The sequence below is a fragment of the Microtus pennsylvanicus genome, chromosome 2 (genome assembly GCF_037038515.1).
Source record: "Microtus pennsylvanicus isolate mMicPen1 chromosome 2, mMicPen1.hap1, whole genome shotgun sequence".
Lineage (NCBI taxonomy): Eukaryota > Metazoa > Chordata > Mammalia > Rodentia > Cricetidae > Microtus > Microtus pennsylvanicus.
Window position 1 is genome coordinate 139165165 of NC_134580.1, and position 72089 is coordinate 139237253.

General features: G+C 41.6%; 3 protein-coding genes and 1 long non-coding RNA gene across 4 annotated transcripts; 1 reads left to right on the forward strand and 3 right to left on the reverse strand.

Annotated features, from left to right (window-relative positions):
• Positions 1-14043: 14043 nt before the first annotated feature.
• Positions 14044-17153, reverse strand: LOC142845162 (seminal vesicle secretory protein 2-like). The gene is made up of 3 exons (XM_075963925.1): positions 17027-17153; positions 15330-16799; positions 14044-14210 (listed from the first exon to the last, which is right to left on the reverse strand). Exons 1-2 carry the CDS (start codon positions 17142-17144, stop codon positions 15370-15372), a joined length of 1548 nt encoding a protein of 515 aa, XP_075820040.1. The 5' UTR covers positions 17145-17153; the 3' UTR covers positions 14044-14210; positions 15330-15369.
• Positions 17154-29955: 12802 nt separating this feature from the next.
• On the reverse strand, positions 29956-32204 carry LOC142845164 (seminal vesicle secretory protein 3A-like). Its single transcript, XM_075963926.1, has 3 exons — positions 32084-32204; positions 31094-31854; positions 29956-30284 (listed from the first exon to the last, which is right to left on the reverse strand). Exons 1-2 carry the CDS (start codon positions 32154-32156, stop codon positions 31133-31135), a joined length of 795 nt encoding a protein of 264 aa, XP_075820041.1. The 5' UTR covers positions 32157-32204; the 3' UTR covers positions 29956-30284; positions 31094-31132.
• A 13743-nt stretch (positions 32205-45947) lies between these two features.
• Positions 45948-47999, reverse strand: LOC142845163 (uncharacterized). Its single transcript, XR_012909806.1, has 3 exons — positions 47875-47999; positions 46700-47018; positions 45948-46118 (listed from the first exon to the last, which is right to left on the reverse strand). It is a non-coding gene; the product is annotated as an uncharacterized LOC142845163 (long non-coding RNA).
• An 11659-nt stretch (positions 48000-59658) lies between these two features.
• On the forward strand, positions 59659-61883 carry LOC142845165 (seminal vesicle secretory protein 3A-like). The gene is made up of 3 exons (XM_075963927.1): positions 59659-59779; positions 60009-60768; positions 61576-61883. Exons 1-2 carry the CDS (start codon positions 59707-59709, stop codon positions 60728-60730), a joined length of 795 nt encoding a protein of 264 aa, XP_075820042.1. The 5' UTR covers positions 59659-59706; the 3' UTR covers positions 60731-60768; positions 61576-61883.
• Positions 61884-72089: the final 10206 nt, after the last annotated feature.

Consider the following 72089-nt stretch of genomic DNA (forward strand, 5'->3'; position numbering starts at 1 on the left):
GAGCAGAGGAGGGAAGCATCCCTGGCCCCATCTGTATGTCAAATTTGGATGTCAGCCTTCTGTACCCTTGCACCAGGATTTACCCATAGAGAAGATGTAAGTATCTGAAATATGTACGTAGCATGCTGCTGTCGGTAGAGACCCAAGCAGAGGATGCAGGGTCTGAATTGAAGGCTATAGAGTGAAGTCTGGAATGAGATGTGGCACCAGTGTAGACAGAACTTAAATAGCGTACCAATCAATTACAACTGAGTCATGTATTAAGTATCAAACAGAAAACACTACAATGTATTAGTACATTTTTCTCAAGTTCCCATGGAACAGTCTCCAAGAGAGGCCACACAAACACACCAATAAAGTTCAATCTATTTACAAAGATTGAAATCATAAAGGTATCAATAAGAAAAGGAAGATCAGAAAATAAATAGGTAAACTAACATATGTTCAAATAATAAATTGTCAAAAACATAACTGACCAGAGAAAATTATTTGTAGCTGTGATTTGCGGAAGAGACTATTAACATAGCTCTAAAACTAAGGACAATGTGTGCCCGTGAGATGGCTCACTGGGTAAAGGCACTTGCTGTGCAGACTTGAGGGCCTGAGTTTGATCTCCAGATCCCAAGATGGAATCAGAGAACAATACCTGAAGGTTGTCTTCCATTCTGCATACATGGCTCATTCTGTGTCTACTTGCACACACTTCAAGGAGAAGGGAGGGGAAACTATGGCTGGGTTGCAAAATAAATAAATAAATAAATATTTTTTTTTGAAAAAGCTTCCCTTGCTGCTAGATATGATCTTAAAGACAACGGTCTAGTCACCCCTTTCTCATCTAGTGACTGTGATATAGAAGCAGAGGCAAGATTTCTAGAGCCTAAAAGTAAGAGCAGCTTCCTTCAGGATTTAAGAGCTGGATCCTGGGAAATTTATGAGAATCAAGACAGTGGGAATCAGGGACTCTGAGAAGCTGTTGTCGGACTTCCTTACTTGTTAGGAACTGCTCACACTTGCTTCTTCCCTAGAGAAAGAAGTTCACTAGAGATGCTATATTTAAAAAATAATTTTAAAAATTATTACTTTGTAAATTATCAATTAATCAATTAATTATCTAGTGTATATGTCTTTTATGTTGTACGTGGGGGGCTGTGGCCATTATCCCCAACTGTGCTCAGCCACCTCAGGGGTAGGGGTTCAGTCGATGTGGAGTACTATGATGCAGACCCTGGGAGTTGGTGAGCAAACTCAGTTTATTACAAAAGGGGTTACGTTATATAGGGCAGAAATAACAGCTACTGGAGGTTCTGCTCTCATTTGTCATGTTGGTGTTGTGTGATAGGCTCTTGGTTTGCATTAGTCTTTGTTGGCGTCTTGGCAGATTATGAGACTAGCTTTGTGGGAGCACCTTAGGGTTTTTTTTATATATATTTTAAGATAAACTTTTGTTTATTGGTAGAAATGTAAAAGCATTTAAACAACAGAACACTTATTATCCCGTATTCTTCTGTGATCAAGGATATTAGGAAAAGCTGAACTGAATCTCCCTTGCAAGCTAGCATTAGAGAGGCTGCTTACAGAGGGGAAGATATTATAGAGCAAAGAGATGCTCAGGGAAATCTGGTCAGGGCACATATTCCAATATCATTTAAACTACTCAATTAAAAGCAGTCTATGCACAATATGGCCCTACAGCTCCCTTTACCCAGTTGCTCCTGGAAAATATGTCTCTAGAAGCTCTAGCCCTGGGGGATTGGAAGCAGTTGGCAGAAGTTTGCCTGTCAGGAAGGGACTACCTGTTGTGGAAAACCGAGTTTACAGAACAATACCAGGTCACAATGGAGAGAAATAGGCCCTAACAAGTTCATATTTTTTAAGAAAATGCTTGTAAGTAAGGGTTCTTACACAGAAACAGATGAACAGTTAGACTTTGATATAGCAGCATATGCCCAAATTAATGCAGCTTCCAAAAAGGCCTAGAATAAACTTCCATCTTCTAAAAAGCAGACTGGGGAATTGTCTCATATAAAAGAGGGACCTGATGAATTGTTTCAGTTCTTTGTCTGCAGGCTGATGCAGGCATCAAGCAGGGTTAATTGGAGATAGAGAAGCAGGACTTTTTGATGTTAAACAGCTAGCCTTTGAGAACACTAATGCTATATTTAAAGCTGCTTTAAGGTCTTTTAGAAAGAAAGGTAACATCTCTGGTTATATCGGATCTGTTCAGATATTGGCCACACATATACATAGCGACTGGCTATATCTGCTGCTTCACAAGGAGATGCAGTTGATGGTGTTCTCCCCCACAACAAAGAAATCAAGGCCCAGAGAGAAGGAGAGCTACAGGGCCTCCTGGAAGATGTTTTTTGTGTAGCCTTATGGGACATAATATCAAGCAATGTTCCAATAGGAGAGTAAGCCCGGGGCAACCAGGATTGTGCCAGAGATGCAGGAGAGGAAAACATTGAACTAATGAGTGCAAGTCAAAGGGAGATGATGAAGGAAACCCCTTGCTAGGAAATGAAAAGGGGGCTGCCTCAGGCCCCAAGGCAAATCTATGAACTATCCAGCAGTCTGTTCCCCCACAAGAAAATCCATTCAGGAACTTTGCAGAGCAACCTCAGGCACTGCAGGGCTCGATCTGAGCTCTTCCATCTACACAGTTTTAACTCCTGAAATGGGGATCAGGCTCTCCCCCGCTGGAGTTTATGGGCCTTTACTGAAAGTACTCTAGGATTATTATTGGGGAGAAGTAGCACCACTATGCAAGGGATTCTTGTTACTCTGGGAGTAATTATTTTGAAGGAGAAATCAAGGTTATGAGTCACTTTCCTAATGGAGTTTCCGTGGTAGAGACAGGACAGGGGCTTGCCCAGTTAACTTTACTCTCAAAAGTGTAAACTAGGAACCAATTTCAGGGAGGTAGAGAGGAGATACTGAATTTGGTGCATCTGATGCCTTTTTACTCTAAATCTCTTGAATATGGATGACCGTGAGCAGTCTGCTATGGACAGATTTTGGCATGACGGCACCAAGGTGACCTTTGCTAAAGCAAAGTGGAAAGACCCTTGCACTGGATTATGGAAAGGACCTCATCTTATATTAATATGTCATCGAGGACGTGTCTGTGCTTTTTCGTAGGAGGATGGTGAAACACAATAGCTTCTGGAATGTCTGGTTCAATGTATACAGCAGAAGGATGCCAGCCCCAAGGACATCACAACTGTTGATGACTCCATAGAAGAATTGAAGTTCCTGAATCTGTGTTTCTGACTTTCTTAATACCATCATGCTGCAGTTTGAGAAGGGAAGGAAGATCATGGTTATTGTTGGTGATCCTAGCTTATTGATGGGCTCACTATGCAAATTTCCAGACCTTAGTGAGTCCTGGTTACTTTGGAGCCAGTCCAAGAACACTGACTCAATGTTTGACAGTTAATCCATACTATTTCTTGAGACACAGAACTCATTTTTCCAACCTGGTGTTCAATTTGCTGTTGAAATAAAGGGCCTGAGAACTAAGACCTCAAAAAATTTCCTCTCTGAAGGAAAGAGACTTGTTAAAGCAATGGAACATTATTGTGGAGGCAAAGAGTGACTGAAGCCCCTCTTCAGAGATGGAGAGGGGTGGCATAAAAGTCTCTGCTGCTGCTCAGAGACTAGGACAGTCCAGAGTTATCTTTGAAACTTAGAAGCAGCAATGCAGCTGGACTGTAGTCCATTGGTGCCAGCTCTCCCGAATCAAGGACACCCGCGAACTAAAATCTGGTTTCATCTGCTATTGTGTCTCATCCCATGGCTAGCCAGCCCCGTTTCATAGACACCTGCCTTCTTACCTCCCTCAAGAAACAGATGCCTGGCATCTCTGGGATGACAGTGAACAGGATGCCTTTCCAGCCACACCTCCTGCTGAGTGTGAACCTGCCAACTTTCAGCTCTCCCCTCTCCCACATCGTCCCATGCCTGTAGGAAGTAGCCAGACTTGAGTCTATGCCCTTTTTCCAAAGAGAGCCTAAAATGTTTGGTCATTATTATCATTTCAACTTCCTGTCACCCCTATATCCAAAGAGTCTGGAATGTTAAGTCGGGAGCATAACCCCAGCTCCTGGCATCCATCCCAGCACCCTGGCCTCAGAGTTGCATTGGTCTGGACTCCAAATCCCAGCATGCCAGGTCCTGATCGCTCCCCAGATCAGGACCACTTCCACAGGGTATTTAAGAGGGCTCCCAGAGGAGGAACACATTGTTTTGGGTTTGCATGTGCTCCCTGCTTTCCTGTCTCCCCGCCATCCACTCAGCCACCTGAGGGCACTATATTTAATAAAACATGGACATTTTAATTTGGTTTAAACTGACCTAATTGGATTTTTTTGCACCGGTGGAATGGCTCATCTTAGGATTTTTTCCTAACACTTGGGTGTAGTTAATTAGTATTTTGGGTATAAGGTGGATCCACTCCACCTGGATCAAAGGTCAGAGAATTCAGGTCTATTTCTTATATCATGTTAATGAAATCTGTTGCATCCCCCTCCCTTTTTGGAGTAAAGTACATAAGCATGTGGAAAATAAACAAAGCAGATTCAGTGTTCACTGAATGTCCCTCCTGACGCTGTTCTATATTTCTATCTCTTATTTCTCTCATATCTCTGTTTCTTTTACTTAATAATTCTAATCCTCATACTCCTACCCTGTAATGTATGAGTTTTATTGAAGCTGGTCTTTGACACTTCTCCAGCTCCATGTCTACCTGCATGCTGTCGTGCTCCCCACTATGATGATGATGGACTAAACCTCTGATCTGTAAGTCAGCCTCAGTGAAATGTTTTCCTTAATAAGGGTTGTTGTGGTAATGGTGTTTCTTCACAGCAATAGAAACCGTAACTAAGACAGTAGTTGGTACCAGAAGTGGGGTGTTTTTGTGACGGATCTGACCATGGTTTTGGAGAATTGTGGAAGGACTTTGGAACTTTGGAATAAAAAGAACCATTGAGCATTAAAGAGCACAATGGGATGTTCTTTGGGAGCTTGGAAGATAAGAATATTAAGAGCGGTGCAGAAGATGAAGGCCTGGCTTGCAAAGTTTCAGAGAGAAGTTTAAAGGCGCTATTAGGGCCATTTGTTATTTTGGATTAAGATTCTGTGGTTCTGGTAACTAGGGCTGAAAGAATAGCTGTGTTTAACAAGATACCAGAATTACTAGGATGAAAACTTTACGTTCCTGGGACAATTGGTGCTGGTTAGTGGGAGCTAAGAAATTAGCAGTGATTAACAAGACACCAGTGTTGTTGAGGTGAAATCTGGGAAGTGTTTTCTGAGAGCAAAGAGAAGCTGTGACCATAGTTGTACCTCATGTTGGTAGCAGAATTTGGTAATGTATAAGAGTCACACAGGTGGTACTGGTTTTGAAGGCATGAAGGGGTCATGGAAAGCAGCTGAGGCTTCTTACTATGAGAGTCCAGGAGAGGTCATTGGTGAAGGAGCAGTTTCAGTGGTAGTTGAAGGCCCAGGACTAGAGGGGTCATGCAAAGAAGTTGAGGCTTGGCACCATGAAGAGAACCTATGAGAGGTTATTGGCAAAAGTGGAGCCCACGTGGAACAGAAGACCCCAGCATTCTGGAGATGCCAGTATCATGGAATGACCACCAAGCATAGTAGCAGCAGTGGAGTGGAGCCAACCAGAGCCTAGAAGACAAGCTGTGTGTGCTGTAGAACGTGGACTGGAGAAAGAAGACAAGCTGTGTGTGCTGTAGAACGTGGACTGGAGAAAGAAGACAAGCTGTGTGTGCTGTAGAACGTGGACTGGAGAAAGAAGACAAGCTGTGTGTGCTGTAGAACGTGGAGTTGGAGAAAGAAGACAAGCTGTGTGTGCTGTAGAACGTGGACTGGAGAAAGAAGACAAGCTGTGTGTGCTGTAGAACGTGGACTGGAGAAAGAAGACAAGCTGTGTGTGCTGTAGAACGTGGACTGGAGAAAGAAGACAAGCTGTGTGTGCTGTAGAATGTGGACTGGAGAAAGAAGACAAGCTGTGTGTGCTGTAGAACGTGGACTGGAGAAAGAAGACAAGCTGTGTGTGCTGTAGAATGTGGACTGGAGAAGTGACCCAAGCCTTTGGGATGAGTCAAGAGGATTGTGAGTTGATCCCAGCCATTAGACTGTTGGAATTTGGTTTTGATTTGATTTGACTGTGACTGTGGCCTGATTTTTCCCTCTTGAAGTAAGAAAGTATTTTCCTGGAACTGGGCAGTGGTGGCGCACACCTTTAATTCCAGCACTCGGGAGGTAGAGGCAGGTGAATCTCTGTGAGTTCAAGAGAATTTCTGAGTTCTCCTGGTCTGTGAGAGCTAGTTCCAAGGCAGGCTCTAAAGCAACGCAAAGAAATCCTGTCTCAAAACACTAAAAGGAAAAGAAAGAAAAAATGTTTTACTGGAGCTCATAGTTGAGAGATTTTGAATTTTAAGGCTTTGGATTTTAAAAGAGATTGGCTATTTTAAAGGAACTGAAGTGTTAATGTGTTTGAGACTGTGGGACTTTTATCTTTTTAATGTGAGATATTGGACTGACTAAGGAAGGGTGTGTTTTTAACAGTGATGTGTTTGTGTGTCAAGTTGACAAGGGGTCAGTTGTATTGGCTGGTTTTGTGTTTCAACTTGACACAAACTTGAGTCGTCAGAGAAGAAGGAGCCTCAGTTGAGGAAATGCTTCCATGAGATCCAGCTGTAAGACATCTTCTCAATTAGTGATCAATGGGGGAGGGCCCAGCCCATCGTGGGTGGTGCCGTCCCTGGGCTGGTGATCCTGTGTTCTATAAGAAAGCAGGCTGAGCAAGCCTTGGGGAGCAAGCCAGTAAGCATCACCCCTTCATAGCTCTGCCTCAGCTCCTGCCTCCATATGCCTGCCTTGTCTAAGTTTCTGTCCTGACTTCCTTCAGGGATGAAAGGCAATGTGGAAGTGTCAGCCAGGTAAACCCTTTCCTCACCAACTTACTTTATGGTCATGGTGCTTCATCACAGCGATGGAAACCCTAACTAAGACATCATGTCTGTTAGTCTTGGATTTCAGAAAATCTCAGCATAGAACCATCTTCTGGACTTAAGTTCCCCTCTCGACTGAACATGCTCAGTCTTCAACTCACAAAGTTCAAGATTTCTCTGAATCTCAGCAATGCCATCTGTGAAAGAAGACCGGAGCCCAGGGCATTTTCTGAACTTTGTAACTGAATTTCCTAGTGTCTTTGGTGGGCACATCTGATTATAAGGGAACTTTTAAAGAGGAAATGACAGGGAGAGAAATCATGTATATGGTTCAGTTTAAGTTATGTAAAATGACATTTGAGTTATTCACAGTGAGTTGGCATTTATGTAGCAGATCCAAGTATCCAGGAGCAGGACAAAACAAATATCACCCATCTGTATACCTTGCTTTCAGTTATGAATTCAACATATTGGTATGCACCAGGACCTGGTCTTTCGTCTGTGGCAGGAAGCACCTTGCTCATTTATGGCTCCATAGTCATCCTTGGGTGAAAAACAGTAAAACAACCACTGTTTAGCCTGGAGAAAATGCAAGCCACGCCACAGTCCCTGATTGGACTGAGGGAGGAAGAGGGTTCGTCACCTAGTCACATGGATCAATTCACTCATTGGGAAGCACATCTATTGCAGAGCAGAGTGGGGTATAAAAGCACTCACCCAGTGTTGATGATGGCAGTTCCCTGGCGACAGAGCCTTCTCTGATGAAGAACAAGCAGTGTGCTCTGAAGCTGATCAGGGGCCACCTCATCACATCAAAGATAAGATTGGCAGGTTTCCTTAGAGATAATGGTGAAAGCTTTGCCTAGTCTGAGTGTGTCTATGGTAGTTTAGAGATTAGAACAAAGGTACAGATATGACTTCCTAACAAGGGTATATCTGATGGATTCTGGAGAGGGAGGGGAGGGGAAGTCACAGACAGACAGAGAAATAGAGAGAGAGAGGTTCCTTTGTGATAAGTTTTAAATCCCTGGTTAATGGGATTCTGCCGCCACTGCTGATGTAATAAGCCAATCAAACCAAATTAATAAGCCGGGTGATGGTGGCGCACACCTTTAATCCCAGCACTCGGGAGGCAGAGGCAGGCGGATCTCTGTGAGTTCGAGACCAGCCTGGTCTAAAGAGCTAGTTCCAGGACAGGCTCCAAAGCCACAGAGAAACCCTGTCTCGAAAAACCAAAATAAATAAATAAATATAAAAAAAACCAAATTAATAAAACCAGGTATAATCTGAGCAAAGCACTCCTGGGTGACCCTCAGGAGGGTTCAAGAGGAATCACATGGCAAATATGGCTACCAGGCCTTAAGTAGCTTATAGGCGTGGTCTTGAACAGCCCCAAGGCTGACTTTTGGCAGGCTTTCTCAGAGATGGAGTTTGAAAAGGGCAGCTCCAGTGGAGACACTGCTTCAGGTGCTGAGGGTGGGTCTGGAAGGGGACTCTGAGCCACTTTGATCATGGCTCTGCTGGTATGCTTAAGCACAGTAACCGTTTAAGTGTATGTGTGTATACATACATATATATATACACATTACATATATATGTACATATGTGTATAATGTACACATATATGTGTATCTACATATAGACACGAACACATATATGTGAAAACAACCTATGTATACCTTAATGTTCAAGGAACATCAAGCATTTAATGCAATAATGACTTCCATCTGTTGCGGTTGTTGGCTGTGGAATGATTCTTTGAAGCCCTTCACATGATCAGTTACCCAGATGGAAGAACATTATTCCAAAGAAGTCATTTCTGGGCCAGGTAATATGTAAAGGACCTAGCCGTTTTACAGAGTCACTAGGAAGCCTGCCTAGAACCCACTGCGAAGAGAACAGGTTATAAATATGGAAAGCTGGGTTAGAGGGAAGACTCAGCAGTTAAGAGCAGTTGCTGCTCCGCTCAGCTCATCACCCTTATCAGGCACTCACAACTGCTTGTAACTCCACCTCCAAAGGGATTTGATGCCATCTTCTGGCCTTCATATGTACCTGCATGCATATGCACGTACATGTAAATAAATAAAAAAACAATTTTTTTTTTAAAATAAGGAGACCAGTGTATGTAGACTCACTGTCAAAATCAGCCTGTACTGGTCCCTGTGTAGCTCCTCAGTGTTGTGGTAGGGAGGCTGCTTTTTGGTTCCCAGCTTCTCAGCCCCCAAATAATCACACTGAAACTATATTATTTCAAGCAGTGCTTGGCCCATTAGCTCTAGCTTCTTATTGGCTAACTCTTAACCCATTTCTATTAATCTGTGTATCACCATGTGGCTGTGGCTTACTGGGTAAGGTTCCATCCTGCGTCTTTCTCCGATGGGGCTACATGGCTTCTCCCTGACTGCACCTCCTTTCTCCCGGCATTCAGCTTAGTTTTCACCACCTTACTAAATTCTGCTCTGTGCAGGCCCAAGACAGTTCTTTATTAACCAATGGTATTCACAGCATACAGAGGGAAATCCCACATCACCTCAGTGCTATGTCTGTGCCCACGGATGCCATGTATTCCTTGGTCAAGATGCCAAGTGAGAGGTGTCCAAAGCAAGGACCATCATTACCGCTTCTCTTCAAAGTCAAACACAGCTAACTTTGTAATAAACACCTTGGAAATGAATGCTCACCACTTACCATGCCCCTATCTGTGCTAATACCTACGTCACAAATGCTCTTTAGACTGCCCAAGTCCTGATAGGAGTCACCTTGCATGAGGCAATGCTGAAGGAAGCTGGGGGAGGGGTGGTGACAAGAATCCAGCTTTTCATCTCTATGGCAATTTCCCCCAGGTGGACAGTTTTACTTTGAGAATCCAAGAAATGTAGCCTATAAACCCCTACACCCACTGAGCAAGTGATGCCTATGTTGTTTCCTTGACTACCCTGTCTATGTGGGAGCTGAACAAACCATATCTACCTCCTTCATTCATGCTTTCTTTTAGAAAAACAAATAGAAAACTAAGAGGTGAATGGGAGGTGACATGCCTCTCTGCATTCCTTCATCCACAGGTAGCTCGGGCAGATGATTATGGGTCATTTTGTTGTTGCACAGTGAAGAACAGAAGGGACACTGAAGAGCTGGGAAATCCTTCTGTCCTCTTGTGGTGTCCAACTTCTTTAGATCAGAGCAGGGCTAGAGGATTCAGCCTCTCTGGAAACACTATGGGTTGATGATCTTGTCCAGATACTGAGGGAAACACAATAACTATTGTGAAGAAAACATGTGAGTTGAAAAGCTGGTGTGGATACAGGGGAGGAGAATTCCTTACACATTGATGGTCTGAGTGTAAACTGTTGTAGCCAATGTGGAACTTAGTATGAAGGGGCCTCAGAAACCAGAAAGTTGAACTAATATAATTGATCTAATTTTGCCATGCGTCAGCATATACACAAAGGAACCAAAGCTATCACACCAGAGAGATGCCTACACACCCATGTTTACTATTTGGATATTGTTAATCACCATAGCTAGGATATGGAAGAGCCTTGATACCACCTCCCCCATCAGATGAATGGTTAAAATCTGGTACATATGCACATAGGATTTTATTTGGATGTAAAGAATGAAATTATGTCATTTGCTGGAAATGGATGGAAATGGAGACTATCAAGGGAAATAAGCTGGAGCCAGAAAAACTAAATTTTATTATTCCAGTCTCTCCTCTTTGCGTGGATTCTTTGTAGGTGTATCACATTTCTCAAGGCATTCTTTTTTGATGCACAGTTGCAAGATTTATGCATGTGTTAGTGGCTGCTTGTGTAAGAATGTGGAAGCCAGAAGACACCCCTGCTGTTATTCAGAAAGGCCTTCGAGACAGGTGTTTTCAATACCTGACGCTTACCAACTAGGCTAGGCCGGCTGTCTTGCAATCTGCAGGGACCTGTCTGCCTTAGCCTCCACAGCACTGGGATTGCAAGTGAGCACCACCATGCTTGACAGTCTTACATGAGTGCTGGGGACTGAACTTAGATCTGCGTGTGTATAAGGTACCTCAGCTCTCAAGGAATTCTTTTCAAAAGGACACTAGCACTTGGGTCTGGTTACACATACCTGTAATCCCAGCCACTAATGAGATTGGGATGGGAGCATCACAAGTTCAAGGCTGGCCTAGGCAACATAGTAAGACCCAATTTCAGAAAAATGAGGTTCCTGTCAATAAAAATGGAAGGTCAAACTAGTCCTGTATTATTTTGTCTTCTATGGTTACATTTTTTATTTATAGTTAATTTTTTTCATTCAATGTATTTTGATTGTTTTCTCTCTCCCAGTTCCTCTCAGATCTTCCCCATATCACTACCCACCCAGCTTTAGGCTCTTTCTTTCTTTCTAAAGGATTTATTTGCAAATATCATTACTAGCAAATAACATCAAACATATATTTGTGGGTAAACTGTCAGTTCAAACTATTATAATCTAACCTTGGCACCTGATAGCTAGCTCTCTCTCTCTCTCTCTCTCTCTCTCACACACACACACACACACACACACACACACACACACACACACACACACCACTCTTGTTTCTGAGTGTGATGGCTCATCTTGGTTGTCAAATTTGACTACATCTGGAATCAACTAAAACTCAAGCAGCTGGGCATGCCTGTGGGATTTTCTTGACTGGATCATGTGTTGTGGAAAGATCCATTCTAAATCTGGGCCACACCATCTGGTGGCAGCCCACATAAAAGGACATGGAAGATGGAAACTTTTGCTTTTTGCTTGCTTGCCCTCTCTTTGCTGAGACACCCTTTCACCAGTATTAGAACACACTTCTTTGGGATTTCAACATAGACGGAAGGCCAGCAGCTCTTTAGTAATCCCCTTGGACTCCAGTTCCATATCAGGAGCTAGCCATTGTTAGACTACCCAGACCACAGCCTCTCTCCCTCTCTCTCCCCTTATTCATTTTCTCAGTTTGGGCGGAGAGCCCTGACTAGTGCACTGAATACACTGAGGCTGGCCTAGCATTCGCTACACAGCTGAGGTGAGGAAGATTTTGAGCTTCTGGTCCACTTGCCTCTATATTTCCTGAATGCTGGTATTGCAGGTGTATACATCAGGCTGCAAGCTGAACTTCAGGCCTCTTTCGTGCTTAGAAGGCATTTTATCAGCTTAGTTAGTCTCAGCCCCAGCTCTGGCTAGTATCTGTTCTCACATGTGAAAATTTATTTATTTTACCCCCAAATTATCTACCTTTTAACAGCCTACTTTCAAAACTAAATATATTATGTATTATCACTTAAATCGTTATGATTAAATAGTAGCTGTGATTTTGTTGATTCTGGACAGAATTATTTTCCATTTATAGATTGTGAAAATATATAAGTAATGTACTGTAGATGGAGGTTGCTCATTAGTTTCCTGGCTGCCCAGACCCAAAATAATTACTCAGAAACTATATTGCAACACTGCTTGACCTATTAGCTTTAGTTTAGGCTTCTTATTAACTAACTCTTACATGTTAAATTAACCCATTTCTATTATTCTGTGTATTGCCACAAGGCTCATGGTTTACCGGTAAGGTTCTGGAGTCTGTCTCCTTCGGCAGCTACATGGTGTCTCCCTGACTCCACTTTCTCTTTCTCTATCTCTGCTTGGAATTCTTGCCTTGCTCTATTCTGCACTGCCATAAACCCAAAGCATATTATTAACCAGTGATAATAAAACATATTTAGAGCATCCAGAGGGGAATCCCGCATCAATGTACTTTCATAATAAAATTATGGAACAAATGTGGGATGAGTATGAACATTCCACAGCTCTTTTGGCTGCATTGGTTCACATCTTGTGGGCGGGACACAAGTTCAATCAGAAAGTGATTGACTGATCACTTTCATAGCATTTGTGCCACCATTACACTAGTACCCTTATCTTACCAGGCCAGTTTTGTTATTCTAGTTCATAGGGTTCACAGCTGGGTATAACAGTGTTGATGACTTTTCCTCCCTAGTAAGCACTGTGAAAGCTAGTTCATAGGACGAAGCTTCCAGATCAGTCTCAGCTTGATTTCTGTGTGTCCTATAACTCAGGTATGTAGTGTCTTCAGTGGTAGAGTCTTACTTTAACTTTATGGTAAGGGTAACCAGAAGCAATGGCAATAGCTTGCAATGTTGGGGGTGCCATCCCTGTGGCTAACAGCTCAAAAATATATAACCCATACCTGGAACAAGGCCTTTTATTTGATAGCCTTTGGTGTCTGAGTGAGGTATTGTTTCCGCTACATGTTAGCTCCCTATATCCATTCTGCTTCAAGACTTGAGCAGAATTCTTGTGTTTTTATCCAGAGAGATACCCAAACCCTTCAAATTTATAGCAAAGGAAACCCCCCCCCCCCACCTATTGAAGTGACTAAACCTTCCAGAATACAAGTGAAAATGTCTCTGTGGCCTACACATGTTTCTCTGTGGCTGTGGTAGCAGGGGCAAGTCTTATTAAATAACACTGAGTCCTTCTACTTTTTTCGTAAGTATCAAATGTACTAGTAAGTGATCTGCCAGTCCAGTTCCTGGCTGTGGGGCCATATAAGTGTTAAAGCCTTACTTGATTTGACAAAGTTAAAGCAATCGGAGGAAATGTTCCTCTTTATAAATGGTAGACTTAAACTCAGAGAGAAAAACAATTTAAATTGAAAGTTGATATATTTCTTATATTGATTGTGAGTTGAAGCTTTAATGGCTGAGCCAGCTCTCCAACCTGAAAATCGATGTTTCTATAACAGAGTTGCAACTGGAAACCAACTTTTTTGGGCCAGTGAACTTTTAATTCTGGTGGTCAGTTTCTGAAGACCCGCTAGAAAAAGTTTTGAGGGATTTTAAAGTTGACTTTGGGTGACTCACGGGGTGTCAGGCACAGTTCTAGTAGCTTTTTTCTATGACCCAGACATCTACAGATGTGGATTTCATTGCTGTTTCCCCCAGTGCTACACAGTTGTCTCTTCTTTTTGAAACTGCCCACCAGGAGTGTTCCCAAACCCAGATATTAGCAGGAATCAGACGTCAGTAAACAATGCAAGTGATGCAGAAAGTTCTATTTTTATTGGAAAGCAAGCATTTGAGGAAGCTCCGTGGTTAGAAGTTATACAGAGAGCAAACGTGAGTAGAAGGTTGTACATGAACCAGAGATCTGGGACCATATTACAGGCGGCTTCTGGAAGGTATCATAGACTTGACTCTGGCGAGGTGATTCCTAGAAAGGGAAGGGGTAAACAAGGGCAGTCAGAAGTTGAGGTGTAAATGAATGGGTGTCGGCCTCTTTCAGTTCTACCAGAACCAGTTTCTACAAATTAGGGTACTCAGCCGCTAATAACTCCGACGGTCCTCAAGTGTGTCCGTGGTTTTTGTTGCTCTCCCTTTCTTAATGCAAACAAAGTAGTGAACACTGTCTTTCTGCTCAGGCTCAGGCTGCACTCCCAAGGTTGCAAATGTCTAGCAGTGACCTCTGTACACTTCCTACCTTGTGTTTACTTTTGAACTTGTCCTGTATCACAAATACAGATTTAAGAAGAGAACAACAACAACAGCAAAAAACCCTTTTACTTTGTTCTTGGAGACTCTCGTACTCACATATGGTGTATTCTGATTACTGCCAATCCTGCCATCTTCTGTCTTCTGTTCATCTTGATTAGCCCACTTCTCCCCACAAGTCTCCTTCTCACAATCATGTCTTTTTGTTTCGTTTTATGACCAGCTGAGTCTAACCAGGGCCACTAACATGACCACAAGCATGGGACTGTTCGTTGGACTCTACCAGGCTCATCATTAGGCAGACAACTGAGGACAGTGTCCGCCCCAGAGATCTTTGTAATCCTATCTTCTATCTGATGGAAAAGAAAACTAATCCTTAACCCTGTGGTTCTGGTGGAAAACGGAGGTAACAGGGACTCAAGAATACTCCAGTGTGGAGAAAGATCTGCAATAATACCTTATGTTAATATAAGCAAGAAACCAATTTTTGCCAAGTCAAATTATAAAAAAAAATAAGATTATGTCATAAAATGTTAAATATGATTTCATAGGTGGTACATATTTAATAATATAAACTCCATCTGTGTTTAAAAAAAACCCTGAAAAATACTTCCTTAATGTCAGAGTGCAGTACCCGTTGTTAACCTGGGTAGTTTACTCTGCTTCTCCCATACCAGTACTCATTTTTCCAGGGCATGCTCGTTATCTTTCTCAAAATTTGTAACATAATACTTCTACTGATAGGAACAAATGGGTATCAATCCCATGATGGACCCAGGGCTTCCTTATATACCACATGCAAGCATCAGGATAAATATCTCTCCTATTGGTAGAAACATACCTTGATGTTGATCTTGCGCTTTAGTTGGTCGAAGGCTGCATTATCCCTTGAGTTGAGTTTGATATAGGTCTGCCCCTCCCTTTGTAAAATAGATATCTTGATTAAAATTTCTTCTTTGTTGATAGTGGTCTTGTGATTTCTTTTTGTACTGTTCAAGATATCCTTTATAGGATTGTGAGCGTTCTTGTCCAAACTGGCGTTGTTGTCCAAATTGGGCTAAATCTTCCTCTGTTTTTACCTGGCTAGACTTTTGTTGCACAGAACTTTCATCATCATTATATTGCTTACGTACTTGTGATAGCTCCTCATTCATAGCAAATCCTTTATGCTTAGTTTGTTGAGAAAAACCTTGTAGGGATTTTTGTTGGCCAAAAGATTTTAGTTGGGTGTCTTGGGATTTTACTTGGCCATAAGATTTTAGTTGGGCATCTTGGGATTTTGCTTGACCATAGGATTTTAGTTGGGTATCTTGAGATTTTACTTGGCTATAGGATTTTAGTTGGGTATCTTGAGATTTTACTTGGCTATAGGATTTTAGTTGGCCATCTTGGGATTTTAGTTGACCGTAGGATTTCAGTTGGGATTCTTCACCATAGGATTTTCGTTGACCATAGGATTTTAGTTGGGTATCTTGAGATTTTACTTGGCTATAGGATTTTAGTTGGGTATCTTGAGATTTTACTTGGCTATAGGATTTTAGTTGGCCATCTTGGGATTTTAGTTGACCGTAGGATTTCAGTTGGGATTCTTCACCATAGGATTTTCGTTGACCATAGGATTTTAGTTGGGCATCTTGAGATTTTACTTGGCTATAGGATTTTAGTTGGGTATCTTGAGATTTTACTTGGCTATAGGATTTTAGTTGGCCATCCTGGGATTTTAGTTGACCGTAGGATTTCAGTTGGGATTCTTCACCATAGGATTTTCGTTGACCATAGGATTTTAGTTGGGCATCTTGGGATTTTAGTTGGCCATAAGATTTCACTTGGGAATTTTGAGACTTTAGTTGTCCATACGATGATTTCAGTTGAGATTCATGGGATTTCACTTGTCCATAGGATTTCACTTGTCCATAGGATTTGACTTGGGAGTTTTGGGATTTTAGTTGTCCATAGGATGATTTCAGTTGAGATTCTTGGGAGTTCACTTGTCCATAGGATTTCACTTGGGATTCTTGGGATTTTAGTTGGGACACTTGTCCATTACGACAAAGTGCAGCCCCCTTTACTCCTGTATGTTCTTGTGAAAGACGCGACTGTGACATTTCACCATCCTGACCATATACTTGGTGTTTTGTTTGCATGAAAACACTTTCTTCAGCTACATCATCTCTGCCTCCTTTGAGCCCATAACTGACATGACCTTTCATAAATCCTGATGAGCTACTAGTGAAGCCACCTTTCGTGAAGCCGCCTTTCGTGAAGCCACCTTTCGTGAAGCCACCTTTTGTGAAGCCACCTTTTGTTCCACCTGGTAATTTATAATAAGAATGTTTGTTATATCATCTGCATAGTTCATTCCGAGTCTTATTCCAAAAATTGCCTCATAAAACTGTTGATGTTTCCTCCAGGGATTTGGGTTTGGGTAGAGAAGAATTAAGTCTCATCAAAAAGATTGCCCTGTGGAAGGAATTGCCCACTCCATGAAGGATACTCTCCCTGAGTGACTTTCTCTCTAGCTACCATCCCTATACTCACCATACTGCCCAACCACAGCGTCCTGTCTTTCCAGAATGAGGAGCAGAGAGAGGATGAAGACTGAGGACTTCATCTTGTCAGGAAGTGCCTTCACTGAGAAATGAGCTGAGTTGCTCATTTATATCTTCTTTAGCTGGGTGTACCACTGATGTGGCTGAGGCTACAAAAGATGCTGCCCCCCCTTTTATTATCTCTAAATGTCAACTTCCTCCCCTCGGCACAGTTGGGGACATTGGTAATGTTCCCAGGGGTTTAGTGCAGGGACGCAATGTTTTCTCTGTCATAGCCTCAGCAAATATTTATCAACCCTCTGAGTTTATCACACACTCTTTGCATTTTCAAACAAAATCCAGACTAGAGTTTTTCATGCTCTGAAGGTAGCCAGGGCCAAACCAAGTTTTCCTAGTCACAGTGTAGTGGTGTTCTTTCCATTCTGGCATTGTTTAGCATGCTATCTCAAGACGCCCATGAAGCTACTTGTTTTACATAGCTTCTCATTTACATACAAAAAAGCATTCACATGTGTAGAACAACATAGAAAGAGTTGAATAAGAGAAAACCTCTAATAGAAAGTTTGAAGAATAAATGGAGAGATTGAAGCTGTAGCTATGTGGTAGACCACTTGCCTGTCACGTGTGAGGCTCTTGATTCAAACCTTGGCTCTGGAAAAAAAAATAATCAGGGAACATCAATGCCCAAAAGTAGCTCTGAGCTATATAACTATAAACGTTGATGAGCCAATGTCTATATTTATCTAAGAGAGATATGGGTGCTTGCTTTTATGATTAGTTTGCTCTGCTAACTTTGGTAAGACAAGACCGCCATGGTTGTGATGGTTTGCTAGCTGTGGCATTTTAGGTAATCCGTGTGTGCAGTGGAATGAGCTTGCGGTGTATCTGGAAGGCAAGGTGAAGTGCAGAGGCATTTGAAAGGGGGAGGTATTGCAACAATTGAATGGTGACAGGAATCACTATTGGACAAACGAGAGTCTCGCTTTCCTTACTGAATGTATGTCATGGAATCTAACAAAGAATAAACCCCAGTATTTTAATTCAGAAAGCTCTTACAGGAACGTTATCCAGCTGCACTAGTAGTGGGCTGTGGTGAACACTTCGCCACCAGTGATGCCACTAGCATCCTGAGACAAGATGGCAGACTTGCCTTCTTGTTTAGAAGGACAGCTTTGTGTGACTGTGAGAACAATGGCTTTGGTGACTCAGACACACCTTCCAAAGGACAGGACTGCGGACATGCTCTTGGGGGAAGAGAACATCCCTGCAGTGTGTTCCGCTTCATACTCCACCATATGGCTGTAGTTCGGGGAGGAAGTCTACTTGAAACATATTTCCAGCCGTCCCACCCAACGTTCTGGGTAGTACTGTATGGAAGAGGCAAAGGAAAAGTCAAACTAGGCTCTTACAAAAAGAAAATGCATAAAATAAATGTAACGTTTAAATAAAATGCTTGAGTTGCACTGAGCCACTCTGACCTCTTATAGAGGGAAGTAACTGTTTCCCTCGGGAGACCAGTGATTGCTTACTGTGTCCACTCAACCCTATCTCCCCTCCCATGTCTCTTATTTGTTTTAGAGAAATCCAGGAAATTCTTCAATCAAAGGTAATAAGGACAGGATATGAAAACTTTGATCACATTTAGGAATTAAGAACAAATCTCTTGACAATCTCTTTATGAAATGCAGATGAAACTCAGGAATAATGTCTGTGAGCAAAACCCAGGAAGTTGAGGATCACAGATGCCATGCAATTATGCTGTACATTCCGGAAGAGTATGCATTGAAATGAAAATTTAAATCTAAACATTCAATATACTGGTGGAGAATGAAAAGAGAAGTGAGCAGTTGGAAGGAGAGAAAAACAAATGGAGAATAAGACAGACTGGTTCTGGAGAAGGACAGTAAAACTCTTGCTAGATAGTTTTAAAAAATACAGGTCATTTTCCTTTTGAAAACATTTTATTAACAAGGATGGCAAAATCCAACTCAGAAGTTGTGAAACAATATGCTTGGGAACAGAAAAGGAAATTTAAGAGCTTTGCTTATATCTATGTAAGAAATTATTTGGCAACTTGAAAAATATAAGATAAATTATCCTAAGAATAGGCAGAAACCCTAAAGTGTATGAATACCACGGGATTACAAAAGCCCATCCAAAATTACTTAGGCTAAGGTCAGCACCTGTGTGGAGGGGATGAAGTCCTGGGTGAACGCGCCTTGTTGACATGAGCATGGCCATGGCAAGGACACCAATACCTCAGACCCAGGGGAATGGCAAGGCCTTCACTTGGCCCAAGTGTGGATGATGATAAATTGTTGACCTTTACCTAAAACCGGTGTGTACAGAAACTACCACGCACGGCTTCCTCATCCACATGTCGCCAACCTGAGACTGCTCCCCTGCAGAGACCTCTCACTGAGATTAGCTTACCTGCCTTTTCCTTCACGCCATATTATAAAATCAATGCACTTAAGTTTCCGCTGGTGGCGTGTCTTCATCAGCGTGCATGGCCACCTGATCCCAGATTGTCTAGACTCATCTCTGTCCTTTGTTCATTTCCAGTAATGGCCCCAGTCAGGTCAGGTCCAAAGCTGTGCAGGTTGCACAGCCATCTATGCCGTGCCTGGGTGTACAGAATCAGTCTTCAACTAGGTGGATGAGGAGTCCTATACTTTAATATGTGTGACATGAAATTTACTATAGTAAATAGTTTTTATTTTTCAACTTCATGCTATTAAGAACACTCATATTGCCAGTGTCTATCTCCAGATGTTTTTCATGATTACAATCCACATCTGTGGTATTAGGTAACACTACATTTCTCTCTCATCTCAGGCCCTCATAACCTATTAACTCATTATGTGTCTAGGAATGTTATCATCCTGGGTACTTATACAAGTGAGACAATACAATACTTATTCTTTCATGTCTGGTGTTGTTTCTAATTTAATATCTTAAAATTTCAATTTTTTAATAACTCAAATTTTAAAAATATTTTTGTCTTATGTTAATGGATGTTTTGCCTGCATGTATACCATGAGCCAAATATGTATTCAGCGCCTGTGGAGGCCAGAAGAGGGTGTGGATCCTCTGTAACTGGAGTTACAGATGCTTGTTAGCAGCCATGTGGATGGGGGAATTGAACCCAGGTCCTCCGACAGCAACCAGTACTCTTAACTGCTGAGCTATTTCTCCAGCCCCATCCCATAACTTCATATAATCAGGAGTTTCCAAGTGTTTCAGGACTGCTACCATGAAAGGAATCAGTTGAATCAAGTCAGAAAAAGAAAAACCCAAAATGCCAGAAAAGTTATATATTTTTTTAAAAACTTGGAATTATATTTTTAGGAGTATAAGAAATGAGTAGTTAGATATGTTTTTTTTTTCAGCACAAAAGGAATCAGAAAAATTACAAGTTTATCAAATAAGATGAGGAAAGTACTTCCCGTCTGAACAAGATGTTTGTAAGTTCCCGGGAGGAAAGCAGAGGTAACTCTGCATAGCATCCACTAGCCTGGGCTGTGCTCATTCATGCTTCCTCCACCACCGACACTCTGATAAGTGGGATGGCTACATCCATTTTTAACACAGTCTAAACGTGTCCCAAGTGGCAGACTTGCCATACCCATTGCAACTGCAAACCAGGGTGTCTCTGCAGGCCTTACACAAGACCGCAGCTGGCCACATAGGAGTGATATTGATCACCAAGGAGGAATCACACATATGAGGTGTGTTATGTGACAGGTGCTCTGCTCGAATCTCTCAGAGCAACAACAAACAGGGAGACTTTCCCCAGATACAGCATCCTCGGTTTTCGCCCAGTTGTGTCCTGGTTCTGCGAATGTCCACTTCCAGCTGGATGTAACTAGCTGAAGCCAGCTCCGTCCTAGCCCTCTACACGTGCACTTTACCTTCGAGCCCTGAGATGGAAGCTGCTGGAATAGTCAATTGAGAAAGGAGATATTTTTAGAATTCTTCTTAGAACTCCTGATAAACTCAACGCTGTAGTAGATCTCGATAACCCCCTCCCATAGGCACACAAGCGTTGAAGACTTGTTAGTGGGAGGTGCTTTGACCACAGGGAGGTGTGACCAATGGGAAGCAAAGGCTTATTGACCCATACCGTGGATGCATAGGAAATGTAGTGATGGTGGCTTAGAGAACATGGTATTAATCATGACTTTTCTAGGTGAGGACGCCTAAGGTTTCCTGAGCTTCAGTTGCACCGTGGTTTGGATATGATGTGTCCTGAGAAGGATTCGCATGCAGAAACCTTGGTCCTCATTTTGAGGATCCCACCACCAAGAAGGCATTGTGATATAATACCTCTGGCATCATTGGTAAATCGACCCATTAGTAAATTGATTCCCTGATGATATTATTGGGAAGTGATGGAAAAGAGGAATTGAGCCCCAGTTGGAGGAAGTGACCCCTGCAAACATGCCTAGGGAGGGTGTACCCACTGGGAGGGTGTACCCGCCCCTCCCAATATTTCTCTTCCATCTGCTTACTGGCCTGATATCACACGTGAGGAATTTCTCTGTCACATGCGCACGCTACCATGCTGCTCACCCTTGCCATAGGCCCACAGCAATGAAACACCAACCATGGACTGAAGCCCCGGAAACCGCCGCGCAGAATCAATCTTTTACTATTTTAAATCATTTGCACCAAGGGCTAGAAAATGCAGCAACTTCTTGGGGTCTCTCCGTTTCTCTTGGGACCCATCTGACTGCCACTGTTAGAGGAGCAGACCACTGGTAGCTATAAACAACATTTGCGTCTGTTTTTCTAGAGGACCTATGGGACCATTCTGTTGACCGTTCCTCTTTCTCTTCTTGTTCTTTTACTCAGTGGGACTTCAATTTCCTCCAAGTCCTCCATCCTCCAGAATCTCAAGGAAGCTTCTGTGGGACCATTAAGCTGGGATGAGTGTCTCACGATGTTGCTGGATACTGAATCCCTTAGACCTAAGGTTTGAGACCAGGGCAAGAGCCTTTAGACGCATTTCTGTCCTTTCCCGTGATATTTATACAGTTTAGGTTTTCTAGATATTCTTAAGGAAAGTACCATACTGTCTGTTACTCTCTCCAAGAGAAAATAAAGTTATCAAAAGCACTTTGCAGTTGTCCCCTTTTCTTCTAGGATGGCCTCCTTTGAGTATCAAGACGCCATGTTGAGGGCTTAGGCTCCGCCAGGTACTACTTTCCTTTATCATATCACAGGTTTCATCTTAGCACTACATTAATTTTCTATGCTGGTTGGTTCTCCTTTCCCCATCTTTGTTTTACTTTATTTAATTAAATTTATTATTATTATTAGTAGTAGTAGTAACAGCAGTAGTATTTCACAAACTCTAAGCCCCTTGTGTTATCTGTGTCTTTGGCTCAGAGGACTGGACAGGACTTTGTTCTTTGACCCATGAATAAGATCAGCATCATCCTATCTGTTTATTACTAAGCTCAGTAAGAACTGGTTCTTGGCACACAGTAAGTACTGAGCTCACAGGCACTGTGCTCAATGTTAGTTGCGCACTCTCTCAGTCTAATCTCCAAGGCCTGCTTGAGGGCAATGGAAAAGGATTAGACAGATTCCTAGGGTACCACGTAGCTCTCCTATCTCAGATTTGACGATTGTGCTTTTATCTATGTTCCTTCTTCAGCACAGCACAGGGAATGGATTTCTCTGTGACATTTCCTCACATGCACTTCATGTACTTGGCTCACACTCCGCCTCCATTGCCTCGTCTCGTTCTCTTCCACCTCTCTCTGCTTGCCTTCCTTCATCCAGAGTCCCTCTTCTGTGCTCACATATACATCTATGTATGAAATTCTCAAAAATAAAAGATTATATGAAGGGAATCTCATTATCGTTCTCACCGGTATGTCCCTCTCTGAGGGTTAAGGATATTGGACATTATTCATGTATTTGCTGATCAGTTGTACTTCATCTTAAAGCACAATAAAATACCTGTTTTATTTGTAAGTGTGTATGCCTGTGTATATGTATGTGCACCACATACATGCAGAGAACCTCAGAGGTCAGAAAAGGGTGTCAAACACCCCAGAACTAGAGCTATAGGTGGTCGTGAGCCACCCTGTGGGTGCTGGGAACTAAATCACCGAGCCACTGTGCTAGCCCCTCTACTCCTTCTTTGAGAAGTGTCTGTCCAATTGGCTGACTTAGGTTTTAGGATAAAACTTTTGAGTTCTAAATATATTTAAAGTATCAATCCCCTAAGAATTTAGCTGGCAAAGGCTTTTTCTTTTTTGTATGCTGTGTTTTCGTTCTGAGCATTGTTTCTTTTGGTCTGCAGAATATTTTTAATTTGATGCACTCCATCTTGGTCAGTTCTTGCTGTTATGTTTGAGCTTTTGGAGCTCTCTCCAGAGCACCACTCTCTGTGCTCATACGGATTTTCCTCCAGCAGTTGCAGAGTTTCACATTGTACATTAAGGTCTCAGATCCATCTGGAATTGTTATTTATTATTTGTCTTTTTTTAAAAAGTAGCATATAACATGTTAAGTTTCATTTTGACATTTTATTTCCTTTTGTGTTATAAGAATTTTAGTTGCCTTTTTGTTATCATCTACCCAGTAAAGCCAAACATAAGCTGTTAGTGTAAAGGTATTAGTATTTGCACTACCGAGAAACAAATTATTTTGGTAATTTAGTTCTTTGGCAATTTCACACATGTATAGGATGTATTCTGGCTATATTCTTCCCACAACCCCCTCTTATCTCCTTTTCAAGTATATCAGTCCCTTCCCCTACCTCACTGTCCCTTTCCCAGATTTGTGATCTTTAGTTTTGCTGTGTGACCCATTTAGTTTAACCAGGGACCTCAGTGTGACTATGGGATTAGGACTATCTATTGGGGCCAGCTGGGGTCACCAGGGGTTATACAACCAAAAGTCATGAGTTCTGATTCTTTGGATCTACGCAGAGAAAATGGTTCATCAGTGAAGGACAGGGCCCTCTGAGTCCCTCTTACATTCTCGCTGGGCTGTTGGTGGACCCATTCTTGTGCATACCCAATGCAGCCACCCTTAGTTGTTCACACTTCCTGATTGCAGTGTCTGTGCTATGCCTAGAAGAAGGCATTTCTGAGCTCTTTTCTCTGTCTTCCAGCTCTTCCCCCATCCCATTTTCCACAGTGTTCTTCGAGCTGTAGAGATACCCAAAAAACCCTAGATGCTATGGCCATTGCTCTTTGTTACCATCCAGAATCTGATGTTAAGACTCTGCAGAAGACTCCACATGCTTGAGTCAGGGACATGGAGGGGTCTGTGTACTGTTATTGGGAGAGAAAAGTAATCAACGTTGTTGCCAGCAGTGAACTCTGCAAGCTACAGTAACAACTGCCCTAGCAAGATCAACCCACTCATGTAAGAGTGATATGAATGATGAGAGTAGCCAGCCACCTTCGGCTTGGATTTAAAGTCTACTCCACAGGCTGGGCAGTGGTGGCACCTGCCTTTAATCCCAGCACTCGGGAGGCAGAGGCAGGCGGATCTCTATGAGTTCAAGTCTAGCCTGGTCTACAAGAGCTAGTTCCAAGACAGGCTCCAAAGCTACAGAGAAGCCCTGTCTCAAGACCCACCCCTCAAAAAATAAAGTCCACTCCAAAAGGTGGAACTCATTCCCAGTACTTTTAACTGGTCCCTAAATCTGTGGCTCACTAGATCGTGGACCCTAGGGTAAAACTACTACTAATATTTTGCTAAAAGTACAAAGTAATAAACGGCCTCCTAAGTTCTTATCTTTATACCCACAAATCAATGGGTCTCAAGAAGATTCCTTTTACAGATTATTGATAGCGAGCCCCACAGTTGGCCAGTGTGCAGAAACTAAAAGATGTCAGAGTATTCTGTTCTAAACGGGATAGTGATATCATACTTCCTACCCCTATAGATCAGGGAACATCTTAGAAGATGGGAAAGGAAAGATCCAGAGGTAGTAGGTATCTTCTGTGAAAAAGTGTTTGCCATGTATAACAGCCCATTACACATATGAACTCACAGCAGCTATGACTATATACATAATATCTGCGCAGGATCAAATCAGCCAGAATACCAGCATGAATGGGGGAGGTCATGATGCTCACCCCTAGATGAGCAACTGTTATCGATTGATGGCTGCAGGGAGAAGGAGATTACATTTTCTCCAAGGATACAGCCCTTGAGAGGCTACCCATGCTGCAGTGGATCATCGTATACCCATGAATACTAACTGAACTCAGTGGGTTAAAGAAAAGAGCACATGAAGTTGGGAATGTATAGTGGAGGTAGATATAGAAATTGGAGGGAAAAGAAAGGGGATTGAATTTAAGCAAATTCATTATATATGGATACCAATCATAACTGTGTGTCATACTAGTGCGTGACCTCATTTTGCTGATTACAAACAATCTCAACAATCTCATTTCTGAATTTTTCTAATTTTTACTTTCTAGGTCTTAGAAGTCAACATTTCATTTATCAGTAAATCCAATTTAAGATAGAACAATTTACATCTTGTCTTCTAATATTGGCCTTCCAATATGTAAATAAATTTATTCTATTCCAATAATTTGAAAAGCCTATCTGTTCCACCCTTGGCTATATAATGACAAGGCTGACATGCTATAACTCTATGGGTATAGAGTAGTGGCACACATACCTTAGGGATAACCAACAGCTCTCTAACTGGACTCAAGACACCCTCAACAAGAGGAAAACCACATCTGGTACTGGAAACCTAGCTCACTAGCTATGGTCACTGAAGTCGTGGGCCTTGGGGAAGAACGTACCACCAGTTCATTATAAGCTGCACAATTACTAACTGCATCCTAAATATTTGCTCTTACAGCAACAAATCAGTAGTCTTCATCCCTCATCAAGAACATTTTCCTTTGCAATAGATGCAGACCATTACAAAAAAATTCCACAACCACTCAAAATGCAGAGTTGTGGAGCCCAGTCCAAATGAGTATATCTACCAAACAGTTTCTGCACTCAAGAAATGTCGCTGAAGAGGGGGTGGAAAGATCGTAAGAGCTAGAGGATCAGGGAGCTTGCAGTGAGACTTCATCTCCTGATAATGTCAGAAACTATGTCCATGCACTCTCACCTAAACACCAGCTGAAGAAAGGCAACAATAGACATGCCATATTGGACAGGAAAAAGCCTATGAGGCCTCAACCGTACACAAAGAACTACAGCTAACTAAGAAATGCTGAGAGTGGGAGAAACCAACTGATTATCTAATACCAAATGGTCAGCACTGAAAAGCCATATACAAGTAGCACTGTAAGACTGGGTTGGTTATACTTAGGAATATAGAAGTATATTCATAACAACAATTAAAGAAATAAGAGGCCATGCATTGAAAAGAGAAAGGGAGTATATAGGAGGGTTGAGAGGAAGGAAAGGGAAGGGGAGGGGAAATTATCTAGTTATGTTACAGTCTCAAAAATAAAAGAACTTAATACATCTACACAAGTAATATATTTCTTTTTTTTATGGTTTTGTAGAGACAGGGTTTCTCTGCGGCTTTGGATCCTGTCCTGGAACTAGCTCTGTAGACCAGGCTGGTCTCGAACTCACAGAGATCCGCCTGCCTCTGCCTCCCGAGTGCTGGGATTAAAGGCGTGCGCCACCATCGCCCGGCTTCAAGTAATATATTTCTACACTAAAGTTGAGAGGCATATGTTGGACATATGCCATTCCAAATAAGAAATTACAAGAAAACTGACTTATATCCACCAAATTTCCAGACTTCCGATGAACTAACACCATTGTGTTCTAAACATTCTAAAGCTCAAAACAATTCTAAATATTAATATAGTATTGTTTTTATTCTTTCATATTATGTATTGATATATTCACCCCCTCTTTCACTGGAGGGGTTCCTCCACAGTCCATTCCTAACTTTACTACCTCTCCAAACTTCATGTCCACATTTTAAATATCTCATAGACTCCATATAATTATGGTTCTTGAACCATCCACTAGAGTGTGGTAGATCTATCAGGGTTCATATCTTTAAATAAAGCTAATTCTTTCCCCATGAAGCGAGAAACTGTTCATAGCTCCTCAGTTAGGGGGGTTCATGAGTCCCCCCTCTCCTCTATATTAGCATGTTGATTGGTTGATCTTGTTCAGGTCTTGTCAGGCAGCCTAAGCATTGTGGATTCATGAATGCAGCGGTCCTATCATGTTCAGAAGACATGATTTTAGTATAATCCCAAGATTCAGAGACCATCTTTGCAGGGAGAGAGAAGGGGCACAGAAAGATTTTAAAAACTGGAAGTTGAAGCCGGGCGGCGGTGGCGCACGCCTTTAATCCCAGCACTCGGGAGGCAGAGGCAGGCGGGTCTCTGTGAGTTCGAGGCCAGCCTGGTCTACAAGAGCTAGTTCCAGGACAGGAAGCAAAAAGCTATGGAGAAACCCTGTCTCGAAAAATACAAGAAAAAAAAACTGGAAGTTGAGGATCCAAGCAGCATCTCTGTTTTGATGCTTTATTCACTGGGCACACAGAGAATGCCAACTCCCCTGGAGCCACGGTTAAGGAGGGACTGCTTCCTGTAACTAGAGTTATACTTTCAAAAATCAAAAAGATGGTGGTGCTGACTCCAGGTCACATGACTCTAGGCTTGTGGTGCCAAGAGGTAGGTGTGTTGGTATTTGATCACACTGAGAGTCATTCTTTTCTCTCCACAAGCTTCAAATGCACTTATAAATAAATAAATCAGTTCAATTCCTGTCATTTTATCACAGAAGCGAGGCAGCCCTACCTCATCTCAGTCTTCTGCTTAGATGATTTTCTTTCTTTCTTGTGTAATCCATTGAGTTAATTACATTTGTTTGAATGAATATTAGTCAGGGGAATTAGTTATTGGAACATGGCCAATTTATAGGCCACTCTCAACCCTTAAATGTCCACAAGCCTCCATGAAAGTGGGGTCTCACTGAGGTCTTTGATCCACATGGATTTTACTTTCGTGTAGCATGAGAGACAGGAACCTAATTGTATTCTTTTGCATGTAGACTTTCTGTTTTTCCTTTTCTTAGGTGTATTTTTTGCCTTTTTGGTTTTTATTGTTTTTTTGTTCTGTTTTTCTTTTTCGTTGTGGTTATGAGACTAAGTGGAGAAGGAGGAGCTTTTCACTGTTGGTGGGGTACATACTGGTGCCCCCATTCAGGATCAGTGTGGAGAATCCTCAAGAAGCTAAAAACAAATCTACCAAACCACGTGGCTATAGCCCTCCTGAGCATGTGCCCAAAGGACTCAGCATCCTACCCCACAGTTACCTGCTCATTCATGTTCATAGTGACCCTATTTACAATAGCTTAGAAATGGAAAAACCTTAAATATCCATTCTTCAAAAGAAGAATGGATAACGAAAATGTGTTGCATATGCACAATGGAAAGCTATTCAACTATAAAAAAGTAAAACCATGATATTTGAAGGTAAATGGATAGACCCAGAAAAGATTATATTGAGTGAGGTAGTCCAGACCCAGAAAAACAAACATTGTACATCTTCTGTAGTTCCTAGCTCCAAATATTGTAAGTATACAACATGTAGTAACTGCAGTAACCGGAAAAGTATAAAGGGATCATAGGTGGAGGTTGGGGGGGTTGAGAGGTAGAAAGAGATTAATGATATAATGTGAGCAATGGAAAAATGGGGAGGGGATTCTGGAGGAGAGGAATGTTGGGGAGAGAGGTCAGTATATCTGAGAAGAGACAAGGGACAAATAACACCAAGGTTGTTTGATAATGCCTCAAGGAATCAATTTATTTTATATATACCTAAAATTATACAATTTATGTATACATATATATGTTGCTTAAAGGAAGTTAAAGTGCTTTGGGTTGACCATGCTTTCCATAAAAATCATCTAATAAGAAAACCCCAGTACCAGACATGAAACGCTTCTTAATAATGGTTGGTCAGGTTATTCCAAGAAACTTCCAAAATAATATAAACTATTGATGTTACCTTAGTTACAACAATATAAACTATTGATGTTTCCTTGGCTACCTATCAGAGGTTGATAGCAGAGCAAGCTACTGCACACCTAGGATGAAGGACTCAGACGATCTGAGAAGCCTCTTTCCTTAGGCCTTCTTCACCTCCATGGTACCAGGAAATACCATGCGGATTGCCAAGGAAGGGAAGCAGCTGTACTGTTCTACCAACTGCAGCACCTAAGAACCACGGTGGTGACGAGCATGGCACGGGATCTGCTGAAGGTGCAGCAAGTGCTGCTCACATGTTGCTTGTAGCCCACATGTGTCTAATTGGACTTAGGCTCACTCTACAGGAGGAAAACCATGTCTGGTTCTGAGAACTTAGGCAACTTCCTAGGCCTAGTGAGGTCATAGGACTTAGAAAAGACTCAGTTACACCCACTTTGCTGGACCTGTGTAAGTCCTCTCAGTCTTACCCTTACACCCACAGATGAGTGTAGCTACCACACCTCATCAAACAAGCCTCTCTTAACAGATGGAGTCTGTCCCAGAAACCACCACATCTGGAAACAGTGCAGAGATCAGTGGAACATGGGAGTCCCATCCACAAAAGTTACTACACTTAAGGCTCAGGGAACATTGGAGAAGAGGAGGCAAAAAGATTGCATGAAGAAGTCTGCAGTGAAAGAGTATCTACTAGAAATGGTTTAATAAACAAGACAAAACAATGGCAGTATCAATGAACATATTAATATTAAAGGGGGAGATTTAACAGGACCCATCCCTAAACAAGGAACTAAGGAAACTAATGACTCCTTGGAGAAGAAGAATTAGTCTACCCCAGGGATGAGCCTCCTAATTGGTTGTACAAATCAGACTGTTCAGCTCAGCAACCACATTCATACAAACAACAAACATAGACTCAGTAAGTTGGATTTATATATTTATGAGCATATATGCATACTCAAAAGATTAATCAAATATAAATATGATATCAACTTGAGAGTTTGGGAGACATGGGAGATTGGAAGGAGGGTATCTGGGAGGGGATGGAGAGAAAGGGGGGAGGGGAAAATGATAAAATTTTATTTCAGTCGAAAATATGTGTTTTTGAAAAAGCAAATGAAGTCAGATAGGATGTCTTTATTAGCGAGCATTGGTGTGAGCATGCGCCCAGGTAAGAAAGCCTCAGGGGCAGCAGTGTGAGTGGATCAAGAGCATCTAGGACACCAGGAGAGTCGGCATCTTGAAGACATCACGGTCCACACAGGTCAGGCGACTCCTATGGAGAGAGGACATAGACGGACATGCACAAGAGTGAAAACTAGCAGACAGGAAGTGAGTGTGGCCAGGTCCCTTGTCTGCTTGGACCAAATTATGGCCATTTGGAGCACTAGCCACGACTGGTCACTGGGCCCACAGTTCTGTTGCTTTCCTTCGCTTCACACGAAGTGCCTCTTGATGCAAACATGCAGGTGAGATCCTTTTCCTCCCCGGGCGGACGATTTCTCTCCAGACAGAGCAAACATCCCCTGGAACGGACCCCTCACCACCCTAGTGCCTCCCTTTTCACAGTTCCCGCATCACAAACAGGGATGGTTCTTAGGACTCCTTTGCCTCCTTTATTCACAAAGATGAAGCAAAACCCCATGGGTCAGTGGTCTCTACAGGATGAGGGAACCCTATATGGGATGAAGAACACTAACTGGTATGTGAAACAAAAGCACTCATGCTTTGTAACAACGTAGCAAGAAACTGAGCCATATCCATGGAAAGCATAAGAAGTTACAAAAATACATCTTAAATTTACATGATCTTATAAGTGCTGTGTGTTCAGAGCAGAATGGCTGCACATGTGCAAAATAAATGTAGAAGAGACTCATTAAGAAGAGGAATTTGAGGCACACTGAGAGCTCAGGTAGCTTGCCCTGCCTCTGCCGGGTGCTTGCTTCACAGAGAATGGAGCTCAGCTCCACACACTTTGCTGTCAGCACATCCTTGCTGACAATCTCACGCTGGGCCCAGGCAGTCCGCCTTGTTCCACCTACAAACACTGGGGTAGATAGCTCTCCCGCCTGCTGAGACACTTACCTCTAAATGTGTCCTGGCCTTGACCGATAAAGGAATGTGTTATTCTGTGAAGGCATCTTGATACAGGATTAACTCTCCATTTGGACAGTAGCATGTCTGCTGAGCTTGGTGGAAAGGCTTTGTGTGATGAATTCCACCCTGCAGTTGCCCTTGAAACTGCACAAAATACCCATCATAGCCTTGGAAGTGCTGTCTGAAATGCGGAAGGAACTCTGCTCTTCTCCTGGCCCAGCCAAGCTTGTTTTTGAGCCTGTGAACCATTTTATGCCGCTGATGCACTTGGGCCTGGTCTTCATCCAGGGCATGTACTTTGCCCTTGGTTTGCTGAGGAAAGGCTTCCTGGAGAGTTTGTGATGCCTGGGAGGATTTCAGAGGGGCTCTGTGGGATTTCAGCTTGATTTGTGATTTCACCTGGCCTAGGGTCTTTAGCTGGCCTGTTTGGGACTTCACCTGGGCTGCGTGGGATTTTACTTGTGTTTGGGATTTTATTTGTGAATGGGACTGAAGTCGGGATTTTTGTTGGCTAATCTCGTCTTCTTCATCACAAACTATGTCTTCGCTTACACCTGTCTGTTGCTGTGAACTCTGAGTCTCTCCCAGGTCAGCATCGGCATCCTGGCCATACACACGGTGCTTAGTTTGCTCAAAACTGCTTTCATCAGCTCCATCCTCCTGTGCTCTTCTGGACCCATACTGGAAATGGTCTTTCTGGAAATATACAACTGGGGACGTTTTTACTAGAAAGTGTCCTTTTGTCTCACCTGGTAATGATAAAAAGAATGTTTGAGTTACACTGTCTGTACAGCCCCCTCTAGTCTTATCCCAGGATTTTCCCCGTCAACCCGCTGAGTTGCCCACAAGGCAAGTGGGTTTGGGTGGAGAACAGTCAGCATCCATCAAGATCACCCCGTGGAGGGTTCTTCTCCCTGCCAGAGCACCCTGTGGACATGCTCCCTGGTGCCTTCCTGCCAGGCGACTCCCTGCACTCACCATAGATTCCTATCCCAGCTGCTTGCTTCTCCAGAAGGAGGAGCAGAGAAAGGCTGAAGAAGACGGACTTCATCTCACCAGGAGGGGCCTTCACTGAGTGCTCAGTTGACCATTGCTTTATATGTTGCTTGCTGGGTGCATAGATGTGGCTGGAGTCACAAAAGGCCTTACCCGTTCCCACTTATCTGGCATGCGGCCTCTGCCCTCTTCTCAGTAGGAGACATTGTCAGTATTCCTAGAGACCGTAGACGCATGATGTCGGAGTCTTTGTCTAACCTCACATGTCCCAGAAAATCTTTATCGCCACTTCAAGATCATCACATGATGTTTCCAGAAGCAATGCCAGGCAGAGATCACAAGAGTGACCTGGGCCTGTCCAAGCTTTTGTGGTTCGAGTGTGGGGCCTTGCCCACAGTGCCCTTTGTTTCCTGCCATATTGCAAACATGATGTGTACTTCTGTTTCTTTCCAATGAGATGGACATGGATCGGTTCCATCTCAAAGGGCCTATTCCTAGAGATTTCACAAAAGACATAGGACGATTTATCCCCAGTGCATGAATTGGCTTTTTGGAGCCCATTCCCTAGGGAGGGAAACCTTTCTCAGCCTTAGCACAGGGAGGAGGGGCTTGGTCCTGCCTCAACTTGATATGCTAGACATTGTTGACTCCCCATGGGAGGCCTTACCCTTTCTGAGGAGTGAAAGGGAGGTGGCAGGAGGGGAAAGTGTGGGGGGAAAGGGAGCAGGAACTAAATGGGAAAAAAAAGTAAATAAAATATTTTTAAAAACTAACCATAGAAAGACATAGGAAAGAAGGCAAATTTAAGGATTCCATAGTCATTTTTAGAAATAACTGAGATACTGATTCACAAAAGCAACTCTAAAATGCCTAGCCTTACTAGTGACCTGTGTGAAAATCCCCCGTGCTTTCTTTCATTAGTAGTTTCTTAGTTCCCCCTCCCTCCTCTCCTCTACTCCTCACACATCCCCCTCACTCCACCCGCATGTGTTCCTCAGAGAGGGCAAGGCCTCCCTTGGGAGGTCAGCTAAGCCTGATGAGAGCCCATGAGGACAGTCTGGTGGGCCATCACCTGCAGGATGGGAGCCGCAGAGACAAGTGCAGGAGTGCTCTGTGCTCTGTGTGTCCATGGAGCAAGCACTGGGGCTGCATCTCAAGAGGGAAGCTGCAGAGGGCTTTTCAAGTATGGGAGAAATTTACTGTGTTTGGCTAGAGACAGGAATGACTTGTTTGGTTGGAACAAGGAGAAAGGACCCTGGTTTCCTCATTTCAGTATTTTCATGAAATCACCTAAAATCACAGTACCCTGTCACTGAGGGAGAAGCCTTTTGCAAATGAAAACTTCCGTTGTCAGCTATGTCTATTGCCACTAGTGGATATGTTAATATAAGAATTCTAAGACTGTATTGAGACTGTAAACCAAGAGATCCTGTCCACATCCTATAAAAGTGCAGTACCCTACAACTGCGAGAAGACCCCAAATGGTTCGTAAGGCTGGCCTTTAGTTTCCCATGCAGATGCGGTGTGGGAAGAGCACAGGAGAATTAACCATCTCTGCAGAGAGCCTGCATGTTCTCACAGCAGCCCGGCTGGCATCGAAGACAAGGCTTGTGGGAAAGTCCTTTCAGTCTCTCTATCCCCAAATGTAGTTCTCCTAGAAGGATGCTGTGTGGAGGGTTAAGGTGAAGTTCACTTGTGTTTCCATGGGAGGAACGGACATAAAGGTACTTAGTCAGCAAACAGAACCCGAGGATGCTGGCTTTTATCTAGGAGCTCTGAGCACCTGCTAATCTGACTTCTTTGTTCTAAACTGAAGATAACTGAGTCCTCAGTAGAGATGCCAGTCAAAAGATTTGAAATTACCAAGAAGGCAAATCACTTCCCTTTCTTGCTGACTTCTCCACTACTCCATGCCCTTCCCTTGAGGAAATACCAGCAGGAACTCTTCTATGAAGAGCTGACTTGGAGAAGAATGAGTTAGAAAATGGATTTTGATCACTGATCAAGAAAAGTGTGTGTCATGCTCTGTCTACAAGACAAAGATAAAACTGAAGAACTCTTAATATTCACAAAGAAAATCAGAAAAAGTCCAATAAAAACTACCAGGAGATCGTGACATCGGAACAGAACTCGATAACATTTATAATGGGCTGCTGGGTCTCAGGATCCATGGCAGTGATAAAGGTAATCACAGGATCTATGATGTCTGAAGAAGACACGTGGCGTGATGATGAAAACCATCTTCGTAATCGTGCATCATGGAGAAGGAAAAACCTTCGGACAATTTAAAGTAGAGGACAGAAATGGTGTCTTCATAATTGTTACAAGTACAGACAAATTATACTTCCAAGGCAGAAGAAAAAATGACTTTTAAAATCTTGTCTTCTTGTTAGGGGTCATGTTATAGATGCATGGGCTGTAGCTGAGCTCACAATTCTGCCGTGATCAGTTATTCTGTAATGGTCTCTGTTGCAAAGAGAAATTTCTTTGATAGGTGGCAAGAACTACATGCTATCTGTGGGTACAAGGAATAATAGTATATTATAATCTCAAAAAACCCTTTTCTATCTAAAAAACATTTAATAAATCTTTATCATTAAAAAAAACTTGCAAATATAAAACTGTGCCCGATGGGAAGTACAGCATCAGTGCTCCCACGCTCTCCCTCCCAAGGAGCAAGCCCCACCACCTGTGAGCCACTGTAGAGACTGAGAGCCAGGAGTTTGAGGTTGGCAGATTGCTTGACTGCTACAGCTCCCTCTGTCCCACCTAGGGTTTGTTGCAGATCAGTCTGAGCTCTCTGAACCTAGTTCTTCATGTTAGTTCACTTGGTTTTCCCAGTCTCCTTCCTCAGGCAGTGTATTTACTACTGAGAAAGAGCTGAAGGCCTCAGAGTTCTGACTCCTCCACCTTCAACAGCGGTGGAGACTTCGTTGTTCCCAGTCTCTGACATACTCAGGATTTGCCCCAGGGCTTGGACCTAGGTGAAAGTCTTCTAGAGTGAGTGGGAACCTGCCAAATTCACAGGCTGAAAACTCCCTGGGACCTGCCATGGCTCTAATACCCAAAGGAGGTGCGGTTATAATGTAAAGGCAGCTCCGCTGCCGAGAACTGACCCTTGAAGCCTCAAGTCCTTGGCTTACATAGAATACCAGCCGGAACAGCAGAAATGACCATCGAGTCCAGCAGTGACTTAGCGTTCCCCCCACATGTACTTGGGAGATTTAGCAGTATAGGATCCAGAAATAGGCCTGCCAAATTCTCTGTCATTTTGAAATGGTTTATATTTTTTTATTTCTTTCCTTTTACTGTATTTTTTGTACTGATCATAAAAGAACAAAAAGCTTCATATAAATTTAATAGTACCACTCTCTCCTATATTATCTGTGTTGAGATCATCTAAAAAGAAAATCAACAAAATTCTGCTTAAGCAACTACAGATCAAATATGCCTAATAGACATCTGCACACCTGAAGTTCGTACTCATTATCGGAAGCCATGGAAATTTCTCTAAGACGGATCATGATTTAGGCTCCAAAACCAAGTTTTAACAAACTCAAAAGAATAAGGCACTTTCTTGCCGGGCGGTGGTGGCGCACGCCTTTAATCCCAGCACTCGGGAGGCAGCGGCAGGCGGATCTCTGTGAGTTCGAGGCCAGCCTGGTCTACTAGTGCCAGGACAGGCTCCAAAACTACAGAGAAACCCTGTCTCGAAAAACTAAAAAAAAAAAAAAAAAAAAAAAAAAAAGAATAAGGCACTTTCTTATATCTCATTAGTTAGAAACGCTGCAGAAGCCACAACCGCGTAGAGATGAACAATATTCAATTTTCAATGGCTAGTGAGTTTTTGAGGAAATCTGGGGGAAATGAAAAATTTTCCATAACTACCGAAAAAGCAAGATGCTTTGAGATAAGGCAGAGGCAGTTATAATAAGTTTATAGATATGAGTGCTTGCCTTAAAAAGATAGATACTATCTTATAATGAAATAGAAACCGCAAAAATACAAGGAATCTGTAAGGAGAACTGATTCTTCGAAAAGATAAACAAGATTGGCAAACCTTTAACCATATTAACAAAAAGTTACAGAGAGAAATTCTAAATTAATAAATGAAAAAAGGACATTATAACAGATACCAGTGAGACTCAGAAAACCATATTTAAAAAGCTCTATTCCACTAAAGTGGAAAATCTGAAAGCAATAAAAAATTCTTGATGCATTCAACACACCAAAATTCATCCAAGATGAAATCAATTTTTACTGACTCCAAAACAGGATTGAAGTAGTGATAAAAGTCTTCCAATTTAAAAAAAAAAGTGAAGTGCCACAGGAATTCACTGTAGTTTTACCAGAACTTCACAGAAGGACTATCATCAGCATCACTTAAATTATTACATACAATAGAGACGAAAGGCTTCCAAATTCTTTATATGAAGTCAGTATTACCCTGATGAATGCACACATGCGTGCGTGTACACACACACACACACACACACACACACACACACACACACGAGAAGAAAAAGAAAATTGCAGACTTATCTTTCTGATGAGCATAGATCTAAAAATTATTAACAAACTATTGGCAAACCAAATCCAAGATCATATACAAAAGATCATTCATCAGAACCAAACGGGTTTCATTCTAGACACGCAGTACTTAAATCAACAAATGTCATCCATCATATAAATAGACTCAAATGTCATCCACCATATAAATAGACTCAAAGACAAGTCACAGTATTGGCTCCTTTTATAAAATCCAAAGACTGATAACTGACATTTGGGACTTGAAGTTTAAAAACTTGTGTAGAGTAAAGGAAGTGACCAGTGGAGTGAAGAGGCACTCTACAGAGTGGGATAAAAATCTTTGCCAACAAAAACAATACAGAGGATGAGGGTCTAGCATGTATAAAGAACTAAAAAATCTAAACATAAAAAACAACCCAATTTAAAAAAATAAGCTATGGAATCAGACAGCGAACAGAAGGTGAAATAACTCAATGATGGAAACTATAAAGCTCCAAAGAAATAAACTGAAGAGTGCACTATATGTACAGATGTCCTACGAACATGCAGACTACATATTGCAAAACTGGCTATCTTAGTAAGAGAAACCCACAGATTCAATGTAATCTTCAAAAAAAAATCCCAATGTCATTCTTCACAGGAACAGATTAACAGTAATGTAAAATATTTGCAAACCAAGTCTAAGACCATATCCAAAAAGATCATTCATTTTAATCACAGTGGCTTATTGCAATCATGTAGCCTAACATAAAATATAGTTTTATTCCAATCTCCTCCTAAGGTTCTATTATTGCACTTAGGGTGGTCATTTTCCTCCACAGGGTCCTCAGCAAATCACATTGAAATTATCCTGATATAAAATTGCTTACTGTTTGGTGCTGAAAAAGGGGCTCAACCATTAAGAGCACTTACCACTCTTCCAGAGGACCTGGGTTCAACCACCATCCACGTTGCATGGCCCACATCAGCTTGAAACCCAGTTTTAGGGGGATCTGATGCCCTCTTTCAGGTCTTCTCAGACACACACACACACACACACACACACACACACACACACACACACGTCATTTACATTGCTGACTGTGCCTGCTTATTTTTGCACCCTCTTCTGCTCTTTGGAGAAAATTTCAGTGTCTTCTTCATCCACAGCTTGATCTGGTAACTTTGCTCATAGTTTTGGATTTCACATCTTTAATCTACTGTGAAAAACATTTATAGACAATACCAATGGGAAAAATTTTTTAATGAAATCTCCAGAAACTTGTGGACTACAAGTAGCTGGTGATTGTGGTGGTGTTATCAGTCCAAAATCCATGGATGTTAAAGAAACATTTTCGCAGTTAAATGTCATGCATGGAATCAGCATTCTGAGTGTCAGAAGAAGATGTGATCAACAAATTGTTAGTAGGAGGTAAATTAAATTTTCATCTCGAATAATTTAAACATATAACGTAATTAAAATGGATGACATTGTCTAGATAGGTAAACACATACAAGAGCTTCTGTAGTGTTTTATACAGGATATGGCTGCCAGGGAAACCTGATATCATATGTTCAGTTCTTTGTGCACTCTGAGATTAAAGAACAGGATAATGTTTGTGCAACCTTCTTGGCAATTTCTCAGGCTTCGCTTGTTCTAAGCTCTGAGCACAGGACACCGTGCTCCAGCCACCCATGCAGTTCTGTTCCCAGGAATCCTGAGTGATTAGGGTCATGAGCAGGCCACTATGTGTCCCTTAGCTGAGTCATAGCTCCTCAGTGAATCTGTGGTAGGATCGCTACTCTGATAGAGCCCAATCTTCCTCACCTTGGGGATGAAGAAACTGGAGTCCAAGGAGAAGACCCTCCAGTTCACTTTGGGAGGCCGAGGCAGAAATGGGCCTGGCAAGTACTCATCCTGACATGACATCATTTCTCTTTCAATATGATGCTGACCAAAGTGGAAGGATTTAGTACCCTTTCCCAAATCCAGAATATACAAAGAACTAAAAAATAAAATAAGAATAAGAGTAAAACCAAGAAGACAAACAACCCAGTTGAAAACCAGCTATGGTTCTGAATAGAGAAATTAAAAACGGCTAAGAAATACTTTATAGTGTTCAACATTGTTAGTAATTGGGGAAATACAAATTGAAACTGCTTTGAGGCTCCTCTTACCCAGTTAGGCTAAGATTAAGAAAACAATTGAGAACAAATGCTCATGGAGGTTCAGGGAAAGGAAGAACCCTCATTCATTGTGGTAAGATTATAAACTGGTGCAGCCAATAGGGAAATCAGTGTGGAAATTTATCAAAATGCTAAAAGTGGGTGTCTTAGTATTCTGTTGCTGTAAGGAGACACTAGGGTCAAGACAACTCTTATAAAGGAAAATATTTAATTGGGGGCTTGCTTACAGTTTCAGAAAGTTAGTCCATAATCATCATGGTGGGAGCATGGTGGCATACAGCAGACCATGATCTTGGATTGGTAGAAGAGGGCTTTACATATTGATCTGCAGGGAGAGAGAGTGAGAGTGAGCAAGAGAGAGAGAGAGAGAGAGAGAGAGAGAGAGAGAGAGAGAGAGAGAGAGAGAGAGAGAGAGAAAGAGAGAAACAGATACAGAGATTGACAGAAACAGAGACAGATACACATGAGAGAGAGACAGAGACAGAGAGAGACAGAGAGCTACCAAGCCTGAGCCTGCTGTGGGCTTTTGAAAAGTCAAAGCCCACTCCTAGTTAGTATTACACCTCTTCCCACATGGCCACACCTAACCCTTTCCTGACAGTTAATCAAATGGCACATTTTCCTCATCCATTCTTCGGTTGAGGGGCATGTAGGTTGTCTCCAGTTTCTGGCTTTTACAAGTAATGCTGCTATAAATACAGTTGAGCAAATGTCCTTGTGGTATGAGTGTGCATTCTTTGAAATGCCCGAGAAAGGTATTGCTGTGTTCTGAGGTAGATTGATTACCAATTTTCTGAGAAACTGCCATACTGATTTCCAAAGTTGTTGTACAATTTGCATTCCTACTAACAATAGATGAGTGTTCCCCTTACTCCACATCCTCTCCAACTATCATGGGTGGTTTTGGTCTTCGCCCTTCGGACTAGTGTAACATGGTATCTCAGAGTTGTTTTGATTTGCATTTTCCTGATGGCTAAGGATGTTGAACATTTCCTTAAGTTTCTTATGGCCATTTGAGATTCTTCTGTTGAGAATTCTCTGTTTAGTTCTGTACCCCATTTTTTAGTTGGGGTATTTGGAATTTTGATGTTTAATTTCTTGAGTTCTTTATATATTTTTTGGAGATCAGTCCTTTGTTTGATGTAGGATTGGTGAAGATCTTTTCCCTTTCAGTAGGCTGCCTTTTTGTCTTATTGATTGCGTCCTTTTCTTTACAGAAACTTTTCAGTTTCAGGAGGTCCCATTTATTTATTGTGGCTCTCAGTGTGTGTGCTACTGGTGTTATATTTAGGAAGTGGTCTCCTGTGTCCATGCATTGAAGACTACTTTCCACTTTCTCTTCTATCAGGTTCAGTATGGTTGGATTTATATATCCTTTGTGTCTTGAGTTTTGTGCATGGGGATAGATATGGATCTATTTTTATTCTTCTACATGTTGACATTCGGTTATGCCAGTACCATTTGTTGAAGATGCTCTCTTTTTTCATTGTATAATTTTAGCTTCTTTGTCAAAAATTAAGTGTTCATAGGTGTATGGATTAATATCCAGGTCTTCTATTTAATTCCATTGGTCAAACTCTCTGTTTTTATGTCAATACCAAGCTGTTTTTGTTACTATAATTCTGTAATAGAGCTTGATGTCAGGAATGGTAATGCCTCTGGAAGTTCCTTTATTGTACAGGATTGTTTTGGCTCTCCTGTTTTTTGTTTTTGTTTTTTTTTTTTTTGCTCTTCCATATGAAGTTGATTATTTTTCTTTCAAGGTTTGTGAAGAATTGTGTTGGGATTTTGATGGGGATTGCATTGAATCTATAGATTGCTTTTGGTAGGATTGCCATTTTTATTATGTTGATCCTACCTATCCAAGAATATGGGAGATCTTTCCATTTTCTGTTATCTTCTGCAATTTCTTTCTTTAAAGACTTAAAGTTCTTGTCGAATGGGTCTTTCACTTCTTTAGTTAGTGTTACCCCAAGATATTTTATGTTATTTGTGGCTATTGTGAAAGGTGATGTTTCTCTTATTTCTTTGTTTCTCTGGAAGTAGAGGAGCTTTCTGGTGGAATTTTTAGGTTTATTTATGTATACAATCATATTACCTGTTAGGTCAGGCACACTGTCTCAGTGGGTTGATCATCCCCTCATGGTCCTGACTTCCTTGGTCATATTCTCCTTCCTTCTGCTTTTCAACTGGACCTTTGGAGCTCAGTCCAGTACTCCCATGTGGGACTCTGTCTCTATCGCCATCTGTCGCTGGATGAAGGTTTTTATGGTGATATTCAAGATAGTCATCAGTCAAGGTCCAGTTGAAGAGTAGAAGGAGGGAGAAGATGAGCAAGGAAGTCAGAGCCGCAAGGTCCACCAACTGAGGCAGTGTGACTGTTCTAATGGGAGCTCACCAAATCCAGCTGAACTGGGATTGAACGAGCATGTGATCAAACTGGACTCTCTGATTGTGACTGACAATGGGGACTGACCGAGAAGCCATTGATAAAGGCACTGGGACTTGTTTTTATAGCATGTTCTGGCTTTTTGGGACCCTAGTCTATATGGATGCACAGCTTCCTATGCCTGGATGTAGGAGGGAGGGCCTTGGACTTCCCACAGGGCAGGGTTCCCTGCCCTCTCTCAAGAAGGGAGGGGGAGGGAAGAGAGTGAGTGGAGGAGCGGGAGGGGATGGGGAGGATGGGAGGAAGTGTAAATTTTTGAATGAAAAAAAAACGATTCAAATAAGAAAAAAAAAAAAAGAAGAAGCCATGTCTCTGTTGCCGGTCAGCAAACAGAGCCCACCTAAGAAAATGCTACTACCAAGAAGTCATGCTTACTTCTGTTCTTTTCTGTCTAGAATTCCTTCTCAAGCTCTCTCAGGTTTTATGCGGATATAGTTGCCCCAAGTTGGCACCATTTTGTAGACAGAGACTGCTTGTTCATTCTCTGCCACCCAGACCTGAATAAATCACACAGAAACTATATTAATTACAACACTGTTTGGTCAATAGTTTAGGCAAATTTCTAGTTAACTCTTATATCTTAAATTAACCCAGTTATATTAGTCTGTGTATCGCCACAAGGCTGTGGCTTACCAGTAAGTTCTGGCTGATGGCTGGCAACTGGTGCCTTTGTTCTTTGGCAGCTTCATGGCATCTCCTTGACTCCACCTACTTTCTCTCTATATCTCTGTTTGGATTTCTCACCTGGCTTTACTCTACTAAGCCATTGGCTGAAAGAGCTTCTTTAATAATTGATGGTAATAATGGTAGTAAAACATATTCATAGCATACAGAGGTGAATCCCACATCAGGACACAGCCACTAAGACAAAACGACAATCTACGGCATGGGAAAAGATCTTCACTAACCCCACATCGGAGAGAGAATTAGTCTCCAAAACATATAAAGAACTAAAGAAATGAGACATAAAATTACCAAATAATCCAATCAAAAATGGGCTACAGGTCTAAACAGAGAATTCTCAACAACAGAATTGCAAATGACTAAAAGACAAATAAGAAATTGCTCAACATTCTTAGCCATCAGGAAAATGCACATCAAAATGACTCCAGTCAGAATGGCTAAGTTCAAAAACACCAATGGTAGCTTATGCTGGAGAGGATGTGGAGTAAGCGGAACACTCCTCCATTGCTGGTGGGAATGCAAACTTGTACAGCCACTTTGGGAATCAGTGTTGTGGTTTTTCAGAAAACTGGTAATCAATTTACCTGAGGACCCAGCAATGCCACTCGTGGGCATAAACCCAAAGGATGCACACTCACACCACAAGGACATTTGTTCAACTGTGTTCATAGCAGCATTACTTATAATAGCCAGAACCTAGAAACAACCTAGATGCCTCTCAACCAAATAATGGATAAAGAAAATGTGGTACATTTACACAATGGAGTACTACTCAGCAGTAAAAAAAAAAATGACATCTTGAAATTTACATGCAAATGAATGGAACTCAAAAAAGCCATACTGAGTGAGGTAACCCAGATCCAGATAGACAAACATGATATAGACTCACAAGTTGATGTAAAGCAAAGGATAACCAGCCTATAGTCCACAATCCCAGAGAAGCTAGGTAACAAGAAAAACCCAAGGATCCCCTTGGAAAGGAGAAACAGACAAAACCTCCTGAGAAATTTTGGAAGTGGGAGAGAAAGGAGATGGGAGGGGAGGGGAAGGAGGGGAACAGGATGCTCAAGAAGGGGGATGCACAGAGAAGGAGAGAAAGGAAAGAGATATCTTAATCGAGGGAGCCAATAAAGTTCTAGTGAGAAACATGGTACTAGGGAATTTCCCAGGGATCCACAAGGATGATCCCAGCTAAGTCTCTAAGCAACAGTGGAGAGGACACCTAAACTGGCCTTCCTCTGTAATTAGATTGATGACTACATTAATTGTCATTATAAAACCTTCATCCAGTAACTGATGGGAGCAGACACAGAGATCTACAGTGAAGCACTGAACCAAGCTACCAGAGACCACTCCAAGAGAGGAAGGAGCAAGAATGTGAGCAAAGGGGTCAAGACCCTGATGGTGATACCCACAAAAACAGCTGACCTGAGCTAATGAGAACTCACTGAATCTGTACTGATAGTGGGGGAACCTGCATAGGCCTAAACTAGGCCCACTGAAAGTGGGGGACAGTTGTGAGGCTTGTACAGTCTGTGGGTCCATTGGCAGTAGGACCAGATTTATCCCTAGTGCTTGAACTGACATCAAGGAGCACATTCTCTTTGGAGGGATACCTTTTTCAGCCTAGGTGTATGGGGAGGGCCTCGGTCTTCCTTTGAAGTGAAATGTTAGACTTTTTTGACTCCCCATGGTAAGCCTTACCCTTTCTGAGGAATGGATGGGGTAGCATGGGGGTAAGAATAGGGTGGGAGGATGGGAGGGAGTGGGAATGGGGATAGCTTTGTAAAATGAGAAAAGATTGTATTAAAAAATTCTCCATAAAAAGAAAAAAAACAAAGTCATCTTTATTATGTTGAGGCATGTATGTCCCTTGTATCCCCAATCTCTCCAGGACTTTTATTATGAAGGGATATTGGATTTTGTCAAAGGTGTTTTCTACATGGAATGAGATGATAATGTAGTTTTGTTTTTCAGTGTGTGTATATGGTGGATTCTAGTTACCTATTTACATATTTTGGACCATCCCTGCATCTCAAGGATGAAGTCTACTTGCTCATGGTGGATCATATTTTTTTTGTTAAGATAGTAGTTTATTCAAAAGATTAAAAAAGGTTCCAGTCATTAAATTGAAGAAAATAATACAAAATTTCCCCCTTGGTTTTCCACAAAGAACAGAGTGGTCGAGCTTTCTTCAAAGTCTCAGAGGAGATTTTAAACTGTTGCACATTTTGGTTTACTTAAACTTACTATTAGAAAAATTGTCAACAAAAAATGATTTTTGTGATAATCTTGTTTCAATTTTCTCTTAGTGTTGTTTAGTGAATTTTTTTTAATATTTCACCCCTACAGAGTTAAAAAATAGTTATTTTTGCCTTTATTGTTCAGAAATTCAGTTTGACCAAGAATATCCTCTGTTACAATTGATTGCTTCTCCCCTGATCAACAGTTGAGACAGTCTCAAAACAAGTGTGTTCTTGGATTCAGTTTGCACACATTTTATTGAGAATTTTCGCTTGTGTGTTCATAAGGAAAATTGGTCTGTAATTATTTTTTCTTTTTTGGGTCTTTACGTGTTTGGGACATCAAAGTAGCTATGGCTTTGTAAGCGGAACTCAGCAGTGTTTCATTTGTTCCAATTTTGTGGAATAATTTGAAGCACACTGGCATTAATTCGTCTTCTAAAGTTTGGTAGAATTCTACACTGAAGCCATCTGGCCCTAGGCCTTTTTTGGGGTTATGAGATTTTTAATTACTGCTTCCATTTAACTAGCAGTTATATGTCTATTTAAGTTGCTTATCTGATTTTGATTTAATGTTGGCAGGTGGTATATATCAAGAAAATTATCCATTTCTTTTAAATTTTCCAATTTGGGTCTATTCTTTTTTTTTGAAGTTGTTATGTGCCTTTCATCAAAGAAAAAAAAATTGCTTACCATATTCCAAAATTATATAATTCTTTCCAAAACTCTCATTGCGTTGAAATGGAAAGTATCAGTCATTTTTACTTAATGTGTTCTCCTAATGTGTTCGATTCCGAACCAATGTTTCCTTCATTTATCAGCTGTGACCCCATAGTAACCATATATTCTTATGCAGGAGAGATTGGTGGAGCCTATGTGCTCATGTTCCCAACATATCCAGACCCCAAACTTCTGCTCTACAGCTGTAGAAGAACGACCGTGTCAGCGCTCTATCTGCTGGATGCATCAATCACCCAAATCTTCTAAGGAAAGAAGGCTGTGATTTGCATAAATAAAGAGATGGATATACTCTCCAGGGCCGAGGAGGAGTGGCTCTGGTAACTGCAAGAGCCTTGTTCTCATAGCACCAGGGGCAGGTCAGTTGCCATTTTCTCACACTCAGAATTGCTGTTCCCTTTCCACCAGGGTGAAATACATCCCTGCCTAAGAACCCCTGTTAGTGAAGTTTGGCTGCAGAATCACAGAAGTGTCCTTACCTTATTCCGTTTCAACTATTATCTTGAAATTAAGTTTGAGGTTATTGTAATAACATTCTATTCATGTAGACACTGGAGATTTAATTTTGGAGAATATGAAGGCAGATATGGTTGACAATAGGTGTGTTGCAGATGTGGAACTGGCAACCAACCCCTCATCCATAGGCTTTGAAGTTTTTTCCTCTTCGTGATAATTTCTGCTGCTGAAAACTTCCTCCCTGGAATCCTCCTTAAATCCTGGCTATAAGGGCATGTGGACATTAGGGTTTGTTCCTTGAAGCCACCCTTTTCTCAGCTATTTCCTAGGTTGTCAGTTTAAAACCCCACTAGGAAAAGGGTCTAGACGGCATTAGGATTATTAGCCCATACAGCGACTCACAGACTGCCAGCACTTTGTATTGTTGGGTTTCTATCTAGAACATTAAAAAACCTGTTCTTTATTATTATTTACCATGGTGACACAGGAAGGTAACTTCCTTAAATTTTGGAACTTTAAGTACAAAAGTCCCACCCAGCTCCTAAATGTGACAGAGCTAAGAGGTCTCAGGAGTCAAAAGTTAATAATGCAGAATGTTATATTTTTATTGGAAAGAAAGTATCATAATCAATGTGAGATTTAGGATTCTCAAGACAAGCAAGTGTGAGGGAAGCGTCGTCCGTGGACTGCCTCGGGGACCAAATGGGAGTTGCATGAAGACATCCCAGGCTTCGTCTAGGTGGTTTGACTCCTAGGGAGAGAGAGAACAATCTTAAATGTGGAGCAGGTGCAGAGGGGCCAGTGAGGGGGACCCACGTGTCTTTGCTTCCCCATTGTCAGCTGTTACTGCTACTTTTCCTCTCCTCTGAGTCACAAACAGGGACTTTTTCGCACTCATTTCTTTCTTTTATCACGAGAGGAGAGGAATCTGATTCTTGAATGTATGGTGATCTAAAGACGCTCTTCACTATAAAACTTCCAACATGATAAGCAAGAAATTAACCTTTGACAAGTGAAATTGTAAGAATTGATAAGATTATAAACTTATAAATGAAGTGAACTTCCAAGGTGTTTTTTCTTTCACTTGTTGGATTGTACAAGAGAAAACCATTGACAGTACACACTAAGGGTAGAGATTCAGGATACAGTCACAGCCCGGGGGGCCTTTAAGCTCTGTTCTGCCAGGTGCTTTTCTAACCTTCCCGAAGGTCACACACCACAGCTCCACTGGTGTGCACAGTGGGGACCAGTCCCATAGAATGACCCAGGTAGTGTCCATGCATAACTTCTAAACACTGCATAGGTATCTCCCTCACTAGGGAAAATACTCACCATCATATTGGTCCAGACCCTCTGCTGGTCAGTGAATGTATTATTTAAGACAGGTCTTGAGAAAACTGGCTCTTCCTTCTCTTTACAAATGAACTCTCACCTTCTGCATTAGAACCACTGTGATCGCCAGACCTAATTTTACTTTTTTTATGACTTGATTCCTCATAGCTTTCCTCACTGGAGGAGGCAGTGTGGTCACTGAAAGAGATATCCGCCTTGTCAAGGGAGTATGATGTAGGAGAACCTAATGCAAACCTCCTCTCCCCCGAGCCTGTTCCATAGCTCTCGCTGGCCGTTTCTTCAGACTGTGAGAATCTTTCTGATAAGAAAAAAAACCAGGTTTATTCTCTACCTGTATCTTTCTATCTGTATCTGTCTTTCTGGGTTTGTTGTGAAGTAACACATTGTAAACAACCTGTGGTTTTGCTATTATTAGTAAATCTGATTGCTCCGATTGGCTCTATCTTGTGGTACAACTTGTCTTTTGTGTTGTCTAGAAACTCCTCGATCTTTTGTCTAGTTAGAAATAGGCTCAATCTACTTGGCAACTGTAGTTAATAATTCATTTGTGTTTTAATAAAGAAACTTGCCTGAAGAACAGAGAGTAAAACAGCCCCACTGGTCAGTCTTACAGACCAGGCAGTGGTGACACACACCTTTAATCCTAGTAGCCACCCTAGTTTTCCTTAGAAACTGGGTAGCAGTGGTGCACGCCTTTAATCCTAGCACTGGAGAGGATGATAAAACAGGGAGGGACAACTCTCACTCATAGTTTTACCTGAGATTCTTAGAGGCAGGATCGCCATTTCAGACTAAGGTAGAAGTAAAAGCCAGTGACTGGTTGTTGTGCTTTTCTGAACTTCAGGCAAGTTTTATTTATTAAAATACAAATAAAATATCACAACATTTGCAACTGTCCTTGTTCCTCCTCTAATAATCAGCAATAAGAATCTTTGAGTTACATGATCTCCAATGTTCCCTTGCAATCCCTGCCACCAACTTTTTGGACATCAATTCACTGATATTCGTGCAAGAGCTATGAAAGAAGCTATGCAAGACTAGCTTCTCATCAGAATTGAGAGTCTTTGGAAAACAGCATTCTTCAGACCCTAGGGGTCCCTTTTAAAGAACATTGTCTTTGTTGCTTTTCCCCAAGGTCAACTCTTCCCACTTACGTTTGGTTTTCCTCCCAGTGGCTTCTGTCACCAGGAAGAGAAGCAAGGCGAGGAGGAAGAAGCTGGCAGTCTTCATTTTGTCAGAAGAGACCTTGACTGAAAGTTGAGCTGTTCCTAATTTATATGTTTCCAAAGTGGGTGTACCTGGAGTTATATAAGGCACAACCCTGCCCTACTTATCTTCCCCTCTGCTATGCAGGTGGTATTGTCATTATTTCTTGGAATTCTATAAAAGCACATCATATCAGAGACCTTCTTCTTTATCTCCAACCCCAGCCAATCTTTATCAACACTTGTGATCATTACACACAGTTTCCTGTATTTCTGAAAGAAATTCATTCAGAACTGGAGAAGACAATTCTTTCATGGTACAAAGTATCCATACTGTGATCAAACTTTGGGCAGTACAGTATATGGCTCTCTCTGTCCTCATCTATATTATATAAATTTGTGCTTATAATTCCTTCAAGTTAACTTTGAATATATTGTACCTGACAAATAATATAGAGGTGTAAAGACACAAAAAAGAATGAACTCAAGAAATCCAACTGAAAAATTCAATGAGGCAGCTAAAAACCCCAATGAAAAGCCTCACCAACAGAATGGATTGTGTTGGAGACAGGATGTGAAGGATGGAAAACAAAATAAAGGCATTGGATCATTTAGTAAAGAACAATGAGAATTTTTTTCAAAAGAACACATAAATGGAACCATGGGAGAGTTTTTGAGGCACTGAGAAAAGATGTAACCTCTGAATTGTGGACATAGAGAAAGTATGAAAAATAGCAAAGCATAGAGAATACATTCAGTAAAGACATAGAAAAAGATACTTTTACTAAAGAGATGCCAATTTTTACACAAAAGACTTACTGAACACCAAATAGGAAAGACCTGGAAAAAATTTTCACGATATATTTAAAACATTAAAAACAGAGAATGAAGGGTTTTAAAACTAACATAAATGTCAAGTCACCTAAAGACAGGCCAACTAGAAAAACATGATTATTCAGCAGGAATCTTTAGAGCTAGAAGGGTCAAGAAAGATACAAGTTTTGAAAGATCACAACTGTCAACCAGACTACTACACTCAGCAAAACTATCTATTAAAGTTGAAAAAGAAATAAAAATATTCCATAATAAAAACAGGGTAAGGGAATTTATGATCATTAAGCCAGATCTACAAGAAGATACTGGAAGGAATTCTCTGGTTTGAAGAGAAAACTGAACACAGCATTATGGTACAGGGAACAAATAAACAAATAAATGTAGAACATTTATCCAAAAGAGGCTAAAAAAGACCATAGGATCAACAAAATGATAGGAAATGATTCATGTCTTTCAATAATAACTCAAGACTGTTAATGATCTCTGTGGTGGTTTGAAAGCAAATGGCCTCCAAAGAGAATGGCACTATTAGGAGGCATGGGCTTTATGAGAGTAGGTATGGTCTTATTGGAGGAAGTGTGTCATTGTGGAGGCAGATTTTGAATTCTCATATGCTCAAGTTACCGCCCAGTGTTAACAGTCCACTTCCTGTGGCCTTCTGATCAAGATGTAGCCATTACCATGTCTGTCTGCATGCTGCCATGCTCCCTGCCATGATAATAATGGACTAAACCTTTGTAACTGTAAGCTACCACCTCAATTAAATGTTTTTTTTAATAAGAGTTGCCAAGGTCATGTTATCTATCTCTTCACAGCAACAGAAAGCCTAACTCAGACAGTCTCCATTCCTCAAATAAGACAAAGACCAGCAGACTGAATTAGAAAACGAGATCTGTCTTTTTGTTGCCACAAGAAATATACCTCACCATCAAAGACAGATACCTTCTTAGGGTTAAAGTATGAAAAATATATTCCAAGCAAATGTAACTGAGAAACAAGCAAGGTAGCTATTCTAATAGCTGACAAAATAGACTTCAAACTAAAACTAATCAGAAGAGATAAAGAAGGACACTTTCAACTCCTTAAAGAAAAAAAGTCATCAACAGAGCATTGCAGTTCTAAACATGTACTTACCAAACACATGCACACAGTTTCAGAAAATGGACGTTAGCTCTGAAATTCACAGATAGGCCAAACACAGTGATGCTAGGTGATTTCAATACCTCATCTTACCAACAGACAGGTCGTGATATTTGAATGAGCAAAGAATCTATTTTTAATAAAAGGAAAAAGTGAAAAAAATCTATATTTTACCATATTTGAAAGTCTGAAGGGAACATATTAATATCTAGGGATATATATACAAAAGACAAATCAACATGAAATAAATAATTTAAAATGATTAACATCCCATGAGATAGTAATGATTAAAAATCTTGCAACTCAGAACAACCCAGGACCAGATGGATTCAGCACAGAACTCTACCAGACCTTCAAAGAAGAGTCAATACCAATATTTTTCAATTTCCAAAAAATGAAAAATGGGAGACATTTTTAATGTTTTCCATTTATTCTTCTCTCATATATTACATTCTGATCACAGTTTTCCCTCCCTATTCTCCTCCTAGTCCCTCCCCTGAACCACCTCCCCTCTTACCCAGACCCACTCCTCCTCTGTTTCACTTCAGAAGAGGACAGGCCTCCCAGAAATATCAACCAAACATGAAAGTGTATAGTAAGCCTACAGCCAGTATATTCCTAAATAGAGAAAAACTCAGAGCATTTTCACTCAAATTAGGAACAGGACATGGATGCCAAGTCTGTCCATTCCTGTTCAATACAGTGCTTGATGGTCTAGTTAGAGCAATAAGACAAGAAAGAGCAATGGAATTGATGTAAATGAGAAAGGAAGAAGTCAAAGTATTTTTATTTGCAGATTATTTGATTCTGCATGTAAAAGACTCTAAAGATTCCTCAAAACTCCCACATCTCATAAGCACATTTATCAAAGTAGAAGGATACAAAATTAATACACAAAATCAGTAGCTTTCTGATATACAGATGATCAAGAAAGAAATTAGGAAAATTATGACATTTAGAGTAGCCTCAAAAATATGATAAAATAGAGCTAGAGAGATGGCTCAGAGGTTAAGAGCACTGGCTGCTCTTCCAGAGGTCCTGAGTTCAATTCCCAGCAACCGCATGGTGGCTCACAGCCATCTACAGTGAGATCTGGTGCCCTCTTCTAGTATACAGGCACTTTAAATCTTTTAAAGAATATTGTGAAATGAACTAACCAAGGAAGTGAAAGACTTGTACAATGAAAACTATAAAACACTGATAAAAGAAATTAAAGAAGACATGAGAAGATGGAAAAATCTCTTGTGCTCATGGCTTGGTAGGAATAATATATTGAAAATGGCCATCTTACCAAAAAGCAACCTACAGATTCAATGCAATCCCCATCCAAATTTCAACAAATTTTTTTTACATAAATTTAAGAAATAATGTTAAATTTCATAAGGAAGAACAGAAGACCTAGGGCAGTCAAGATAGTCCTGAACGAGTGCTGAAGGAATTGCCATCCCAGACTTCAAGCTCTAGTATGGAGCTATAGTAATAAAAACAGCATCGTGCTGGCAGAGAAACAGACATATTTATCGATAGAATAAAGGGTTGAGGACCAACATATAAGTCCACGCTTCTACAGCATCTGATTCTTTACAGAGACTAAAATACACGTTTTAGGAAAGATGGCATCTTCAACAAATGGTGCTGGTGAGACTGGATGTCTAAATGCTTAAGAAGGAAAGTAGAGCTTTGCCTTTCACCTTACAAAAAAATTTAACTCCAAATAAAAACCTCAACACAAGAGCTGGTACCCTGGTTAACCACTGGCCTGAGCTCTGGGAGTCCAGTCAAAGAGAGGGAGAAGGGATATATGAGCGATGGGGGTCAAGATCATGAAGGGGAAACCCACAGAGACAGCTGAACCGAGTTCCTGGGACATCACAGACACTGGACCAACAGCTGGGGAGCCTGCATGGGACTGAATGAGGCCCTTTGCATGTGGGTGACAGTTGTGGGGCCCCTGACAGTGGGGCCAGGATCTACGCCTGGTGTATGAGCTGGCTTTTTGGAGCTCATTCCCTATGGTGGGATGCCTTACTCAGCCTTGATGCAGGGTGAGAGGCTTGGTCCTGCCTCAACTTGATGTGCCAGGCTTTGTTGACTCCCCATGGGAGGCCTTATCCTTTCTGGGGAGTTTATGGGAGTGTGGGGGCAGTTGAGGTAGGGAATAGAAGGAAGGGAGGGAGGAGGAACTGTGGTTGGTATGTAAAATGAATGATAAAAAAAGAACCGGAGCTCAGAATCTGATAAAGGAGAAAGTAGGAGATATTTTTTAACTTAAAGGCACAGGAAAGGACTTTCTGTTTAAGATTTCAGCAATGGGGGCTGGAGAGATGGCTCAGTGGTTAAGAGCATTGCCTGCTCTTCCAGAGGTCCTGAGTTCAATTCCCAGCAACCACATGGTGGCTCACAACCATCTGTAAAGAGGTCTGGTCCCCTCTTCTGGCCTGCAGACATGCACACAGACAGAATATCGTATACATAATAAATAAATAAATAAATATAAAGATTTCAGCAGTGCAGGCATTAACATATGGAAATTATTAATTATAATTATAAATTGTAACAATGAATTATTAATAAATGGATTGCGATTAATAAATGGGACTTCATGAAGCTATAAAGCTTCTTTACAGTAAATGACACCATGACTTTGCTGAAGATGCAACCAACAGAATAGGGAAAAGCATACCAGATATACATCTGACATAGGGTCAGTGCCTACCACAGACAAAGAACTAAAAAACTAAACACTAATAAGAACAGGCACAGAAAAACAAATTTCACATGTTTTTTCTTATTTTCAAAAGTTAGCTTTGAATCTTGAGATACCTGTGTCCCATTTGGAATAGCAGCAGAGGCTAGGAAATTATTAAGGCACCATGGAGGGGATTTCAAAGGGAAGGAGGTAGAACTAAGAGGTGGAAACATTAAAGAAAAAGCAAGCAGGAGAGAGAGTCTAAGTGTGTGTGGACGGAAGGGCAAGGTATGGGGGGGAATAGCACAGATGGGTCACTAACACAAAAGACCTCTTAAAAAAAGTCATATAAGAACCTACTACTGTAGAAGCTTCCTAAAATACACACATACACATATATAAAGAGTTTAAATGGAGTTACCCTATAATGGAGCAATGATGTCCCCACTAGACACCACAGAGTAACAAATCAAAAGCCCAGTGTTAGAAATGTTTACCTCTATAACAATTGTCAGTCACTGAGGCCCCCTAGCTCCCCAAACATTACAGGCAAGTGCCAATGTTCTCAGTTATCTCCAAAACTAGACATAAGATCCTATTGCTGAAGGTACCATATACTTGAATCATAGAACATGGGGAATTCAAACCATTGTTGGCCCGGAAGCCTTGTTCCTACTGGCTAGATTCCATATGCTGGAAGGTGCTATGCACACTTCCAGAAGAGAGAGTAATCATCAATCTCACCTAACTGTATTCCCTATGAGCTATAATGATGGGCAGCCTGGCAAGACATCCCCACTGATACAATGACGAGGCAGTAATCAACCATCTGACTGATTTTGAGGACCTCTCCACAAGTTGAAAAAACATACCGGGCACTGTAACTGGGCCCAAGAGACTGTGGCTAGACACCCCATAAGTTGTGGGGGACAACCTACTACTTTATTCTGCTAAAGAGACAAAGTATTAAACTGACTCCTAAGGACTTATCATTTACTTATAGATTAACACATCTTTCCAGCCTTAGCAGAGAAGCTCCTGCCCCCCAGTAGATGATGATTTACATGGAGACGCACAACTGGTCAAGTCATAGAGAAGAAGAGATGGCATAATGTTTAGCCCTAGATGGGACCTTTCTATCACACCCTCTCTGCCAAAGGCCCAGGGACCCTGTAGAGCCTGGGTCAATGCTAAGAGCCAGAGGCAATGGCTGACTGCAAGGAAACTGTTTTCTGGATCTGGTAGGACCGTTGTACACACAGACTCAGCACTTGCGGCAGCGTGCACAAGGTCTGAAGAAGATCAAGCCTGGCAGAATCCAGGGTGGAAAGGGATGGTAGGCAATAAAGCCCCACTTGTTGCTGCAGAGCTATTGGCAGCTGACGGCTGGGGGAGCGTGTAGTCAGCTTTATCTAAGGTTGTGGCCCCTAATAGGATGATTGTGCTCCATGTGGAAGGCCAACATCTAGGGGTATAAGGGTAACACAAATTGCATTTGATTTTAAAAAAAACAACAACCCAAGAGATAAGAAAATAACAAGATGGCTAGAGAAGGATGTTGATTTTGACGAAGTTAGGGGAGGAAGTAAAGATGATCAAAGTACATTGAATGAAATTCTCAAAGTAATAAAAATAAAAAAATGCCACAAGTTAAAATAAAAGGGAATTTATTGTGAATTCATGATACAGTCTCACAGACTAGTTAAATACTGGCCACCTAGGCTGGTTCCATAACTCATCCATTATGCACATTAGAGAGTCATCGGTGTGTAGGTCTGTATATAGCATGCTGCTTTTGCCATGTGACCAGGAGTGATATAGCAGGATCATCGATTTGTCCTGTTGTTAGTTTGGGGGGGGGGGTGTTTGTTTGTTTTTAGAAACTTCCATACTGTTTTCCAGAGTGGTTGGATGAACTCGCATTCCCACAAGCAGTGTGTGAGGATGAAGACTAAATTCCGTAGGCTCTTAAGACGGCATGCAAGCTGCTATGGGAGGGAAACAATCAATATTCCTGTGTGTGCGCTTGTACATGATGTAAGGCAGGATTTGTCTTAGCTATCTACATGTCAATATTCAATGTTGCCAGCACTAATTGTTAAAGAGGTTGTCTTTATTAAAGGTGTCACCTTTGTCAACATTGTGGTAGATAGAACTGCATGGGTTTATTTCCCAGTTCTTCATCCTATTCTATTTATCGTGTGTGTGTGTGTGTGTGTGTGTGTGTGTGTGTGTGTGTGTGCGTCTATCTTGCTGGGTTTGATTCTCTGGTTCTGCTGGGCAAGTTGATATAGGGGATTTGCTATTGCTCAAGCATTGCTCCTTCTGATCAAGATTACTTTGGGTGCTCAGGATCTGTTAAAACAGAAATTTTAGGATTGATTTCTATATTTCTGTAATGGTATCTATAAAATAAAAGGCCATACTGTGTAGAACTTTTTGGTCCTTCTGATTGAAGTTTCCAGTGTTTTTCAGGGATGCATATGAATACGTGGGTAACCTCAGAGAGAAATCAGAAGCAGGGAGAAAAATGTACATTTAGGATCTGGCAAGCATGATTTAAATCATTTAAAAGTTCCATTTGCTACTTATGGGACTTGGCATGTACACCAGATATTAAGAACTCAGTAATAGGAGGAAAAATATGCCCCACATTCATATTTTTTAAAAAATTTCCCATTGGCATATTCTCATTGCATATGGTACTGGGTTGTACAATGTCATTTTTATATAATTATATCATATACTTTTAGTATCTTCACCTATAACACCCTGCCCTCACTAATCTTATATCTTTCTTTTATACCTGGATTCACTAGGAAAAATACACTAGGATCCTAATATCCTGTCTGAGGTTCCATAGTTATCTTTCAGAAAAACAAGCAAACAGAAGAGAACAACCAATGACCAGCCTAGAAAATACTTGAGTTACATCATGTTCCATGTACAGAATGAGACAGGGAGCCAATCTTCCACTCAGTGATGGGTGTTACCCCACTGAGGGGTGATCAGGAGCCCTTGTTAAGAAATAAGATCAAAAGTACCCATTGTTCATCAGCCTTGACATTTTTCCTGATCACACAGCCTCACATTCAATGCAGAGCAAATGATATCAGAAACTATCTTCTCACATCTCGGACACAGTAACCGAGTTCCAAAGAGGAGGCTTCTGGGTTATCTGGTTCAGAGAGTGCCCTGTGATGGCGAGTGGCTTTGAACTAGGGAGAGCTAACTTCTGAGAAAGGTCATACTTGGTGAATTTAGTTTATATGAGTTCAGAGAAATGGCTGGTAGCAAGGAGGAACACACTTTAAAGTGAAGGGGCAAGACAAAGGAAAGCATCAAAGGAAAGGCCAAGTAAAGGGAGGCAGATGCCATGCAGTCCACGTTCTTGTCCTTCAATCTGAAACCAGCCCCCTTCTTCCTCACGGTTTAGCTATCACAACGCTGTGTTCTGTTCTGACCACGGTTTTCATGGCATCTGTCACGTCTCTCATCCTCCATTGCTGATGTGAGGACAACTCCTCCAGCATCCTCAATGTTTAGTGGTTGGGACTGAATAATGGGGAAGAGTTTTCTAAAACCATTAGTAAATTCAGTGGCAAACCAAAGTGGAAACATACTGAGTTTTGTTTTGCTTTGCTTTGCTTTTGTTCCTGTTCTGATTATTTTGTTGATTTATATGAGCATTCTTGATCTTAAAATAATCTATAGCTGGTATTGGATAAGCAATTGGTGTGCTCTTCCCTGGGGAAGACTATTTCCTCCACTCTCAGCACACCTGAATTGCCTGCAGTTCTCTGTATAAGGTTGGGGCATCACGGTCTTTCTCTCTTCCATATTAGTATGTTTATTGTTGTGATCGTTATTTAGCTCCTATTTAGGCAGCCATGCTGGTGATGGTTTAGGGGTGTAGCTTGTGACATTCCTAGGAGACACAATCTCAAAGCAAACTGTCTGGTCTTCTAGCTCTTTCCACACCCCCTCCTGCAGTGATCCTAGAGTCTTCGGTACAGAAGTGGTCTGAGGATGTATAGGTTGGGACTGGACTCCACAACTCTGCATTTTGATTGGTTATGATTTTCTGTGATGATCCCCTTTAAAACACATGGTAGGGACTATTTGTAAATTTTTGTAAACTCAGTGTTTTATTATTCCTAGAAAAGTATTTATCAGAAAATAAAAAATAATGCTATAATCCTAGGATTTCTGGGTTCTATATGCTCTTGTGAAAGTAAGCATCTCTTTACAATTTCTCAAAACTGTCCAATGTAACACCGAAAAGAATAAATAAAACCACATAAACTCCATTCCTTCCACAGAAACAGAAATCCAAGAATAGAAAAAAGTTTAAATTCCACTTATAAAAATATCAACAAATTGTGAACGTAGGTAACTCTTGTACACAGGACTTTTCCCTTTGTAAAGAATAAAGTAGGACCCAGAAACGTGTGTGCAAATTAAGAGGGGAAAAAGGAAGAGCTAACGTGGAGTCAACCTCATACCCAGTACACGGGTGTGAGCACGAAGTGTCGAGGCAGGTGCTGGAGTTCACCAGGCTCAGGCAAAGGTCCTGCAGGCCTTCCCAACGCTGCAGCTGCCGCAGCTAATGGCCAATATTGCAACAATAAGACTAACTAAAGCCATTACTTTCTCTATAACTACTCAGTTCCTATCTAATGTTTTTGGTTTCAGGATCTCATCCAAAATGCCTCATTGCATTGAGTCATCACATTTCTCTTTGTCTGAGAATGGAGCTTGTATACATATTTTTAAAATTAATTTTTTGGGAATTTCACACATTGTACTTTGATCCTATTCACCCACTTCACCAGCTTCTCCCAGATTCACTATCCATTCCATAGGCATCCAGATTTGTGCCTTCATTGTAAGCTTTTAAACATTTCTAAGTTCCATATATGACTATTATATTGACATCATTTCTACCATTCCCCCGCCTATGTCTCCCTCATTGTGACATATTCTTTAATTATAATTGGTGTGTGTGTGTATGTGTGTGTGTGTGTGTGTGTGTGTGTAACAGAATATGCCGAATCCATTCAGTGTTGACCATATCTAGCCATGTTTTGGATGGATGTTTTGACTGGATAGCCTAGTAGGGATCTTGTCTCTAGAGAAGACCAATGCTGCTTTTCTCAGCAGCGATTCATTTCCTGTAGCTCCAAATGCATGTGTGGAGGGATTGCGAGTCCTATCTGGACTCCATGGTCATTTCCATCGTTCCAACTGTTATTCTGTGCAAGTTGAGGGCTTGGCTGCTCTGAGAGTCAGTTTTTAGCATTGGAGCTGCCTTTGCATCATAACCTTGGCCTCTTGGAGTACTAAAGCCATGGCAGGTCCCAGTGACTTTCCATCCTGTGGTTTTTGTTAGGTTCCCAGTCGCTCTAGAAGACTTCTACTGGGAGACAGCAAATGTCCGAGCCCTGGGGTGAGTGACTCTTGAGTATGTCAGGAAGTCAGGGAAGTGAACAGAGTAAGGAACCCTCTGCTGACACTGAGGATGGAAGACAGTCATATTTTGCACAGTGGGTTAAACACGGACATTGATTATTGACCTGTTAAAGAGATCCATTTTCTACAATCATTCTTCTACAAATCAGGTCTCCATAGAACGTTTCCTGCTGGTATTTTCTCAAGGGAAGGGCATGGAGTAGTGGAGAAGTCAGCAAGAAAGGGAAGTGATTTGCCTTTTTGGTAATTTCAAATCTTTTGACTGGCATCTCTACTGAGGACTCAGTTATCTTCAGTTTGGAACAAAGAAGTCAGATTAGCAGGTGCTCAGAGCTCCTAGATAAAAGCCAGCATCCTCGGGTTCTGTTTGCTGACTGAGTACCTTTATGTCCATTCCTCCAATGGAAACACAAGTGAACTTCACCTTAACCCTCCACACAGCATCCTAGGAGAACTACATTTGGGGATAGAGAGACTGAAAGGACTTTCCCACAAGCCTTGTCTTTGATGCCCGCCAGGCTGCAGTGAGAACATGCAGGCTCTCTGCAGAGATGGTTAATTCTCCTGTGCTCTTCCCACACCGCATCTGCATGGGAAACAAAAGGCCAGCCTTACGAACCATTTGGGGTCTTCTCGCAGTTGTAGGGTACTGCACTTTTATAGGACGTGGACAGGTTCTCTTGGTATCCAGTCTCGATATAGACTTAGAATTCTTATATTAACACATCATATAGCTGGTGACTAAAGTTGTTTTCATTTGCAAAAGGCTTTTCCCTCAGTGAGAGGGTACTGTGATTTTAGGTGATTTCATGAAAATACTGAAATGAGGAAACCAGGGTCCTTTCTCCTTGTTCCAACCAAACACAGTCATTCCTGTCTCTAGCCAAACACAGTAAATTTCTCCCATACTTGAAAAGCCCTCTGCAGCTTCTCTCTTGAGATGCAGCCCCAGTGCTTGCTCCATGGACACACAGAGCACAGAGCACTTGTCTCTGCGGCGCCCATCCTGCAGGTGATGGCCCACCATGCTGACCTCATGGGCTCTCATCGGAACTACAATGGAAAAGAAGCTCTGGAGGGTTTCCATACAAGTCAGTAGTAAGGTTAGGCATTTTAGAGTTACTTTTATGTAGCTGTTTCTCAGTTACTGAATTTTCTTTGGAATTCTTACATTTGCCTTCTTTCCTGATTTTTTTTTACATCTATGAATAGACCTTTTGAGAAAAAAACTAAAAAACATCCATGTCCATGTCATCCAGAAAGAAGCAAAGGTGCACATCATCTTCGTGGTACAGCATGACCCTAAGTGGACAACGCCTCACACTCGAACCACAAAAGCTTGGACAGGCCCAGGTCACTCTTGTGATCTCTGCCTGGCATTGCTTCTGGAAACATCATGTGATGATCTTGAAGTGGCGATAAAGATTTTCTGGGACATGTGAGGTTAGACAAAGACTCCGACATCATGCGTCTACGGTCTCTAGGAATATTGACAATGTCTCCTACTGAGAAGAGGGCAGAGGCCGCATGCCAGATAAGTGGGAACGGGTAAGGCCCTTTGTGACTCCAGCCACATCTATGCACCCAGCAAGCAACATATAAAGCAATGGTCAACTGAGCTCTCAGTGAAGGCCCCTCCTGGTGAGATGAAGTCCGTCTTCTTCAGCCTTTCTCTGCTCCTCCTTCTGGAGAAGCAAGCAGCTGGGATAGGAATCTATGGTGAGTGCAGGGAGTCGCCTGGCAGGAAGGCACCAGGGAGCATGTCCACAGGGTGCTCTGGCAGGGAGAAGAACCCTCCACGGGGTGATCTTGATGGATGCTGACTGTTCTCCACCCAAACCCACTTGCCTTGTGGGCAACTCAGCGGGTTGACGGGGAAAATCCTGGGATAAGACTAGAGGGGGCTGTACAGACAGTGTAACTCAAACATTCATTTTGTCATTACCAGGTGAGACAAAAGGACACTTTCTAGTAAAAACGTCCCCAGTTGTATATTTCCAGAAAGACCATTTCCAGTATGAGTCCAGAAGAGCACAGGAGGATGGAGCTGATGAAAGCAGTTTTGAGCAAACTAAGCACCGTGTGTATGGCCAGGATGCTGATGCTGACCTGGGAGAGACTCAGAGTTCACAGCAACAGACAGGTGTAAGCGAAGACATAGTTTGTGATGAAGAAGACGAGATTAGCCAACAAAAATCCCGACTTCAGTCCCATTCACAAATAAAATCCCAAACACAAGTAAAATCCCACGCAGCCCAGGTGAAGTCCCAAACAGGCCAGCTAAAGACCCTAGGCCAGGTGAAATCACAAATCAAGCTGAAATCCCACAGAGCCCCTCTGAAATCCTCCCAGGCATCACAAACTCTCCAGGAAGCCTTTCCTCAGCAAATCAAGGGCAAAGTACATGCCCTGGATGAAGACCAGGCCCAAGTGCGTCAGCGGCATAAAATGGTTCACAGGCTCAAAAGCAAGCTTGGCCGGGCCAGGAGAAGAGCAGAGTTCCTTCCGCAATTCAGACAGCGTTTCCAAGGCTATGATGGGTATTTTGTGCAGTTTCAAGGGCAACTGCAGGGTGGAATTCATCACACAAAGCCTTTCCACCAAGCTCAACAGACGTGCTACTGTCCAAACGGAGAGTTAATCCTGTATCAAGATGCCTTCACAGAATAACACATCCCTTATCGGTCAAGGCCAAGACACATTTAGAGGTAAGTGTCTCAGCAGGCGGGAGAGCTATCTACCCCAGTGTTTGTAGGTGGAACACGGCGGACTGCCTGGGCCCAGCGTGAGATTGTCAGCAAGGATGTGCTGACAGCAAAGTGTATGGAGCTGAGTCCATTCTCTGTGAAGCAAGCACCCGGCAGAGGCAGGGCAAGCTCCCTGAGCTCTCAGTGTGCCTCAAATTCCTCTTCTTAATGAGTCTCTTCTACATTTATTTTGCACATGTGCAGCCATTCTGCTCTGAACACACAGCACTTATAAGATCATGTAAATTTAAGATGTATTTTTGTAACTTCTTATGCTTTCCATGGATATGGCTCAGTTTCTTGCTACGTTGTTACAAAGCATGAGTGCTTTTGTTTCACATACCAGTTAGTGTTCTTCATCCCATATAGGGTTCCCTCATCCTGTAGAGACCACTGATCCATGGAGTTTTGCTTCATCTTTGTGAATAAAGGAGGCAAAGGAGTCCTAAGAACCATCCCTGTTTGTGATGCGGGAACTGTGAAAAGGGAGGCACTAGGGTGGTGAGGGGTCCGTTCCAGGGGATGTTTGCTCTATCTGGAGAGAAATCTTCCGTCCAGGAGGAAAAGGATCTCACCTGCATGTTTGCATCAAGGGGCACTTCGTGTCAAGCGAAGGAAAGCAACAGAACTGTGGGCCCAGTGACCAGTCGTGGCTAGTGCTCCAAATGGCCATAATTTGGTCCAAGCAGACAAGGGACCTGGCCACACTCACTTCCTGTCTGCTAGTTTTCACTCTTGTGCATGTCCGTCTATGTCCTCTCTCCATAGGAGTCACCTGACCTGTGTGGACCGTGATGTATTCAAGATGCCGACTCTCCTGCTGTCCTAGATGCTCTTGATCCACTCACACTGCTGCCCCTGAGGCTTTCTTACTTGGGCGCATGCTCATACCAATGCTCGCTAATAAAGACATCCTATCTGACTTCATTTGCTTTCGAGTATTGAAATCTCCATTTCCTACTAGTTTTGGGGCTTGATAGCATCCCTTCAAATGACAGTTCCAAATTGAAGTGTCAGAACATTCTTGTAGCATTACAGATAATAGCAATCACGTGTTTCCCAATAAAAACCTTATTTCGGCATCAGTTGCTTTTAATATGTTTCTATGCTATGATTACATGTGTATGTGTGTGTGCTTGTATGTGTGTGTGTATGTGTGTGTGCTTGTATGTGTGTGTGTGTATGTATGTGTGTGTGCTTGTGTGTGTGTGTGTATGTGTGTGTGCTTGTATGTGTATGTGTGTGTGTGTGTGTGTGCGTGTGTGCGTGTGTGCGTGTTCTTGCCCGCCAGGTGTGCTTACGAAGTTCAGAAGATAACTTTGGGGAACTGATTTCTTTTCCTCTTCTGTGGGGTCCCGTGATTGAACTTAGGTCATCGGCTTTAAAGAGCAGGTGTTTGTACCCATTGAGACTCCTGTTGGCACATCCTTTGCTCTTGCCTGTTTAAAACCCTTGGTTCCTTCAAGATTATGGGTTTGGAAGGCATACCTCTAAGTGACAATTCCAATTATGGATAATAGCGGTCACAGGCATATATGCAGATCTCTGTCTAGAAATACAACATTTAAAATAGTGATATATTCTCCAGTCACCCTGTGTGCACATAGAACACAACTCTCAACTTCCTCGGGATTTAATAGTGGGATTTCAGAAGCTACCTACTGAGAAATGTCAGAAAACTGTACTTTTACAGGCCTTTGAGAGTTCCCTGATATACTGGCACCCTCCTGTCCTTCAGCCCACAGAATCTAACTCTTATTCCAAGTGTATTTTCTTCTCCTCCGGCTTCCTTTCAGAAGTAAATATCTTATGCACTGATGTAAAGGTTCTAAATCCAGCAAGATGCAGTGTGTTCCCTGATGTCACTGTGGACAGACAGAATGAAGGACCGAATGTAATAGTTGGGGATGGTGTCTTCTAAATGGTACCTTTGCTGCTAAATGATAAACTATCCAGTATCTAAGATGCTTCCTGAGAAGGCAGATTACATGGAGAGTAAAGATGGCTTTTGAGTCCCAGCTCAGTCACAGGAATCAATGCTCTTCAGCAAAGTCTGTTTCTGTCTCGAGCCTGAGTCCACCATTTGTGCACAGGAGAGCGCAGATAACAATCCTGGGCTCCATTTCCTGTCTGTTGGCTGAAATGAGGTAGGGCTGCCCCGCTTCTGTGGTTATATGACAGGAATGGAGCTAATTTATTTATTTGTGGGTACGCGTGAAACTCGTGAGAACGAAAGCATGAACCTCAATGTGGTCAAATAGCAACACCCCTGCCTCGACCCACAAGTCTAGAGTCACATGACTGGCAGCCAGAGCCACCACTGTTTAATTTTAGAAAACATAATCCCTCCAGTTATAAACAAAAAGCAGTGACTCCTTTGTTATGAGTACTATCTCCACGTGTGCATAAAAGTTAAAGATTATCCGAGATTTAGAACCTAACAAGATTGGTTCTTCCGAAGTTTGAAAATTTGTGGGCTATGATTCTCTCTTTCCTTGTAATTTGCCCATTTGAAATTACAATAGGAAGTACATTACATGTAGAGGTAATAGTGATATTTTACAGGCGTAGTCAAAGGTGAAATAAGGCAGACCTTTAAAGGGTTGGCCATAGAATGACATTTTACATGTGGCGAGAGACATAGTAGAAGTCAGAATACAGATTGTTGGGGCTGGAGAGATGGCTCAGCGGTTAAGAGCATTGCCTGCTCTTCCAAAGGTCCTGAGTCCAATTCCCAGCAACCACATGGTGGCTCACAACCATCTGTAATAGGGTCTGGTGCTCTCTTCTGGCCTTCAGACATACACACAGAAAGAATATTGTATACATAATAAATAAATATTTAAAAAAAAAAGAATACAGATTGTTATAGGTTACATTAGAGTCCCTGTCAAATGCGATCCCTAAGCTCTGGACTCTGAAAATGTGAGAGACTTTATAAGTAGAATCCTTGAGACTGTTTGCATTCACCCCAATATGATCACTTAGGAGCTCCCCTCACAGCCAGTCATTACCAGCATCTTTTACTCTTCCTTTTTTTACTGTTTCAGAATTTTACACATGCATATACTAATTTTGGTTAAATCCACTGCCCATTCTATTTCCTCCAATTTCTCTTCTATCCCCTCACCATTCTTTCCCAACTTTTTGTGTTATTTTTTTATTTAAATCTACTGAGTCGACTCACTGTGGCCAGGTGTAGGATGATCTACGGGAACATGGCTTAGCTCTTGGTGGCTCCATCCCTGAAGAGAACTTACTCTCTCTCTCCCAGCAGGAATAAATTGACAACAGTTGCTTACATACATGTATACAAGCAGCAGTGGGTACCATGATCCCCCCCCCCACCTGTGCTGAGATTTGGGCTGGTTTGAGCTTATGCATGTAGTCACAGCTGCTGTGAGTTAAGGTAGGCAACAGCATCGTCACGTCTGACAAACACTGTTTCACTGCTGAACCCACCTCTAGCACTTACGTTTTCCTATCCCTTCTTTCATGATGATCCCTGAGCCTTGAGGGAAGGCAGTGTGATATAACAGTCCCAGTTAGAGATGAGCACTAAACAATTTTTCATTTCCTTTGTGTTGATCATTTGTGGATCTCAGCATTATTTGAAGCCTATTGTAAAAAAAAAAAAAAAAAAAAAAAACCTCTCTACTGAAATTTTAAAGATGCAATAGCCTAGCAGATTAACCATGTTAGGTTCTTCCCTAGAGCCTACGATCTAGCCAGACACAGATTTTGAGAACAGTTAATTGTGCCAGGCATAAGCCCTTCTCTCTCACCTCATCCCTTTGTGTCAGCCACCAAAACACAGAGACATGTGGCATGAATCATAAAAACCAAAACCCAGAAAAGGTATTGGGGTTCAACCTGAAGATCAGAAAAGCAAAGCAGCCAAGCCACTAGAGAGCTCTTACGTCTATGAAATCTTCAGACTGACAGAGAGTGAGTTCCTGTCTCATCCTGCCTTATATTCCTCTCTAGTGCTGGGATTAAAGATGCGCATCACCACTGCCTGGCCTGTATGGCTGATTAGTGTGGTTGTTTTGTGTTCTGGTCTCCAGTCAAGCTTTATTTATTAAAATACAAATGTTACTCACTAAATTTCCCCTTTTTGTCTAAAATAAAAAAGAAGGCTTTAACTGATGTAAGAAAAACTACAGTAAGTACAACTATATACAATACACACAGGCAGTAATCTCATCAACAATGTCTACTTCATTTTCACTTGACAAATTCAGAGAAAATACTCCATATCTATCCTATTTTAGTGAGTCCAAAGTCCTGTACCTAACTGACTTCCTATCTTAACTTGCTGTCTGCAGCAGGTAAGGAAAACTATAACGACTTGCTTTCTGTGTCTGGTAAAAAAGGAAAACTATAACTATCGATTCTTCAACTCCCTCAGAGACGGAAAATCATGAACGGAGTAAGCAGGAAGTGCACACAAGCAAGTTCCAAAAGAATGTGACAAATGACAGAAACAGCCAATTGCCTGGACTATCTAAAGGCTTCCCTGCACCGTTGGGGCATCCATCTTCGGCCTACAGGCCTAGTATATCTGACAGACTTTTTGTGAAGCAGGATATTCTGAAGAACTGTCCCTCTTGACAATATTTGACGGTCAACTTCTTTTGTGTCCTGCTTGTCCCATTAAGACAGCACACTGTCAGCAATTTAGGCAGTCTTGCCCAGTGCTCACTTTTGCCACAAAGAAAGCAAACTCCATGTGGAGTTTCTTTGATTGATGCACATCATTTTCTCTGTAGTAGATTGGTGCTGCCAGGAGCAGACATATCTCATTGTCATTAAAAAAACGAGCTCATGTTACTAAAACATATTAAATGCCATATTCTGTAGATCTCTGAAGTGTTTGAAGATGGCCTATCTATCTAAAATATATTTGTTTGACCTTGAAAACATACCTAATATGATACAAGTTTGATTATAATAAGTGATTAACTACTAACCTGCATTTTCCTATTATCCTAAATAGTTGGTAATATTAATATTCAAGGACTAGAAATTTGCGTTACATTGTTAAGCAAGTTGTATAGGTACAGTACCTTGAACAAGATTAGAAATGTATGTACTAACAAAGTTAATCTCAAATTTGTGTCAATATGCAAAATTTGTATACAATATACAAAAGTCCAATCCAGTGCAAAACATTTAAAACTAGTAGTCACTTTTTAAAAAGTAGATGAAAAAAATCTACCCTTTTTTCTTATTATATCTGTGTTCTCCTTTTTTTCTTTTCAAAACAAGAATTTGGATTTAATTTTGTTTAGCTTTTGGTAACAACAAGCAACCCCCTAAACAATGACAAATATTCATAACCCATTGAACAACAAAAAGCCACCCACCCCATCTCTTAGGAATGTGGGTGTCATATTCTTAAATTTATTTGCTGCTGTCTGGGAGCAACAGTAACTTTAGGGGATCCTGAAAAGAAAATATTGGGTTAATTGTCAAGTCCTGCACAGGTAGCAGTATCATTTGCTGTCTAGTCTCTGTATAATGGGGAAGTCCTGGCTAGAGTAGTCTGTCAGACTAGATCATCTCAGCTAGCCACCTCAAAATTGTTCTGAGCAGTTTGTAGTCCAAAACCGATCTTTTTCAGCTTAGTGGTATTATAGTCATGGAGTAATTGTCATTATGGGGCCCCATCCTCCTTATGGAAACTTCAAAGGTCGCTGATAGGCTTGCTCATGGCTCACTGCAGAAAACTGATAGAGACTCAAACCTGAAATCATGTACAGGAAGGTAGGTAAAAAATTTTTGTAGAATTACTTGATACTCTTTATGGTCATACAGGTTAATATAACAAAAGTTTAATACAGATATGTATATATACATATAGATAGATATACATATCTATATTAATCTTATATACCTTCCCCCTCTCTGTCCTTCCCCCCTTCCTGAGCATATTGTTCCCTCATGGTCTCCTCCTCCCTTCCCTTCTCCCCTCCCCTCTCCTTCCACCCTTCCATCTCCCCCACACACTCCCAATTTTCTCAGAAGATCTTGTCTGTTTCCCCTTCCCAGGGGGATCCATATATGTCTCTCTTAGGGTTCTCCTTCTTATCTAGCTTCTCTGGGATTTTGAACTATAGGCTGGTTATCCTTTGCTTTACATTTAATATCTACGTATGAGTGAGTATATACCATGTTTTTCTCTCTGGGTCTGGGTTACCTCACTCAGGATGGCTTTTCTATTTCCATCAATTTGCCTGCAAATTTCAAGATGTCATTGTTTTTTACTTCTGAGCATTGTCCACAAAGGCAGGATACCTGCCACAGAGACACATGCACGTTGGTGTTGCAGCCCTAATCACAAGAGCAAAAGTGTGGAATAGGCCCAGATGTCTACCAAAAAATGATTGACTAGTATATAATTTAGTTTTAATCAATCATAAAGAGAATAAAATTATATCATTTGTAATAAGAGAGAGAAAGGGACATACAGAGAGAATGGAATTGAATATTACTATGTTAAATGAAATAAAACAGAGTCATAAAAATAGATACCATATGCTTTTTCTTGCATGGGAAATCTTGTGTGTGCATGTGTGCGCACATGCATGTGTGTGTGCACTTGTGTACGTGTGAGTGCATATACCTAAGACAGGGACGGTAGGGTAAATAAGGGCAAGCAGAGAGAGGTGGAAGAGAATGAGACGAGGCAATGGAGGTGGAGGGTGAGGTGGGTACACGAAGTGCTTGTGAGGAAATGTCACAGAGAAATCTATTCCCTGTGCTGTGCTGAAGAAGGAACATAGATAAAAGCACAATCGTCAAATCTGAGATAGGAGAGCTAAGTGGTACCCTAGGAATCTGTCTAATCCTTTTCCATTGCCCTCAAGCAGGCCTTGGAGATTAGACTGAGAGAGTGCGCAACTAACATTGAGCACAGTGCCTGTGAGCTCAGTACTTACTGTGTGCCAAGAATCAGTTCTTACTGAGCTTAGTAGTAAACAGATAGGATGATGCTGATCTTATTCATGGGCCAAAGAACAAAGTCCTGTCCAGTCCTCTGAGCCAAAGACACAGATAACAAAAACGAGAATAAGATTGGAAAAAGAAAACAAAATATAACAGGCAAACAAAAATCAAAAATGCAAAACTAACTAGAATGATATTTTAAGAGCAGAATTCAAGGAAATTTGGAAACATAGAAAATTAATGTAATAATAATAATAATGATGAGACCTATGACATAAAAAGGAGATGGGTACCTGGTGGAAAAATAAGTCATAGACATGGTGTCTTCATCCTGAAAGGAAAAAGTCAACCTGAAACAATGAAGAAAGGGAACTTGAGGATGCTTGAAAGCCACAGTTACCAAGTGCTTGGCAAACTAAAATATTGTGTTTGAAATACTATCTGGAGCAACAATGCAAGAGGAGGAAATCAAAGGGACACAAACTATCCCTATTTGTAGAACACATGATACTATACATTAGAGATTTCAAAGGTTCTACCAGAGAATGTCTAGAAATGATAAAGTATTCTAAAATTAATGAAACCACAAAGACCCCAGATAGCCCAAATAATCTTGAACCAAAAAACAGTGCTAGAAGAATTACAATTCCAGGTCTTAAACTATATTACAGAGCCAGAGTAATAAAAAACAATATGGTACAACAGAAATGGAGATTAATGGAACAAAATTGAAGACCCAAACATAAGGACACATAACTTCAGCCACTTAATATTTGACAAAGATGCCATCAGGGGAATGCCAATCAAAATGACTTTGAGATTTTTGTCTTATACCTGTCAGAATGGTTAAGATCAATAACACAAGTGGCAGCTCATGCCGGCAAGGATATAGAATTAGGGGAACACTCATCAATTATTGATGGGAGTGTAAAATTGTACAGCCACTGCGGAAATTAGTGTGATGGTTCTTCAGGAGGGTGTGAGTAGGTCTACCTCAAAATCCAGCTATACCACTTGGGTGTATACTTAAAAGACACTTCATCCCATCCTACCACAGAGAAACTTGCTCAACCATGTTCATTGTTGCTTTATTCCTAGTAGCCAGAAACTGGAAACTACCTAGATATCCCTCAGCAAAAGAACGGATAAAGAAAATGTTGTACATTTACACAATGGACTATCACTGAGCAATTAAAAGAAAATGTCATCAGGAAGTTTACAGATAAATGAATGGAACTAGAAAAATCTTCCTGAGTGAGGTATCCCAGACCCAGAAATACAAATGTAGAATGTATCTGCTTCTATGTGGATATGAGCTGTTAAATCAATGAAAACCAACCTACAATCCATAAAACCCGATTTGACTAATATCCACTCCGCAAGATGCAAAACATACCCAAAACTTGAATGGCTAAGGACCAGAGATTAGGTAGCACAGGGACCTTGAGTAAACCCAAATACTACTAGTCTAAAAAAATCCAAACAAACAAAAACTCATAGCAATAAATTATTCCTAATGACATTCTGTTATTCATAGATCAATGTTTTGCTCAACCATCATCAGAGATGCTTCCTCCCGCAGAAGATGAGAACAAATACAGAGACCCCACAGACAGACATTATTCACAGAGTGAGAGATCTTGGAACACTTAGCCCTAAACAGGATATCTCCGTTACATTCCTCCCCTTAGGGCTCAGGCAACTCCATGGAAGAGGAGGTGGACACAAAGCCTTCTACACACAGTTGGTCTATGAGCTCACAGAGATGGGGCAGCATGTGCAGGGCCTGCACAGGTTTCTACTGATCCTCTGCTTAAATATTATGGCTTCCAGTTTAGTGGGGGTTTGTTTTGTTTTGGGGGGGTTATTGTTGTTGGGTTTGTTTGTTTGTTTGTGTTTTGAGGGGTTTTTTTTGAGATAGGGTTTTTTATTGTATATAGTCCTGGATGTCTTGGAACTCACTGTATAGACCAGGCTGGCCCCAAACTCGGAAATTCACCTGCCTCTGCCTCCCAAGGGCATGCGCCACTACTGCCTGGTATGGAATTCCTGACTGTGAGAATAATTGGGTCTCTGATTCTTGGGTCTTTTCTTAGGCTTTTTATGTTTTAAGCAACTCCAATGTGGTAGTTTTCATTTTATTTATTATGTTTTATTTTATTATTATCCCTTAGAAGTCTATTTTTTAATGAGAGGTGGAAAGGGAGTGGATCAGGATGGGATGGGAGGTAGGAAGGAAATGGGAGGAGTGGAGGAAGGAGAAGCAGTAAGGATGTATTATGGGAGAAAAAAGTCTATTTTCAATAAAAGAAATATACATATATATATATAATTTATAAACTTTATTATAAGAAACAATGTAAAAATGCCACATCCCAAAATTGATCAGAAGTCTATGTATCTTAATCAACTTATCTACTATATATTTTGTCGTTTCTTCTTCCCATTCCTTCCTCCAACCCCTTCGATGCCTCCCCCACTCCTAAAATTTATGGTTTCTTTTACTTTAACTGTTATTGTTATGTATATTTGTATAGATCAAATGCAGAGATACATAAATACAACCTGCTGAGAGCAAACCTGGTACTCGGTTTCTACTTAGAGGACTCAGATGGGGAAAACTCATTCTCCCTCTCTCAGCCCCCCCTCCCACATCCTTGATCAGGTCTTGTTTAAGCAGCCATGTTGTTGAAGTGTCATGACTGAAGTTTGTCTGCCATTGCTAGGAGATCCAATCTCACCGCACCTTTCCTGGTCCTTAGCCTTTACAGTCTTTCTGCCTCTCTTTAGCAATGTTCGCCAGCCTTGGTTGTAGAATTCTGTTACCGATGTGTCTGTTGGGACTCGGCACCCCACAGGCAGTTGTTCTCTGTGTTCTTACCAGGTGTGATTCTCTGTAATGGTCTCCATATGCTGCAAAGAGAAGCTTAGACAGGGATGAGAATTACAGTTATCTGGGTATAGGATAAGTATTTAGAATTCAGCTAGGAATGATGCTGGTTTAGCCCAGCAACAGTAGAAGGGTCTCAGTGACATCAGAAGGGTCTCCTCTAAGATCCATTACCTCACTAGCCCATGTTGACCAGATCTCCAATACAAAGCATGATTTCTGTCTTGTTGAATGGGCCTTACATCCAGTTAGACAGCTTTTGGTTACCACCAAGATATTAGTGCTGTCACCGCACCCTTAGGTTCATCTTGCCATGCTGGTCACTGGTGTGGCTCATAGGTATCCCAGCTGTAGTAACAGCTTGCATAGCATGCTCTGGTATGGCTTGCTCAGCTGTGTTCACTGCTGCCCATTCGCAATAGACAGGAAGTGAAAACAATCAAAAAGCCCTTCAACTGGCAAACAGACAAGGAAAATACAATACATATACACTATGCAACACTGGTCACCTGTAGGAAAAATGAAATCATAAAATTTGTGGGTAAATAGATGGAACTAGAAATATTATTTCAAGTTGGGTAACCCAGACCTAGAAGTGCAAGGCCCACATGATCTCTCTTATCTGTGGCTCTTAGCTCTGAATCTTCAGGGGCGAGCATACTACCTGGAGTAACCATAGAAACCAAGAACACAGAATGTGCAATGTGAGGACTGGGAGGATACAAAGGATAAAAGGGGAAACAATAAAGGGAGACTTTACTGGGGAGGAAGTAAGTACAATACAAAAAGGGAAGGACGAAGAAAAAAACTGATATGTTTGAAAGACCCATACACAATTAGATTATTTCTTGTTTCTCTAAAATGCCACATAAGTGTTTATGTATACATATACATATATAGTCTAACTGAAGATATGCTACTTGGACTGACCCCAAGAGCCATAGACTATCTAACAAAAACTCCACATTTGAAATCCACATTCAGGTTGTTGGTCAGAGGAGTCCAAGAGGCACACGAAACGATACAGGCTATTGGCTTTGTCTATGGTTGCTTGTAAGAGACAGAAAGTAAGTCCCTATTGCTGAAGACACCATGCACTTTAACCACTGAACTCCAAAGAGGCAAGTTGGGTCGGTTATGAAAGCCTCCTCCTGGAAGACATGGTTGAATGTGAAGGTTTATGTGAAATCAACAGAACTTCAGAATTCTATCCTTTACGAAGCATTTCAATGATGGTGTCTTAGAAGACATTCATTGCTGGAGAATGAAGGCATGATCAAGTCCTGTATATTTTTTTGCAGCCTGAAGTCTCTTCCCCACTCTGGACTGAAATATATTTGGGAAGTACAGAAGTTTCTGTGTGATGTTCTCAAAGTATAAGGGAAGATTTCGGAGAATGCTCTGATGTTGTGTCCTTACAGGAAATAGCATCAAGATTCCT

Bases quoted from the DNA above. Each gene is read 5' to 3' on its own strand.
- LOC142845162 (XM_075963925.1), bottom strand. From the start codon at position 17,144: ATGAGCAACTCAGCTCATTTCTCAGTGAAGGCACTTCCTGACAAGATG. The intron at 16,800-17,026 runs GTGAGTATAGGG...ATAAATTACCAG, and splicing joins CGCTGTGGTTGGGCAGTATG to GTGGAACAAAAGGTGGCTTC.
- LOC142845164 (XM_075963926.1), bottom strand. From the start codon at position 32,156: ATGAAGTCCGTCTTCTTCAGCCTTTCTCTGCTCCTCCTTCTGGAGAAG. The intron at 31,855-32,083 runs GTGAGTGCAGGG...TATCATTACCAG, and splicing joins AGCTGGGATAGGAATCTATG to GTGAGACAAAAGGACACTTT.
- LOC142845165 (XM_075963927.1), top strand. From the start codon at position 59,707: ATGAAGTCCGTCTTCTTCAGCCTTTCTCTGCTCCTCCTTCTGGAGAAG. The intron at 59,780-60,008 runs GTGAGTGCAGGG...TGTCATTACCAG, and splicing joins AGCTGGGATAGGAATCTATG to GTGAGACAAAAGGACACTTT.